The 72,089-nt window shown below is 45.9% G+C and overlaps 1 pseudogene; it reads right to left on the bottom strand.

The window, feature by feature from the left end:
• Positions 1-24,010: 24,010 nt before the first annotated feature.
• LOC136536516 (mRNA-decapping enzyme subunit 2-like) lies at positions 24,011-45,500 on the bottom strand (annotated as a pseudogene).
• Positions 45,501-72,089: the final 26,589 nt, after the last annotated feature.

The raw sequence follows: 72,089 nt of genomic DNA, 5'->3' as shown, positions 1-72,089 counted from the left end.
GTCGGGCAAACTGGAGCTCGCACCCAAGGGGTCGAGCGAGTCGGAGCTCGCACCCAAGGGGTCGGGCGAGTCGAAGCTTGCACCACGCAAGACAGCAAGGGTAAAAGTGAAGTGTAGACTATCTTGGCTATGAATCTGAGGATGCTTGTGGTTGTTAGAGCACTTGGTAGCACATACTCCCTCCGTTCCTTAATATAAGCCATATAGATTTCTAAAGAAAATTCCAAAATATAGGTGCGTATCAGCTCCAACACCGATTAGTTTGGAAACCTTCCCACCGTACATAGCACATGCCTCAACTAATCCCTTAGATTTAGGAAGCAATCTGATTGGGAGAGAGAAGATGGCCTGATTTTCCTTTTTTTCCTCGGTCTCACATCCTTCCCCAAGCCGTGCGTTAATATTGGTGCTAAAAACTATATGGCTTATATTAAGGAATGGAGGGAGTATTAGCTTAAGCATTATGTCCTCCTTTATAGTACGGCTTTTCTTATACTCAAATTCAAGATATAAAAGAATCTTAAACCTCTTTTGAGTTTGAACCCATCTATATTTGTAATTGGGGGCTCCTCCGTTTGGTGTAGCATCCTCGAATATAAATTCCCTGCTTGTCATCTCGATAAATCTCATTAGTTCTCTAATTGCGTGGTCATTATCACCAAAACCCACAATTAAGGCTTGATTGCACTTTCAATCTCCCCATTTTTGGTGATTGATGATAGCCCAATTAGAGCTTACAAAAGATATGAAATAAATACTAAGACTTTCGAGCCATGGGTGTAGAGCCTCCCCCTCAGTATGTGAATAGAGAATTGAATTATAAAATTGGCATAAGAAGCCAAGATTCACATTTCAGTGAAAGTGATGGGGCTCCCCCTACATCCTTGCTCTTGTGGGGTGCTGCATACTGTGTCAGGTATGTAAAACGTGATGCAAATGACAGTTTATGCACAACATAGTTTGATGTTACAGCTGGGTGCGGCACAGCCGCACTTGCTGTAACAGCACAGATCAGAATAGACACCACACAGAATGTGATACATATAAAGATATACATTCTAGCACAATTATATTACAAGCGACAACATAGATTAATATATGTCCATATCCCACATAAAAAGTCAAATAGTAGCGTTATTTCATAATTTAGAGTTTTGAGCGACTCTCAAACTTTCTACTTAGCGAAGACTAACACTCATCGAATAGGACATGAAGCGCAGCTGCTGACCATGGCGTCAAAAATTTGTTGTTGACCCCTCTAATTTTCTCCCCCTTTGGCATAAAGCACCAAAAATAGAAGAAAAGAAGGAAGATCAACACCTACTCGTCATCTCTCTAGATGTTCGTCCAATCAATATCATCACCTCCTGCAGTAGTCCCGACACCACCATCACCATCATCGTCATCGGAGTCAATACGTGCAAGGCCCTGACGGTGAGTAGTGGAGGTGTAGCGACTAGAATGAGTGGAACGCCTCAGCTCCTATCTCTGATGGTATCCCTCCAGGGTCTCATCCTAATCTGCTGCTCATCCCTGCTGCTCCTCATCATCTGAATCTGTGTCGAAGAGACTTGGAAGGTCATACTATGGAGGAGGTGGAATAGGAGAAAGTGGTGGAAGGTCCTGTCCATGCTGCTGATGCTGCTCAAGATGTGTCTCATACGCTCTGTCAGCTGCATAGGTGCACTTGCCGAAGATTGCCTTCAACCACTTGCCAAACTTCATCTTGCCTCCTCTGCGAGACATAGAGCGGGAAGACTTAGAGATATCTACATGAACATGAGAGCTCCCCACTCCCTGAGTAGCTGCAGCTGGCTGGGTCTTCTCAATTTTGTAGACATTGTGCATCCCATCCTTCAGAAAATAAAATCCAGTGACCCTCTCAATCATGAACATGAGGTAAGGGGCATAGGGCAACCCCCTCCTCCCATCCTCCACTGCAAATCTCAACTCAATCCACATGAATCTAGGGACATTGAACCTGTCCCCACATGGAGCAAATCTAGCCAACACATTTCTCACATAGTCATTAATATCTGAGGCTGCTCCATCCTTTGGGTTGATGGTGTTCCTGATGAGGTTGTTGAGGATGTAATAGAAGCTGTGTAGACCACTCCTATTGCCATCTGCAATCCTTCTATCTCTCCACATGTAACTGATGTCGTGGATCTTAGCTCGAGGCTCATCATGAATGTAAGTGTAACCTCTGTGCTCCTCCCCAAAGCCAAGAATCCGACTAAAAGTGATAAAATCGACTCGGTAGTGCCGACCATCAGTCATCTAGTTAGTCTCATCAGAGGTCTGGTCATAGAAGTATGTGGCATGAAACTATGAAAGGACCTCCTCATTCCAGTTATACTAGAAACCCATGATGTCTGAAAGCTGGAACCTGTCACAAATCTTGATCACCTTGTCAAACTCAGGCTCCTCCTTCTCCTACATCTCATCCCAATCAATATACTACATCTTGACGATCTTGGTTTTCTTGGATGCAAGAATGGTAGTGGCATAAAAGTTGGAATGAAACTCATTTCAGAATCTGTAATCAATGCTCAAATCCTTGCACACTGCATAGGGATTGATCCCCCTTGCCTCTTCCACCAGCTTCCAACTTTTGGAATAGTTGACAACTACATGCTGGCGGGAGTCATCTGGAGGTCTCATGATGATCTCACCCTCAAAATCTCTCATGTATCTACCATCAAACTCAGAGAGATGTTGTGGGGTGTCAGAAATGACATCAGTGGTACAACCTGTCATCTCCTGCCTCTCCTCACCTTTAATGTATTGCATGCGTCTCCCCCTATCACCAAGTCCCCTTGGAGCTGCACTACTGCTGCTGCTATTGACCTCCCTCAACCACGGCGAGGTGGATCCTTGTCTCTTTGCTCGTTCATCTTCCTTTTCCCCTTTTGGTCATAATCTTCGTGCTCCATCTACTTAAACGAGGAATGGAGAGGAGAGGGAAGAAACTGCTTGGGCCAGAGGTAGTAGCAGCCATCAGCGATGTTGAGGGAGGGCTGGCAGTTGCCACGTCACTGCTAGAGATCAACAACACGCGGCCAAGCGACGGCGATGGCGCAGGCGCGAGAGGAGAGAGAGGCGCGTGTGTCGACGTCGGTGTCAGGGATAAGAGAGAGGGAAAGAAGTTACTGCAGACCTAAGGATAAGAGGAAGAATAAATGGGCCTCACAGTAAAACCATTTTGGCCGAATCTCAATTGAGATTCAAAGTGCGGCACTGCCGCACTCCTCAAAATAGTGGGAGTTAGCTATAATCTATATGAATCTCTCTATATAAGATATGGACACATATCACTTATATACCATGTCTAGAAATAAATAATCAATATAGATCATTATCATGATACATAAGTTGCCTTTTATAAATCATTTTCATGCACAATATGAATTTTTCAACTCTTTTGCCTAGATACTAGTTTATCAAATAGAGGCATGCTAAAATTCAAACCACGTTATGAGAATCAAGTATATTTAGCTCACTACGCAAAGCACAAAGCCTTGACTCGTCGAGGGCTTTGTGAAGATATCAGCTAGTTGCTTTTCAGTGCTTACATGGTGAATTTTGACATCTCCTTTGGTTTCATGGTCTCTCAAGAAATGATGACGAATGTCTATGTGCTTGGTTCTAGAGTGGCTTATGGGATTATTTGTAAGCTTAATGGCACTCTCATTGTCACATAATAATGGGATTTTGGTAAAATGACATCTGAAATCACAAAGAGTTTGCCTCATCGAAAGTAGTTGGGCACAACATGCACCGACCGCAACGTACTGGGCCTCGGCAGTGGAAAGGGCTACACAATTTTGCTTTTTAGAACTCCAAGACACGAGGGATCATCCAAGGAATTGACATGTCCCCGAAGTGCTTTTTCGATCTACTTTGCAACCGGCGTAATCGGAATCCAAATACCCAAGTAGATCAAACTTAGAGCCTTAGAATAATCTAGCACACATGCACACACTAAGCATAATATCAGGCCTAGATGTGCACAAATAAAGTAGAGAGCCGATAATGGAATGATATACCTTGGTAGCCACGGCTTTCCCTTCAATGTTGAGATCAAGATGTCCATTGGTTGGCATGGGAGTTTTGATAGGCTTGGCATTTACCATGTCAAATGTCTTGAGCATATCATGGGTGTAGTTCGTTTGACTAATAAAAGTTCCATCCTTCACTTGCTTGATTTGAAATCCAAGGAAGAACTTCAATTCACCCATCATGGATATCTCGAATCTCTTGGTCATGATCCTACTAAATTCCTCACAAAAAGAATGATTAGTACTACCAAATATTATGTCATCGACATATATTTGGCACACAAATATATCTTTACCAACTTTGTGAGTGAAAAGGGTAGGGTCGGCTTTGCCTATTTCAAAGCCTTGTTTAAGCAAGAATTCCTTAAGGCATTCATACCATGCTCTTGGTGCTTGCTTAAGCCCATAGAGCATCTTTTGGAGTTTATAGACGTGGTTAGGGAACTTGGGATCTTCAAAACCCGGTGGTTACTCAACATAGACAAGTTCTTGAATGGGGCCATTGAGGAATGCACTCTGCACATCCATTTGATATAGCTTCAAATTGTGATGAGCGGCATAGGCTAGAAGCATTCGGATTGCTTCAAGTCTTGCCACCGGTGCATATGTTTCCTCAAAGTCCAAGCCCTCTACTTGAGTGAAACCTTGAGCAACCAATCTTGCCTTGTTTCTTGTCACCACGCCATTCTCATCTTGCTTGTTGCGGAAGACCCACTTGGTGCCAATGATATTAGTGTTGGGTCTCTCCACCAAGGTCCACACTTGGTTTCTTTCAAAGTTATTTAGCTCTTCTTGCATGGCCATCACCCAATCTGGGTCTCCAAGTGCTTGTTCTACCTTAAGAGGCTCCAAAGAGGAAACACACAAGTAATATTGGCAAAAGTTTGCTAAATGTGAATGAGTTGTTACCCCCTTTCGAAGACTCCCAAGGATGTTGTCAATGGGATGATCCCATTGTATTGTTTACCTTAGCCTTGGATGATTAATGGCCTCTTGTCCATCTTCTAGATCTTCATTATCTTCTTGCTCGAATATGGGTTGTACGTTCTATCCTTGAATCAGGGTTGGACTTGCTGCTGCTGTCAGAGGGAGTGCGACACTACCACTCTTATGTGCGGCACTGTCACTCTGTTGATTTGCAGTAGGGGTCAGCTCCCCCTCAGCATTAGGTACATCAGCAGAACTTTGTTCATCAGCAGCTTGAGGAACCTCCACTTCAGTGACTTTGTCTTCTTGTGGTCTTATATCACCAATAGCCAATTGCTTGATTGCTTCACATGGTGGATCCTCCTTTCCTACAACACTTGAATCAACTTGCTCCACTTGAGAGCCATTAGATTCATCAAATGTCACGTCTACCGCTATTTCAACTCTCCTAGAGGTTTTGTTGAAAACACGATAGACATGCTCATTTGATCCATAACCAAGAAGAAAACCTTCATCAACTTTAGGTGCAAACTTAGAGGTTTTGTGTTTCTTATTAAGTATGAAACACTTGCACCCAAACACTCTAAAGTAGAACACCTTTGGTTTGTTACCGGTTAGAAGCTCATATGAAGTTTTCTTCAACTTCTTGTGTAGGTAGCGGCGGTGGATGGCATGGCAAGCGGTATTGATGGCTTCACACCAAAAGAGGTCTGGCGTCTTGTACTCATCTAGCATTGTCCTTACCATGTCAATTAGTGTACGATTCTTCCTCTCTACTACACTATTTTGTTGAGGGGTGTATGAAGTTGAGAACTCATGCTTGATGCCTTCTTCAACAAGAAACTCCTCAACTTGGGCGTTCTTGAATTTGGTCCCATTGTCGCTTCTTATTTTCTTGATGGGGGAGACCGAACTCCTTTTGAGCTCTTCTAACAAAAATCTTCACTTTGTCTCTAACTTGACAATTATCAAACAAGAAAAATACCCAAGTGAAACGGGAATAATTATCAACAATAACAAGACCATATTTGTTACCCTCGATACTTAGGTAGGCGACTGGTCCAAAGAGATCCATGTGTATGAGCTCCAATGGTTGCGTCGTGGTTATGATGCTCTTTGGTGGGTGAGGTACGCCAACTTGCTTTCTGGCTTGACAAGCGCTACATATCCTATCTTTCTCAAAGTGAACATTTGTTAGCCCAAGGATGTGCTTGTCCTTTTGAAGTTTGGCCAAGTTCCTCATCCCAACATGGGCTAGTTGGCGATGCCAAATCCACACCATGCTAGATTTTGCCACTAAACAAGTCTTAAGATTAGCTTTACTTTTGTTGAAATCAACTAGGTAAAGCTTGTTCTTTAAATGACCCGTAAAGATAATAGAGGAATCCTCCCTTCTAAAGACTTCCACACCCTTATCCGTAAAGAGACAATTGAAGCCCATCTTGCATAATTGAGAGACGGACAACAAATTATAACCTAACAAATCAACATGTAAAACATTTATAATTGAATGCTTAAGGGTTATAGCAACTTTACCGAGACCAATCACATCCCCCTTAGAGTTATCTCCAAAGAGAATATTTTCATTTGAGTCCATCTTCGGGGTATATGATGAGAACATACTCCTTTCTCCGGTCATATGATTTGTACATCTACTATCAAGCACCCAACTTGACCCACCGGAGGAGTATGCCTATAAAACAGATTTAGTTGCTTGATTTAGGTCTCCAATTTGACTTAGGGCCTTGCTGTTAGTCACAAGAAATTGAGAAACCCAAATAGAAGTATTTCTATATGTGTTGCCTTCCTTTCCAACATATTTGGCAACCACCTTTCTGTAACACCCTAGGTGTTTGGCTTCCACATTTGCACTTGCATTTCATGAACATGAGCATCATTCATCCATTCATAAGTTTATATCACATGAAACATGATTTCGAAACATTGCAACATGTTGCATATTTCATGTGTGTTGTTTCTTTTATGAAATGAATAGTGTGCAACACTTAAGTGCAACATGTGCAACTCACTTTAGTGAAACATGGTTAGTTAGTACCATGCAACAAGATCATGAAACATGTGAAACATGACTATGAAACAAATGTAACATTTCATGTGTTTTTCATTGTTTTCAGTACATACAATGCTTGATTCTTGTGTGACCAAGGTGTGGTGTGGCTAATAATTCTCTTGAACAACTTAGTGACACCTAGAATGTCATTTGGAACATTGTTCATATTGATCATGTTGCCTAATTATGATTTCAAATAGTGGTTTGACTTGTTTTGACCCCTGAACTCTTTTGTTTGACTGTTTAAAAAGTGTAGTTAGAGTATTTGCATGTCTGAGCCACCTAAAACAAAGTTGTAGGAAATTTTATAAGGAACAAACTTTGTTTAGAAGCCAAGTCATGAAAATGTGTACAACATGCTCAAAAAGGGCCCACAAGTCAGTGTTGAGGGCTGATTCAACACTTGGAAAAAATTCTAAGTCTTAGTTGCAATTTCAGTTTGTTTGAGCCGACTTTGGCTTAATGTAACTTCTGATTTGTGGTGAATTAGACTATGATCCTTTAATAGAAGTTGAAGATGCAAGGTAGGGCTACAACTTTCATGTACACGGTTTCCGCTAATGATCAACGGCTTAGTCGTTTCAAAACGATGAAGATGCTCTGTCAGGCGTCGAAGGGTGATTGAATGGCGTGCTACAGTACTTGACCGAATTCAGAAATCGACGGCCACGTGGAGGACACCAGTCGTCGGCTGCCTGATCGCGTAGCCACATGTCGCGGCCATCCTGGCATTGCAGGCCATTGCTTGAACCCCCCACGCGCCTGCCCGACCAGCTCGCCAGTCCATTTTCGTTTTCCTTCGCCTTCACCGCGCGCAGCAACAGAGCACCACCGGCTCTGCCATTGCCGAGCAGCTCCGCCGTCGCCTAGCTCCATCACCGCCGCAAAAACGTGAACCCCAGCTCGACCACAGCTCCACCATGTCCTCCTCTACCTCGTCGACTGCCTAGCCGTGCCATCCGTGCCCTAGGTGAGGGCCATTGGCTGTTTTTCCACCGCCGTCTCCATGGCCATACCTCGCCGGAGCGGAGCTCACCGCGGCTAACCACCACCGAGACCCTCTCGTCCTTCCCTAGCTTTTGTCTTGTCTTCTCCATCATGTGTAGTTGCTCTAGTGAAGATGTTACCGACAATGCCGGTCCAGCCGAGCCAGACCACGGCCGCGCACCACCGTGCCATGGTCGCTGCCGGTGACCTCATGTGGCCAGCTCACCTCCGACCACCCCTTGCCTCGCTAGCATGTGTGTTAGCTCTGCCGTAGCATGTAGTAGCTCGTCATCGCAGTAGGTCAAGCTATCGTAGCCAGCGCCGGCGTCTCACCGCGAGGCCGCGTCGCTGTGCCGTCATCAACATCGCTGTCATAGTTGGCTCCAGCAATAGGCCGAGCTAGGGAGCTTAATAGGTTCGGGGGGACTTAGAGATCATAGTCGTGTCGGTGCCGTCGCCAGAGTCCTTGCCGTCGGCGAGCTTCGCCGCTGCCGCGCCGTCGCATGTCGTCTCCCCTGTTCTGTCTCACTGACCAGCGGGCCCTGCTGACACACGGGTCCCACGCGTCAGTGACTATTGAGTCATAAGCTAGTTCAATTAAATTCAGTTTGGATGATGTTATGTAAATTTTGTAACTCCAAATGTGTAGATCCAAATGGTGTGATTCAAATTTTGGTAGACTCATAGTGAAGTCTAGTATTTAAGAAAAATATGACATGAGCACATGATGTAGAAATTTTGGATGAATTAAATAGGAACTTGAAATGTGCAAACTTGTTTAAATTATATCTTGAGTTTCTATGATCCAAAAATTATGAAATTTTGTGGGTAAGCTATTATTTCTTAGTAGAAGCTCTAGTAAAAATTTGAGAGTCATTGCATGTATGCTTTTTGAGTTATAGATTTTCCTTTTATCTTTGATTAATACTTGTGTGAATTTTTGTAAATTATCTAGGAATCCTATGACCATGAAACTTTGTGGGTAGCATCCTAGTACCTTAAGGATGCTAGGAAAAATATGAAATCTATTGCTTGACACATTTCACTAAGGTTTCCTAATTATGTCATTTTAAGCCATTATGTCTTATCATTTTTGTGTAGGTTGTGATACTTGCTCAAGTGGTGTGAAATTTTTATGGGGATCTACTTAGAGCATGTAGTATCTACTGTAATGTTTGTAGATTTAATGGTGTAGTTTTCATATATGTTTACCATTTCCTCTAATTAATTAAATAAATTATGAAAGATATTAAAAGAAATGTTTTGGTGAGGGACACCCTACTTTCTGGTGTTCTTGTGATATGTGTAATAAGTGAGTAGAGTTAGTTTTGTCCAATTATGTGTTTACATCATAAGTTAATAATTATTTTGTTGGCATTATGTCCCTCTGGACAGATCTGGGGACTTTATAAAGTTACCCATGATAATTTGGTTGGATGTGAATGTGGTGAACACAAAAATTGTAGATAAATTATGTATCTAGCTCCTATCAAAATTTGATGGCATTTGGCCCAGTAGTTTATGAACTACAGTGGTTTAAAGTTAGGTTCCAGTTTTGCCTACTCTCTGTCTTGTGAGGACAGAGTTCTGTTGATTAAAGAATTCAACCTAGTAAAGGTTGGAATCATGCTTTGAGGTCTGAAAATGAATGTAGAAAATTTCATAAGCTTTCCAAATTGTCTTGTTGAATGTCATTTGGATTTATAAATCTCTAGTTATGGCCAGTTTACTGTACCGCTATATAATCTCCATTTTGCTGAAATACAAATGCTTGAGTGTATGCTTCGTTGCCACGCCCTCGTTGATTGTTTAAGGGCTAGCCTAACTTGAGAACATGCTTAGGTGCAGGTGCTAGGTCATTAACTGAAGATGAGCAATTATACATTAGGTTGTATAAACTTGGTAAGTAAAGGGATTTGAATAGAGCTTAAGTTGGAATATGCAGACAACAGTGAGCAAGTGCATTCCCCGAGCATCCCTGACTTCATTCATGTGCATCCATGATATTTATCTTGCGCATTCATGCAATAGGTGTGCCGGAGGGAGTGACATTGCTGGAGTTCGAGGGAGCCAACCAGGAGGAGGAGCCCGAGGTGTAGGAAGCCGACGAAGCAGCCGCCGTGGAGGAGTTGCCCGAGTGCCCTGACCACCAGCCTTCCTCTTTCCTGAAAGGCAAGCCCCAGAGCATCTTAAGCCTCCCATGTTTTTACAAATACATTGAGTATCTTTTATTCGTTGATGATGCATTAAGTATAGGAATTGGTTGGAACCAATTGTTGCATTATATATCCCTCCTTGTCCAGATATCGCACTGGAATCCTATTTAAGTTCAAGAATAGGTTAAATGCTTAGCCATGCTTAGTGTGGTAGAAGTCAGGTGATTTCCTATCACCTGCGAGCTTTAGGATGAGGTGGATCACGGTTGGCTATATTTGCTATCATGGAAAAGAACCATGTTAATAATGAATTAAGACCGGGCGGAGTCTTGTGTAGGTTTGGACATAGTGACTCCGTCTGAGTCGTTTAAGGACCGATACGCTGTACGTCCTTATGTCATGTTAAACGCAGCCTAACACTTAGCTGGCCGGATAAGTCATTCCGACCGTGAAGCCTAGTAGCTTGGTTCAGGCCGGGGACACGAGCAGGGGTCCGCAATCTGGATGGAAGTAAGGATGTGCAGGGAACCATTGGCGTAAGCCCAAGGGCGGGTTAAGTCATCGAGCACTCATGGCAGAGTGGTTCTCTAATTTTGTGGCACTATTTGGACTCGCGACTTCTGAATTGTACCAACGGTGACTTGTTTGCGACCCTGACGGGGGAAGCAAGGTTTGTGTTAGGAATACCCCTCTAGCTGGATAGGAATCGATTCGAATCGCCGTCTCTCCCAGATAGTGAGAACTTGACTGAGCAGCGGCAATGTAGATTCAATTAATTTAACGATATGGTTAAATGGATGATGATGATAAGGTTCCACAATGTATACCTGATATGGTTATTAATGTTTGCACCCTAATAAAATGATTGCTTAGTACATGTGCTAATATAGAGGATAGGTTAATGGCTAAAAGTTACTGCTAGTTCAGGTTAAGAGTTGATCATTATTACTTATGCTTTTCCGCAAAAAGAAAGTGTCAACCAGATCCACTAAATTAAGCTATGCATAATCCTTGGTGTCATTTGTTTTGGTTTTCGATGGGTAAGTCTAGCTGAGTACATTCTCATACTCAGGGTTTAATCCCTCTTATTGCAGATGACCTTCTATATCAGGGATTCTGTAAGTATTGTCTCCACCCGGCGGGTGATGAAGACTAGATCATGGGCATGATCTCTATTTCTCTTATCTGAATGCTTTTGCGGGTTGTGATTAGCGAGCCAGTATTTGTATTTGAACTCGGGTGTGTAAGTTAAACTATTTGCTTCCGCGTACTTTACAAGACTTGTTTTGTAATAACGATGACTCTGGGATGATGTAATCTATTTGCAAACATCTGTGAAATGTTGTAACGTACGATATGTTATGTTGAATTACTGTGATCTTGGTTGTATGCAAGTTGGTTTAAAATCCTTCGAGATTTAAGTTGACTACTGGGTTTATAAGGGCTCAAGTTCGGGAATTTGATCGTTTCGGCGATTGTTTTTGTACTTGTGCTCTTATAAATTGGTCGGTTCTGTGACACTTTCCACTACTATTGTTCCTTAAAACAAAACATTAAGTCAAGCTTTGTCGAGGTGGTTGAAACTTTGGTTGGTATGCATATTTGTTCATAGTGCCCTACACTGATTTCTTTGGCTTCTGCAGAACCTGTTTCTGCTAGGACACCTTCATCTTGGGCTTAGTTTGATCAGGAGCAGAATTGGTAGCCTTCCCATTTTTACGGGGAGCGGCACAACCAGCCTTCACTGTGGCACTGCCGCTCTAGACTACGGCACTGCCGCTGTCTGTGCAGGCTGATCTATACCAACTCTTTCCTTTCTCTCAAACTTGACACTCATAGCCATGTATGATCTTTCTTTCATTTGTCTTGGCTCCTGTAGTGTGCCCAAACCCATGCTTGATTGAGGGGTGTCTCCCTTGCTTGAATTAAGGCACTTTTGAAGCATTTGCCTTCCTATCACTTACTTGAGCCTTACCACTCAAGCAACCCTTGCCAATGATCTCATTGAGTCTAGCAATTTCTTTTCTCATTGCCTCCATGTTTGCAAGGTTAGTGGAATAAGCATTCAAATCAATATTATAATATTTTCTATAGCTTTGACTAGTGGAGGTAGTGGAGGCATCCTTTGCCTTAGAGGGATGTGAGTTGCTATCCCAAAGAATGTTATATTGCAGCTCAAGTTCTTTGTGTTTTTCATCTAAGTCACAATACTTTTTCTTGAGAGCAATATTTTCTTTCTTTGTGATAGCATGGTCCCCTTGTTCTTTGGCCAAGGCCTTGCGCAAGAATTCTACCTCACTTCTCTCTAATGCAAGAGCTTCCTTGCTAGCAATGTAGAGATCCTCTTGTTGGATAAGAGTTTTGTCTCTAGATTCTAGCTCGGCTTGGACACTCTCTAAGTCCTCCATTAGTTTAGTGATGAATACTTTGGTCTTTCCATCTAAGTTCTTAGTTAATTTATCAATTTCTTCATCACTAGATTCATCATCACTAGTGCTATCACTAATATCACTACTAGAGATATCACTAGGAGGTGGAGGTGGAGGAGCTTTGGTCTTGGATTTAGATTTTACCTTCTCACCCTTTGCCATAAGTCAAATGTGAGGGAAGTAGTAGTCATCATCGGACATGTTGGTGAAGAGTCTTGATGAAGAAGATGGCTCATGGATAGCAATGGTTGCAACTTTCTCATCTTCTTCACTTGGGCTTTCAATAGATGAATCCCATTCATGCCCAATGTGAGCTTCTCCCATGTTTTTCTTTCTCTTTCTCCTATCGACCTTGTCCTCCTTCTTCTCTTTCTTATACTTGTTCTCCTTTATCTCATGTGGGCACTTGGCAATAAAATGATCAGTGCTTCCACAATTGTAGCATGTCCTCTTCTTCTTGTTTGGAAACTTTCTCTTTACTAGCTTATACCCTTGCTTCTTCAACCCTTTGTGAAACCTCCTCATAAAGAGAGCAACATCATCCACTTTCTCATATTCATCATCATCATGTTCACTCTCACTAGAGGATGAGGTGGTTTCTACTCTTTCTTGAACTTGCTTGCTTGCTTTGGGCTTGCTAATAGAAGCTTGCTTGTTGGTCTTGGACTTGCTTGTAGAGCCTTGCTTGCTTGATTTGTTGGCCTTAAGAGCTACATCCTTGTTGATCTTGATGCCTTCTATCTTTGCTTGCAATTCTCCAAGCTTCTTCCTCTCATTTGCTTCTTCTCTTTGCATGTCAAAAGTCAAGATTCTCCCAAGTACATCATTTGGTGTGAAGTACTCAAACTTCTTTTTGTCTCTAATTAGAGTTACTACGGTCTCATTTCTTGGCGAATAAGCTTCCAACATAATCTTGACAACTTTGTGATCATCTAGCTCATCACAACCATAGCCTCTAATCTTGCCCACCATGGTCATCAACCTATCAAACATCTCTTGTGGCCCTTCTTCATCCTAGATAACAAACCGGTTGAGCTTGGACATCAACAAATCAATTCTTACTTTTCTCATTTTGTCAACCCATTCATGTGCAAGATGCAAAGTATCCCAAATTTGCTTAGCAACATCCACACCAATCACTCTATTGTACTCATCACCATCCAAGGCACTAAGTAGCACACTAGTAGCTTGACCATTGAGGTGGATGATTCTCATTTCTTCCATGGTTGGATTCTTGGGATCAACCAGTGCCTCAAATCTATTGCAAACAACCTCCCAAATGCTAGGATGAAGACCTATAAGATAGGCTCTCATCATGTGCTTCCACTTGGCAAAGTTAGTCCCATTGAAATGAGATAACTTGCCCACAGGCACATTGATAAAAGACTTGCGATCATGGTTAGTCATAGACATAGAAGAATAGTTAAAGGATACGGTGACATATTTATTGTCGTCATTCTTCTTGCCCTTTCCTTTCTTGTCCTTCTTGCTATGCACTTGATAGGACTCATCATCATCACCATCTTTGGAGCTGCTAGATAGCTCACTTGAAGATGCATTGGAGGTTTTTGCTTCTTGTTCCTTCTTCTTTCTTGCTTCTCTTTTTTTTTCTAGCTTCTCTCTTAAGTCTTCTTTCTTCTTTTCTTGCTTTCTTATCTTCTAACCCCTACTGCTCCTTCTTCTTCTCTCTCTTGCTTCTCTTTTCTCTTTTCTAGCTGCCCTTCTTCTTCTTCTTCTTCTTTCTTTCTTCTTCATTTTGAGCTTTTTTGGCATCGGTTGCCTCTAAGCTGCGGGAGCATGGAATTGCTCGCTATAGAGACGCTAAGCTCACTATTGTTGGTGTAATGTAGCCCAACATCCTTCGGATCGACGTTGATGGGCTTCACAACACTGGATCCTCCCTGGGGCTCCATACCTCATGCGGTGAAGCGCACATGAGGTAACCTTGCTCTGATACCACTTGAAGGATCTCTGGTACGCCTAGAGGGGGGTGAATAGGTATGTAAAAATTCAACTTAAATCAAAATCAAATTCACCCATGGCACTGCCACTTTGTGAGCGTGGCACTACCGCACCTATAGGAGAGATTAGTTCATAGTTCAAAATCTACCCAACGAAATTTAGATAAGGTAAATTTCTTAGCTTCCTGTAGGGTGGTAGATCACAGATCAATAGTTCAAAGTGGTGGGAACACCACACACAAGTAGACCAGCCTCAATCCTAGAAATCACCTCAACAACAAGAACACAAGTGTAGCAACACAAGCACAAGATGACACAATGATTTATCCCGGGGTTCAGCTCGCCACCAAGGCTTGCCTAAGTCCATGTTGTTGAGGTATACCACTAAGGCTTAGGGATTTGCAACCCTACCTCATTCTCAAGGCAAGAGAGTGAACTCTTGAGATGAGGGGTGATTTTACTTGCTGCAAGAGGTGGTTACAAACCTCCCAGGGCTGCCACACAAGTTGGCAAGCTCCATGGGCGACGCTCTAGCCGGCTAGGAGCCAAGCTCCAAGAGTAACAAACACAACCATCGGCTAAGACATGAACCAAGTGCTCTTTAGAGTTTGGGAATCAATGGAGTTGCTCTCTAATCAAGTTGTGGACCCTTTTCCCTCAAGGATTGATGGGGAAATCAATATATTTGCTTGGGGGCTTTAGGTCAACAATGGAGTGAGAGAGAGAGCTTCTGCTTTGTTTTGGGTGTGCTGATGTGAGGAAGAAGAGAGCAGGTTGGTTCCTTACCATTGGGAAGGAAGGGGAAAGGTATATATACCCCTAGTCCCCAACGGTCACTTTAAAGCGTAGATAGCCATTGGCGAGGAAAGGGAAAAGTATATATACCACCAGCCCTCATTGGACACTGCACCCAAAAGGTCGGGCGAGATGAGGCCATGACCAAAGGGTCGAGCGAGCCGAAGCCTGTGACCTTGGGGTCGGGTGAGATAGAGCCCATGACCAAAGAGTCAGGCTAGCCAGAGCCCACGACCTTAGGGTCAGGCGAGACAAGGCCGCGACCAAAGGGTCGGGCAAAGCATAGCTCGCACCCAAGGGGTTGGGCGAGTCAGAGCTCACACCACATAAGACATCAAGGGTAAAAGTGAAGTGTAGACTGTCTTGGCTGCGAATATGAGGATGCTTGTGGTTGTTAGAGCACTTGGTAGCACATATTAGCTTAAGCATTATGTCCCCCTTTATAGGATAGCTTTTCCTATACTCAAATTCAAGATATAAAAGAATCTTAAACCTCTTTTGAGTTTGAAGCCATCTATCATCAAAACCCACAATTCAGGCTTGATTGCACTTTCAGGTGGGACTGTGAGTGACCCACTGACGTATCATACCATAAGGAATATTTTGGCATATTCCCATCTAGCTGTTAGAGGACTCAGCTAGCACAACACCATTGTATGATTTGGCGTGGCATGTGGAGGCGTGTGGATCATCCGAGGATGATAGCATATGTCAACTTTTTGCAATGGCAAGCACCCTCTTCACCCTCTATATAAGTGCTACACCTAGCTCATTTGGAGCCACCCTCACACCTCATTCTTGTTACCACCTATAGAGAAGACAGTAAAGCATTTGGAGAGCCACCCAAACCAAGATGTGAGATTAGAGTGTTAGCCTATCGGTCTTCTTGCTTGGGTTCCTTGAGTTGAAGGCCTGAAGACTTGTTACTCTAGATGGTTCGGTGGAGGACTTGGTGACATTCCTCGGTGGAGTCATTTTGAGAGGGATCTAGAATCTTGTCAAGCTATTGAAGCATACTATGCCAAAGTGGCGAATGGTTATTCATTAGTGGAGCATATCATAACCAAGTCTTTGTGACTTAGGTGCACCAACGTGGAGTAGGGGGTTGTAGCAACAACCCAAGGAAAAATTTTGTTGTCTCTTTGCCTAGCCTTTTAACTTGTTCTATTTTTATTGCAAGTTCATTGTGTGACATCTAGAATTCATGCTAGTTTGCTTATCATAGGTTACATGACCTTATTCTTAGTGTGATCCTTGCTGAGGACTTGATTAGCATTGTTGGCCCTAAGGACTCTCTAGAGTGCTTTTGTAGAACTTAGGAGGCAAGGTGCTAAAGAAGGATACAATTTGCACATGCTAAGGTTGACACGCTTTAATTCAAATCTTTATAGAGCCCAATTCAACCCCCTCTTGGACCATTTGGTCCTTTGAAAAAGGTAGCATGGATCAATCTATCCCAAAATTCATAGATCACCATATTCCATCCAACTATGCCCTTAAACCAAACAAATCTTTATAGTTCAACATATGCTTACACCAAAATCACATGGTACAAGGTGAGTGGGAGGTTTTCTATGGTTGCGCCAATTGTATATGTAAAATGCCTATTTTTGATACTTTGAGTGCACATGCCATGACAACGCCTGGTGTTATTTTTCCATGTAACATTGTTGATGTTTTACAATGACAATTTGAGATAAAAATTAAGCTTTAAAAACTTCATTCATAATGTGATATACAAAAGGATATATATTTTTATATAAATACCTTTTATGTGAGCTAAAATCTAGGTTTTAATATGTGTTAATAACGATAGAAGTTCTGATTGTAGCGGGCACTGAAAATTAAAGAACCAAGTAAGGCAACATTTTTGAACCATTCAAATAGGTGAGAATTACCGAGCACCTGAAGCCGCCCCTCACACCACCACCACCACACACACACACGTTCCCCATGTGACAACATGCATTATGTGATCACTAGAATGCAATCACAATGTGTGAAAAATGTCACGGTCTCAATGGGCGCATACCATCTTGGATGCACTACACAATCCTTATTTTCTAGATATGTGGTGGATCATTTTCACAAAATCTCATGACAGCAGCCCAAAGGTAGCCCCACAGCATTGATTGAACATAGAACACAAGCTAAATTACAAAAGTGTCACGCTCGATCTGGTTATTAGGTTACTATATGATTATCATTGCAATCTTTTGAAGGAAAATTGTTGGACGATTCTCAAGAATATCTAAAACCATTTTTGTGGCGCTGACCAACCTTGCAAAAGTTTAACACACATTCGACTCCGTGCATTATGTCCACAAGGAGTGCATGTAAGGCATATGAAATAGTCAATTTTCTACCATCCCTTGAACGGTATACACCAAGGAATACCACTAACTGTATGTATCACTTTTATGAACTATATACTCCCTCCATCCCAAATTATAAGTCATTCCAAGAATCTTGAAGAGTCAAAGCATCTTAAGTTTGACCAAAATTATAGGAAAAAATTACAAAGATTTATGACATCAAATAGATATTACTATGAAAATATAATTAATGAAGAACCTAATAATATTAAATTGGTATCATAAATGTTATTATGTTATCATAGCCTCTAGTTCTCATCCCATCCCCATCTCCATTTCTCAGTCGCACAGGCACGCGACCCCGCCACCTCCAACCCTAGCCAAAATTACTACGCTTCGTTTGCATGCACCATGCAAAGTTAGCATGCAGGCACAAGCAAAGGCCTCAGCAGCATGCACGCGGTTTGTACTTGCATGCGTGCCAACCATCACGCTACGAGCCACCGGCCATGCATGCCGAGCATCCACCCCCGCTACAAGCCGCACCGCCCACCTGCAGCGTCATCCCATCATCCTGTGCAGCCATGGCGCAACAGCGAGACCATTAATGGTGAGAAGTTGAGCACCGGTGGTACAACTCCTCCCCGACCGCAAATAGCGAAGTATGAACCTAAAAAGAATGGAGGTGACCAAATTTGAACTAACTTTTTCAACGTCTTGGATGCGTAGACCATGTCTTTAAGCTTTTGTATGGTCCTGACAAAGTAGAAGACAATTCCTGAGGTTCACATCACGCTATCTCTGGCCGCGTCTTTAAAACCACACCCTCTATCTCATTGATTAAATTTAAAATTGTCTAACATATTGAAAAGTGAGAATTATATTCATTTTAGGACAGAGAGAGTACTTAAGTGTTAACACTCAAAATTGTTCGCGAATAAAGTTTTATAGTCCACTAAAAGCACGGTAAAGACCCGCCAAAAAAACACGGTAAAGATGAAGCAATACATGGTGGTCCCCGCAGAATTTATACGAGGAGTGCAATAGACTGAACGTGCAAAGTATATAGAACAAGATGGCGGGTGCCTCCCTAAACTATCTAGAAATTCACTCAGTAAATTTGAAAGCACTGGACATCTTCAACTACACAGGGTGGGTCGAAAGCAGGTGGGCACATTTAATGCCTCCCCTCCATGGTACCATCACATAAAAACAAGTCGGGTAGGTGGACACATTTAATGCCTCTCCTCCCTACCATCAGATAAAAACAATTCACCGACCATGCAAGAACATTTGTACTTACACATGCATCCATGCATCTAAGAGATGGCTTGGGTTGCGTGCACATTACTCCTGAGGTGGTCGGTGGTTGGGGTTGGTCGCCATTAATACGGCTCTCTAGCCAGTGCAGGTTCAACTTCCTAGCCGTGCAGCGTCCCATCATCCCTTAGCACCTCCATGTCCACCTCACCATGGCAAACATCAGGGTGATCGCTGCGGACTATAGCCGAAGATCTGCTACCTTCCTTGCACAGCTCGTGTGCCCTACACTACCAGCAACACCATCGGCATAAATAAGGAAATAAAGCTTCAGAACCTATTTCTAAACTAAAACTTGACAACAAATTCTTTTCAAAAAGTTAGGACGTTGCATGCGAAGTTATATAAGTTGCCCTATTACTATGGTTATGTATCCACGATAGATGGCACTCTACTGACTGAGGTAGGCTTAATCAAGTTCTCTGTAGGTACACTGACCCCGAGCATAGTCTGATAGTATCGACTAGCTATAGGGAGAGATCGGTGTGCCAAAAATGTAAGAACGGTTGCCCTATATGTTGGCAACAGTAGAAGGACGTATAAGATGTGCATTCATGCATATCCTGTTTGTGTATTGTAGTGCCCGTATTGCTTATAGATACGCCATCCATAGGTCTCACGTGTGTCGTATGGTGCATGCCTGACTTGTTCCTATTCTGGAGTTAATGCTAAACTGTGGCTTTGTGCTTTGCGTCGCCTGTGGTTCACACCTACCGTGACCTGCGTATCCCCGTACTCTTTTCTGGGCTCTTGTTGGAACCTTGTCTTACAGCCGTATTAGTCATTAATGGCCTCGGACATCACTCGCCTCGAACGCGCAATAAATTCATTCGATTCATTTATAGTGATCTCGTGCTGGAACCTTTATAAGCAGGGTCTGGCTTAGCTGTTGGTACCACCACCTGGTACACTTTAGATCGCCTAGCTTTTCCCTTTGAGGCAGCTTTTTGCTCAATCCTTCCTTGCAACCACCGCCAGCGATGGCAGGAGCCTGGGTTAGTAGTTACTGCCTGAACACTGAGGGTTTTTCCAAGATCCTGTATGCCACCCTGCAAAAGCTTAGAGTCAAAGATCGTCTCGAGTATGAGGGCTGTGAGTATGAAAAGCATGGCACTGAGCGGTGTGAAGTTACCATCTACATTGGGAAGAGTGAAGAGTTCCCCGACATCACTAAAGCCTGGAATGTGTCTGCAACTGGGTTTCGCTTCGTCGACACCTACCAGGTTGTGGCCCACAAAGCCTTGCGGTACCTTTGCCAGATCTATGAAGAGCCCATTACCCGTATCCCCATGAGGTTCTTTCCACCTTTGGAAAAGAATCAACGGGCATGGAGGGCTCGCATGGAGGCTTTGCAAGGGCGGGATGCGCAAGAAGATAGTCCTACCGCGGTGCACTTAACCACGTACCTACTTGCTCTAGATGAGCAGTATGACTGGCAAGCCTTGGAGCCGAGGAAGTGCCTTCGGTGAGCCGAGGAAGCCGAGATCTTCTCCAGGTGCAGCTTGTCGAAGCGCATGCTAGTGCGATAGCCATTGAGAGTCGGGAGACTGCCATGTTAGAAGCTCTGAAGGAGGCTGAAGATCAACATGCCCATCAATTGGGAGAGGCCTACCTTGTCACCAGGGCTAAGCGGAGGATGCTGGCTGCTGAACGGCAGGATCCCTTGATCGTGGAGGGGATCCCTGTCCACCCGCCACAAAGAAGGAGAATCGGTGTTGCAATACCGCGAGCACCTCCACCCTCAGAAGTGTCAGAAGTAGAACCCACTGATTCTGTGGTCTATGACCCCACCATCTTCATTGCGTGTAAGTTGGTAGGAGTTGCCTGGTTAATAGCTTATGGTGCCGCGATGAAACCGAGGGCCCCTGTGGAACAGCTGCCACATGGTGACGCTGCTCGGCACGCGCTGGTATTGTGGTTGTTGACCAAGTACCTTTACTAAGTTACATCGCCATACCACTTTTGATACAAAAAATTGGGTGTTTGAATGGGAAATCCACAATGGGTTGATGAAATAGTGTTCTCTCAAAGTAAACAAGAGGAGGTGTTTTGGAGGAAGCATGTATGTTGCGATCTCACTTCATACAAAGGTTGGCGCATATTGTGGACAAGGAAAGGAAGGAAAGAAGAACACCTAGGAAAAGTTAGCCTTGGATAGTAGGGAGTGCTTAGAAAAGCATGAGTGGATGTCAAGTCCCAAGCACTGTGCCCAGCTCGAACACGCTACGCATGCCGGGTCGCTGTCACCGGATGCCCTGTGGACACCGTCGGTGTCGGGCCCATTAGCACCCTGTCCTCGCATGTTCACGACATCGTGCCGCACTCGCTGTCCTCGTGCACTATGCGCTTCTCCTTTTCCTAGCCTCTGGTCTACTCTTGATCCTCACCCTCGTCCCCATACCGGACCCCCCTCCCTTCTTTCTTCTTTTAGGGACAAGGCCGCCTACATGCCTCCCTCGTCGAGCGAACACTCTCTCCTCTCCTTTGTTCCCCCTCCGCTCACTTGCACAGGGAGCGCGCCATGGCTGACTTTATCCCTACAGTGTGAACCGGCAGTGTATCCCATCCATGCCTTCTCCCCTTCTAGTGCGCTGCGCCCATCTCCGTTCGCCACTATAAGATGCCCTTGGTCCTTGCTCTTCTTCTTCATCCCCATCCCTCTTGAATCCAAAGCAGAGCTACGAGATCCAGTTGTCATTGTGGAACTAGGTTCGTCTGATAGAGGCGATGGTGTAATCTGAGAAGAAGGGATCTGGTTTTTGAAGAAGTTCAAGTCTACCCTTGGTTAGTTTGGTCTTAGGGTTCATGATGTTTGACTTCTCAGTCTCCTGTTTCTGGATCTATTGGTCATATGCTATGTTTTGGATAATCATTATCTTGTTGTTTCTCTATTGCCCTCGTCTATCCTGACTTCTTGAGTAAGCCTAGGTTGTACTAGGTTGCTCTTAACCATGTAACTTTAAATCCTGGTGTAATTTAGTGTTCGACGTCATGTAATCTTTTGTGTAATTCCAGATTTATGAAATGTGTTGTAGTTTTGCCTAAGGGGAGTGGATCCTCATTCACTCTTTTGTAAACCCTCACGTTAGGAGACGTACTTGTGTTGTAGTTTTTGCTCTTTCCACCTATAATGTAATCCTAGCTAATGTTGTGCTTTGAATCTAAGTGTGTTAGTTGCTTGAGCCCAACTCCATCAAATACTTCTTTCCACTAACATGTCATTGATTTGCTGGCCTAGAATAGACACCATGTAATGACAACCAACCTCTATATTTGTTTACAACATTATAATGAAAAAACCATATTACCTTTCCTTGCCATATTTTCCCATTTAATGTAGCAAAGAGATCAACCTTTCGTAGCAACACGATGAGAAGACATATTAGACATATGAGCCATATTTCCCAAGAATTTTTCTATACCAAGCACATCACCCACAGCGAAGCACGGGCAGCAGTGGCTAGTGGAATATGAATTCTCTAGGGCTGGTCGTCTGGTGAATGGTGATTAAGATGAGGATGAGGAAGAGAGATAGGGCAATGGAAGAGGGGATTAAGCACGCGAGGGAAGGGGAGGATTAGTGGTAGTGGGTGGCGGCAACACTCTTTGACGATGATGAAACTTGGATGGATAACAAATGGGTCCATCTGTGTCTATGAATATGGATCTAGTATCAAATCTACAAACGAACCGATGTTTCGAGTCCCATTTTGCAAATGGTCTAGATTCCGATAGGGTTGCATCCTGATTCTCGTCGTGGGATCTTTATCTTCCTGACGTGGTGCGGCGTGTACTCGTCTCAGTGATGTGTGGGCCGATAAATTAGTTGGTGGCGTCCTGCTGGGAGTGGTGGCTTGTAAAGGGAGTTGAGAGTCATTAATGGCCCTGTTCGGCTTACCCCATATTCAACTTGTTCGGCTTGTTTTTTCAGTTAGAACAGTGTTTTTCAGTCAGTTTCAGCCAAGATTTAGCAAGCCGAACAGGGCCATTGCGTGGATCGTGATGACGATATATTCCTTAAACAAATTGTTATCTTGATGCGGCTTTTTCTAAAAAAAACAAGGAAAAATCTTGATAGGGCTCACGAGCTCGGACACTTTTCCACCTTCCAAACTTTTAGTGCTGCCTCAGCTCTCAGACCTCGTTTGGCAAGTGATGGGCAGGGGCATGGGAATTGGAGGTGGGAGATTGAGGAGGGGATTAGTGTGGGAGTTTGATTTCTAGGCTCAATCTTTTGTTTGGTAAATGTTAGGAATTAATAGAGGGAGTTAAAAATAGAATTGTAGTCTACCGTTTGGTACTTGAGCTTGAGCATGGGAATTGACAACATCATTACTGATTTGCTCTTACCTTGTTTATGCGTTCTTTAGACAAAGGCCCCGTTCGCTTTTCTTATAATCCGTCTTTTTTAGCTTGTTTTTTTAGCCAGAATAGTATTTTTCTCTCACAACAAATCAGCCAGAACAGTGTTTCGGCTTGTTTTTTCAGCGAAGAGAACGAGGCCAAAATAATAAAAGAATGCTTGTACATCTACACCCTTAGTTGCCGTAACCTAAATCAAACGAGCTGAAATAAGCAGCGCTTTTTGTGTAGCGCAAGTTGACAGAGGCTTCTTATACTGAAATTAGCCAAAGTGGCCGCAGTAAAATTGCAAAAATAAACTATATAAATAGATAATTCTGCTGGAAATGTGATTTACAGAAAATGAAGTGACAAAACACAATTTTCAATTGACGAATTTAAAAGGTTCCAACACATTCTAAGTATTATTGAATTGACATATTTATGCATCCTTCGAATTCTTGTTTGCTGCCTCAAGCTCCTGTTTGACAAAGACAATTTTGTAAGGATCCTCCATCTTTAGAAAAAGCTCCATTCTCAGGATCCCAACCAATGATACGGACAACCATGACAACCTGTTCGATGTCAAACCCAGGTAGATTCTTAATCACTTCAAACAACTAAGATTTATTGGATGACGCTCGCTGCTACACTTCAACTTCATGGGCAAGTGCCTTTCCAATGCCAGCCATGGTGTTTGCATTCTCCTTTTCAGATTCCAAGAAGTGTGCAAATGAATTAGACATACCAACAAGGCCTATCTCTAGACCATCAGAATCTGGATACACCCTCTTACGCCCTTCTTTAACGGCTGATGTCTTGTTATCATCTTTTGTTTTAGCATCACCCCCATCAATAGGTTCACAAGTTGGCTGTACTTCATCTGCAGTGGTGTCGCCTTCTGCCGCTTCTTGCTCTTCAGGACCTTTTGCATTCGCTCCTTTGGCCAAATCACTTGCATAAACATCACAGAGCTTCTCAAAGTTCACCATAGGTTTCATGTATAAAGCAGCCGCTCCATCTCGAGACTGCAAAAAATACATGTTCAGGGCAAAATTAAATCTTAACTGATGGAATGCTTATTTGCCAATTTAAAACTTTCAACACTACTGTACCTTTGCCCAACCCATGTATGTTTCCCTGTTCCCGATATGGGACGTAGAATGGGTAATCTTGCCCAACCCATTTTGTAATCTTGGCCAGAATGGGTAAGGGCCCGTTCGGTTGAGGCCATTCCTGGCCGGAACATATCCCGGCAATGCATGGCCGTATAAAATTCAATAGTATTCCTGGCTGGATCCGTTCTAGGCCTTGTGGAAACCAAACGTGCCCTAAAGGGGAGCAGAAGAAACCTCTAGCAGATGTCTCTGGTTTCTAATGTAGTGGTGGAGGATGCATGGCAATCCAAGCTTTAAGACCCCTGGAAAGATAACAAGGCAAGAGACAACAATGTTTAAGCAACAATTTTACGCCTTGGAAAATTAGAAGTAGATCAAGCCACAGAATAAAAAAACACATTTTTGGTTTCCTTCTTTTTTGAGAGCATCTATAATAATGGCAATGCCCCCATAACAGCATCTTACCCCAACAAATAAAGTAGAACGTGGATCACGAGGTACTTACGTCAAAAATGGAGCAACCATGTACAACTTCATTCCATTCAATGCCCGAGATATTGCGTCATCACTAGCTGGTAAGAGTTCATCAATTCTGTGCCATGAGATTTCCTAACAAATTTGCAGAGGAAGATAGCTCAGTGGATCATTTCGTACCTTTTTAAAAGGGAAAAGAAAACAACAGAAATAGAAAAGGTACAATGAAGGACAATCGGCCAAGGAGAGCAGCAATAAGCCTTGCAAAGTAAAGGTGCATCACTGCCAATAAAAGCGATGCGAACTAGATTCAGAACTATGCATACACTGATTTCCTTCTTGGTTTGAGGTGCAAACACAGTATCTCTTTTAACCCCTGTTATGATGTAGAGCCGAACCCTTTGTTGTCCAATTGAAACTTCAATGTAGTCATCCAAATATAAAAATGTAGAAACATCACACCCAGTGTAACACCCCAAAATTTGCCACTTTTGAAAATAGAGTTAAAATGATTTATTTGTGAAATTTTGTGCACATGAAATATAGGAAACTAAATTTTTTCATTAAATTAAAATTCATCATAAGGTTTAGCAACATGTTTGAGCATACATGCCCTTGCATTTGATTTATTTGGTTGAGTGGTTTTGATTGAAAAATCAAAATGGGTTAAATTGCTTTTTCAAATGAAATTGAAAATGGTTTTGAAGTAAAAGAAAAGAAAATTTGAAAATAAAATAATTTAAAAAGTTGTAAAAATAAATTTTGGGAAGACTTACTAAAATCCCTCATTTTTACTTGTGTTGAAAAAGTATATTTGAAACCCCATTTGGATTTGGTTTGTTTTCCATTTGAATTTGGGAAAAAGAACAAGATTTGGAAATTGGAAAATTTCCTTTCTCTTCAATCTAGCCCGAAGGCCTGCTTTTCTCTTTCCTTCTCGTGGCCCAGCATCCTCCTCCCGCGTGGGCCGAGTTGGCGTGCAGGCCCACGGCTCCTCCTCCTTCATTTTTTCGTGGCCCGTTTTCTTCCGCGGGCCCAGCTCTGCTTTTCGCCTTTCGCTGGCCCAGCTGGCCGTCGGTCCATCTCTTCCTCCCAGCGGTCCAGCGTCACCTGCCCCTCTCTGCTCGTGGGTGGGCCCAGCCAAAGTCACCGTGCACTCGCCTCCCTCTCGCATTGCGGTCATGTGCCTCCTCTGCGACTGATGCGCTAGGCCCGCATGTCGGGGTCATCCTTTTCCTCCCGTCGTCCCCGAGCTGGACTCCGTGCCGCCGGCCGTGTCCACCCCGCTCACGTCTCATGCCACTTGCCATGCCTCCCAAGGTTCTAGGCCTTTAAATATCGGAAGCCCGTGCCGCTGCCTCCCTACTCTGCCTCTATTCCGCCTTGCCACCGAGCCACAGCGCCGCTAGAGATCCACCGCCGTCGCCTTCGTCGCTCCGCTGCTCCACCGACGCTCTGAGCTGCTCTCTGGCCTTCTCACCGTGGTAAGGATGCCGCAGGTACCAGTAATTCCTACCTTCTCATCTCCTGTCCCGCTGTTCACGCTCGACGGAGCTTTGTCGGGAACCCGAGCTGCTGGATCACGCACGCCGCCGTCACCATTCGTTTTCAATTTCAACTATTACCACGTACGTGTTCGCAAGCTCAATCTCTACCTCCCAGTCCTTTTCCCATGACCTATTGTGCCCGGAATCGGCAAATTGCCAATCGCCGGTGAGGACCCCTGTTTTCCCGGCCGTGAGCTGCCGTTTAGCTCGTCGCCGGCCACGAGTCCCCCTCCCGATCTAATCCCAACCGTCCACAGCTGATCCAACGGCCTCCAGTTGTTGATACCCCTTCGTCTGGTAGTTTTCAAAAGGGCCCTTATAAGTATTTAAGTCTGAACCCGCGGTCCAAAGTGTAGTTACATATTTCGTTTTCTTCTTTTGAAAGCGTATTTTGCTTCGGTTAGATCGAAAATACGTTTTCAGCGATTTACAGATTTGCCACTAATTTTATTTTAGCCATAACTTCTCCGTTTTAACTCTGATTTGATTCGTTCAAATTGCGTTAGGTTCGTAATTTCATAATCTACATGTTCATACTATTGTTATATATGTTTTCAACTTTTAAAATTCGAGGTTAGATTTAATCTATTACTTTAATAAAGGAAATCTTGTTTAAATCATATCTTCTACGTTTTAACTCCGTTGTAGCCCATTCAAGTTGCGTTAGATTCATGGCGATGAGATCTGCACGTTAGTAACAATGGTTACCATGTCGCTATTTCTAGAATTTCATGGTTTAAATCATATCTTGATTAATAATTATGCAACTAGATTTTATAAATAAAATATGACTTGTTTGATTTTAGTTTTATAAATCAAATCTGAATTTGACTTAATTCAATTTAGAATACTTATAAAATATCATTTTTATATAGTTAAAATAAATGAAGCCTATTGTAACAACCCAAAAATCCAAACACTAAAAATACCAACTACAAAATTTTTCATAAAACTCCCATGTGTTGATGAGTGTCATGTATAGAAACCCAACCTAAGAGGATGCATTGGGTCTAACCCCAACCCAAGTCAACACATAAGCATGGCATGCCATATGTTAAATCCTGTTTATTTAAATACTGACAAATAAAGTGTTGCATACATTGTTAACTCAAATTGTGATTTGGATTTCCATTTGCTTTATGTTATGCTTAACAACTCCTTTAAAGAAACACACCATAAAAGTAATTATTACTCAAACCAAGGAATAAGGGTTTAAAGAGAAAATTAATTCTATTTTTGTATAATAAAACTACACCTATTTTTGTTATACAAAATAGCTAAATAAATTCCTAATATTTATAAAAGTATGTTGTGGGCCTCATATCTAAAACTCCAATGAATATGGTGCACCAATTTGGAATTCAAATTTCAAACCAAATTTGAATTCAAACAAAGGAGAAGAAAATAAAATAGAAAAAGATAAAGGAGGAAAGCAGACCCATAGCAGGCTTGGCCCGCTCGGCCCACCAGCGCACAGCAGCCGGTCAGCCCCGCCAGCGCGTAGCAGCAGGCTGGCCCAACTCGCGCGGCCAGCCCAGCAAGCAGCCCAGCGCGCGTCGCCCACGCCCACACGCCTTCCCGCTTCCCTTGCTGCCGCTACCACTGGGCCCCATGTGTTAGTCGCACACCACCACAGTGTCATCTTCTCCACGCCCACGCCTCAACCGCCCACGCGATCGGGGGTCGACAACGTTGGCAGGGGCGGGCCAGGGGTCACGCCCGGGGCATGGCCTTGCTCCCCCATGCGCCGCGGTCACGCAACCTCGCGCCACCATCGGATGCATCCTATGCCTCTCCACCGCACGATGCCAGTCACCATTAGAGGCATGGTGCTCAGCTATAAAGCCACGCCCGGCACCTTAGCCTCTCCCTCAGCCACCGTCGCCGCTTGGTGGCCCAGCAGCCGCACCGCACTGAGAGTAGAGGGCCGAGAAGGAGTTCGGGAGAGGAGGATCAGAGCCACCCGCGTGCTGCCGAAGTAGCTGGAGCCGAGGGCGACGCCGTTGTCATCATCACGGTCGCGGGTCGGCACTGCACGGCTTCCGGAGCTACACGGCCTTGAACCGCCACTGCATCACCACCCTATCGCCTTCGACACCAACGGTGAGCCCTCACTGCTAAGACCCCTCCCCGGCCAATCGGTACGAGCTCGCCGCCGTTTGAGACCTTGCCGATGTGTCCGTGCACGCGGTCAGCAACCACCGGAGGCCGCCAGGGCAGCATGAGAACATCACTGTGCCCGCAATAGCCTTGTGAAGCTCACACACACCACCGAGATGCCTCTCCGAGGCCGTAGCCACCTCACCGACGCCGCCGTCGTGCCCGGAAGACCACCGCCGTGGCCGGCACACCATGGGACCCCGCACACCGCGTTAACCCCACCAACGAAGACGCCGAGGCTCGGTGGAGCTTTCACCCGCATCGATTGCGCACCAGCGTCACTGGCGAGGCTCACCGGGCGCTCGCCGCCAGCGTGTAAGCCGCCGTGGGAAAAACAGAGGAGAGGGGGTGAGATGGGCAGCGCAGCCCTGCTCTCGGTGCATGTGAGCCGAGCCGAAAGGAAAAGACGGTGGACTCGGTCCACCGTAGGCCTACAGACGGTCCATGGACCGTGAACCTGAGTTCATCGTGTACCACATAGTGCGGACCGCATGGTAGATGAAGCCCAGTAGGAGCCCATGACAATGATGTGGCAGCGCCACAGCATGCCACGTGTCCGGGTCGGCCCAGCCTAGACCGGCCCAACCCGAGCCCGCCAGAGCCCGTTTGAGACCCAGTCCGAGTTGACCGTTGACCGGTCAATGTTGACTATTGACCTGGCCCCACATGTCAGTGGCATAGACACTCTGGACCCACATGTCAGATGGTGACGTCACGCTGATGTCACGCGGGACCCATACGTCAGAAGCCAACATAGCCGGGGTGACGTCATGCTGACGTCACGATGACATCAGCTGCTGACGTCAGTAGCCCTGGCCCCACACGTCAGTGACCCTGACCATTGACCATTGACTCGCCCATTGACTTGACGTTGCCTTTGACCGGACCCACATGTCAGTGACCCAAGAGCCCCTGGACCCACCTGTCGGAACTGATGTCGTTGATGACGTCATGCTGACGTCAGCTGGACCCCACCTGTCAGCTCAGAACCGAGATGATGATGTCATGCTGATGTCATGCTAACGTCAGCATGCCACGTGGACCAGTCACAGCGTGACACGTGTCGGCCCAGGATTAATTCGGCCTTTTCCATTTTCAGAAATGAATTAAACTTCAGAAATTTATAACTAATTCATACGACCTCAGAAAAATACGAAACTAGGACCAAAATTCATCTAAAATCAAGCTTTATGCAATGAACCCATGTTTGAGTGTATTTGGATCTTTTGAATTTTCATTGCTTCTTTGTGCTATTCTATAGACGTCGTTAACGTGACTATAATGCGAACGTTGTAGACTCAAAGGAGAACCTGACGGACGAGGACCGTGAGTACCGTGAGGAGAACGGAGACAACTACACTGAAGGTGCCACATCCCACCCAATCTCGTAGCACCTATTACGCATGGCTAATATAGAACTGCTATTGCTTTACTTTACTGCTACAGTTATATTATGATAGGACTTGTATGGTAGTATGCTTACTTGAAGGCCTTTACCTTGACACAACCTTACCCCTGCATACCCTGCTATTAGGCTAGACACACGCTTACTGCTATATATTTCATTACTTATACTTCTACTATGCTTATACTACATGCGTGGTGGAAACTGGTGTTATCTAGACTATGGGGAGAGTGCTGCGTGTGTGACTTGGGTGTGTGGAGGGTGCGGGTTGTGTCGACCAAGTTGGAGTATACGACAAGCCTGGGGAAAGTCTTGCCACGTGGTGCTACCTGGGCACCCCTGGAAATGGATACCTGTGGTGGGTAAAGGGTGTATGAGGTTGTCCCGGGTGTGAACCTGTGATGGGAGGAGTCTGGGGTGGAGGTGCTGTGGTGGCACGGTAAATGGAAACCCTGATGAAGACATTCTGGCTTGATCATCCCTAAGGACTTACTAGTACTCAGATTCACTGGGAAGCCTTACGTACCACTCGCCCTATATGGTGCGGGACGGTCGGACTACTTGGTAGGATATTGCCACTACTGCTAGGTTGATAGCGGACAGTGTAAGGAGGTACGGGGCATGGGGATTCCCCCACACCCTTCCGAGACTTCATGGAGACCTTGTGGACCTGGCTCATGACTCATAGTTTCAGCCACCCCAGACTAGACTTGGGGTGTACCAGGGCTGAATGGTAGGGTGGCATTATCCTAGGCTAGCAAGTGGCCGAAATTAGCCCAGTTGACGACGGTCAGTGAGGAAGGCGGATCTTGTGGTTATGTAAAACCTCTGCAGAGTGTAGGGTTGATCGATCGATACATGTGCCGACTTGTCGGCTATGGACCTTTCCTGGGTTTCGCTTAAACTAGATAGTGAGATGAGTCCTTCTCTTCTTCCCCCCGTGAGAGAGTGTCGGTCGTAGCCAGGGGCTACGGGCCTTGAGACAGTGCCGAGAGGGAGTTGGCCTATCGACTGAGCGATGGTATGGTGATGGTGTGGAGATGGTGGTGAATCGATCCCAGGATCGAAACCTGGCTCGGAAAAGGGAATGGGGTGGAATGTGTGTGGGAATGGTGTTAAAACTTGACTATACTATTATATACTTGATATGCCAATTACATAAGAAACCCCAGCCATATAGGTTGGTTTTGGTTATATCCAACTTGCATCTAATTTCCACAAAGCAATGCTCATAGGGTGGGAGTGGCCAGTACAAATCGTACTGATAAATTTTGGCACATAGGTTCTGCTGAGGAGTATAGCTCCGAGGAGTTTGACGGTTGAGGGGTTCATGCCTACGCTCGAGTTTGGCGACCTTATCTTCAAGCTGTTCTGAATGAATACTACTTTTGATTCCGCCAATGCGGCGATGTAACAAATTATGTAATTCCGCACTATTTGTACTCTGATATTATTATTGTATGGATGTGGTATTCGACTGGAAATTTTGGTAACATGATCTATAATGGTCTTATTGCACTTCGACTCTGTGGATTTCCCATCGTGGAAATCAGGTCATTTCAGTTGGTATCAGAGCCATACTTGACCATAGGATAAAACCTCAGAAATGGACGATAGAAAAGGACGTGAACAACCCTTCTTTCGGTTATATACCGACCCTGCATTTACTTTTATACAGGGCTTATCTATTATTGACCTGCTAACACCTGATTCCTTAAAACATGCAGATGGTAATGAACGTCGACTGGCCGCCTCTAGGACCGCTACCTCTAGACCACGCCAAGCTTACCTTTGACCTACGTGAGCTTGGGGGTTTTGCATAGACCCTCTGTCGAGTTCTCATCATGTTAGGTGTCCCTGATGAGCTTGTCAAGGTCACCTGCACCGAGAAGCCAGCTCAGGAAGGAGGAATCGAAGGACCGATTGTCGCCTCAGTCGAGTTCCTAGCTAGCACTACCTTACCTTCTATCCTAGCTTTCACCAAGTTGACTATAGAGGACACAGTCGAGGAGGGACTGCAAGCTATCTCACACAAGGCACTTCATAGAGTGATGAGGGACCACTATGAGCACCTAAAGACGACAGAGTTCCGTCTACTTCCCTGGGCCCTCGACCCTAGCCTTACCCCTAGTGAGCAGAGCTTCGCAGCCGGTAGAGTTATCTTTGCCGAGGAGGACAGATGCCTTCGTGTCTCAGCTATCCACCTACTGGAGCAGGATAGGTACGTGACCCAGCTGGAGCAGAGGAGACGTTAGGACTAGGCCCTTCAGTGGGAGTACTAGGAGCGAGACTCACAGGGGGCATAGGAGCGAGCTAGTCTACTTGAGACAGTTGCCAAGCTACAGGACGAGCTCAACTATTGTGAAGAAGTCCATAGAACCGAGGTCGTAGACTTATAGGACAAAGCCGCCGACCTAGGCAACAGGAACTGCTACCTCGATAGCAAGGTCTTGGAGTTGCAGAGAGAGTTGGATGACAAGAAGGCCGAGTTCAACCGTAGAGGAGATAGAGAGAGATCCAAGGGGATTGATATGCTAAAAATCCAATCTCGGAACAAGACCATGACTCAAGAGTTAGAGGAGTTCAGGAAGAAGGCCGTTCGCAACCAGGGTCACCTGATCGAAGCACTCAGGCAGACCAAGTACCTACAGGACAAGTGTGAGAGGACATGGCAGGCTTGGCAGAAGTCTGACAGGAAGCGCCTCAGGGAGATGAAGGGAATGTGGGATCAGCTACCCAAGGAGGTTCATAGCAAGACGAAGCCTAGGATAAAGGAGTTCGAGTTAGCCCCAACTCGCCTTAACCTAGATGCCTGCCCTACCCTACCCAGAGCCAAGCCTACTGAGGAGCTTGCCGAGGCCTTGAAGTACGTGTCCCGACTTCACAAGTCTGACGAGGAGATCAAGATCGAGAATAGTCGTATCCTAGCTGTGGTGTACGAGTTAGAGTAGAATGACCCTACATGGTCATGAGTCATGTCAGTGGCTTCCATAAGTTGTACCCCATGATGTACCCCTTATGAGATGTAATATGAGACCCTGTGTGTAGTACGATTCTCACAAGTCTTCAAGTGTAGCTACTGGAGATGATGCTATGTAATAAAACCCATGTAATGAATGTTTTGGATCTTATTGCATCTTATGGATCTTACTGCTTCTTTGTAATGAGTGTTGGATAGTATAAATGATTTTCTTTAAATCATCAAAAATCAAGTAATCATACTAAATTATAAGCACTTATGGCACAAGCACTAAAATTCCTATGATCTGTGTTGCAGATGCTGAACCGCTGATCTAATCGCCTAATGAACCGTGGACGTGCGCTCACCCCCGAACCAGTCGAACCAAATGGGGGGCGTGGTGGCAACAACCGTGGCCATGGCCGTGGCCGTGGCCGTGGCCATGGACGTGGAGGGATACCCTTCAACCTGGAGAATACCCCACCGCCTGAGGAGAACCTTCCTCCACCACCACCACCAAACCTGGCTGAAGTGATGGCACAATAGACTCAACTTCTTGTAGCTCTGGTTAATGGAGCAAACCGTTGTCAGGGAGGTCAGCAGAATGACTTCCAAAGGAAGCTGGAAGGATTCCTAAAGCTAAGGCCACCTACCTATGATGGCACCGACCCTGACCCGCTTGTAGCCGATGACTGGCTCAAGGAGATGGAGAAGAAGCTTGACCTCACTACTTTCACCGATGATGAGTGTGTTGGAGCTGCCACACACCAGCTCATAGGTGCAGCATGTGCCTGGTGGGACAGTTTTAGTGATTCCCATGAGGACCCTGCCAACATCTCGTGGGATGAGTTCGCCGAAGCATTCACTGAGTATCACATTCCCAAAGGTATCATGGAGGCCAAAGCTGAGGAGTTCCGCAACATCAAGATGGGAAATGATAGGGTGACTGAGTACACTACTCGTTTCACCAACCTTCTTCGCTATGCACCTTCCTATGTTGTGAACTCTAAGAAGGAGAAGCTGTACTATTACCGCAAGGGACTTAACCCGCACATCAAGCTAAAGTTTGGCGGTATTGAGAGTAACACATTGTGTGCTCTGGTGGATTGCTGCATCCAGATTGAGAAGGACCGTGCTGAAGCTGGAGAAGAGTACAGGGAGAGGAAGCGTAAGCCTGAGGAGTCTCTCCGTAGTCGTGATCGCAAGAGGTTCCGTAGAGATGCACCATCCAGGGAACGCTCTCGCCACAATAGGGATGACAACCCTGGATCGAGTAGGGGTAGTGGAGGCTACACCGCCAAATACTCCCGCCCTGCTCAGGATCATTACACCCAGGACCGTTATGCTCAGGACCGCAACACTCAGGACCGTTTCAACCGTTCCCACTCTGTGAATGAACGCCCAGCACAGAACTGCTCCGCGCCAACCCCTATAGGCGGTACGCCTTTCACCTGCTTTGCTTGTGGCCAACTAGGTCACAAAGCCGCTGAGTGCCCACAGAACTCAGCTGCTCAGAAGTCTCAGTTCAAGGGATCTGCTACCTATGGATGTCTCAACCATCTGGATGTCGAGGAAGCACAGGCTACCTCTGACGTGGTGTACGGTATGTTTTTAGTTAACGGCAATACTGCATCAGTTCTATTTGACTCTAGAGCAACTTGTTCTTACATATCATCCAAGTTTGCATGAGAGCATGACCTGCCTGTAACCCCACGTGAAAAGCCTATCATCATCAGTTCACCCTTAGGAGACCTAAAATGCACCCACATATGTAAGGGAGTGAGTCTTGCCATTGAGGGTCTTACCTTTAAAGCTGACCTAACCCTATTACCTTCCACAAACCTAGATGTCATCTTAGGTATGGATTGGTTAACCATTCACCAAGGTATCATATCATGTTCACCTAGATATGTCCAAGTGACCCACCCATCAGGCCAAGTCATTAGATGTGAACCCCAATCTGGAAAGTCCACCTCTATCCTGTGTGCCCTTAAAGCCAGTTCAGAATCACAGAAAGAGGAGAAGACAGTTCATGATGTGCCTATGGTCAAAGACTATCCTGATGTATTCCCTGAAGAATTACCGGGTATGCCACCAGACCGTGATGTGGAGTTCATCATTGATCTTTTGCCGGGAACATGACCCATTGCCAAGAGACCCTATCGCATGTTAGTTAATGAACTGGCCGAGCTCAAGAAACAGCTTGATGAGCTCATCTCAAAGGGATATATCAGACCCAGTGCTTCACCCTGGGGATCCCCTGTTTTGTTTATTAAGAAGAAGGATGGCTCGATGAGAATGTGCATTGATTACCGGAACTTGAACGCAGTCACCATCAAGAACAAGTACCCCCTACCCAGGATTGATGATCTGCTTGATCAGCTTCGAGGTGCCAAGTATTTCTCCAAGATTGATCTCAGATCTGGCTATCATTAGATGAAGATTCGAGAGAGTAACATCTCGAAGACAGCTTTTGTGACTAGGTATGGGCAGTTTGAGTTCACCGTGGTGTCCTTTGGACTCACGAATGCTCCCGCATACTTCATGAACATGATGAATAAGGTTTTCATGGATGAACTGGATAAGTTCATGGTAGTATTCATTGATGACATCCTTGTCTATTCATCCACCACAGAGGAACACGAATATCATCTGAGAACGGTGCTTGAGAAACTAGCCCAACATCAGCTCTACGCAAAGTTCAGCAAATGTGAATTTTGGCTATAGGAAGTTGCCTTCTTAGGCCATGTACTATCAGCTGAAGGTGTCATAGTTGACCCAGCCAAGATTGAAGCCGTGAAAGAGTGGGATCAACCATGTAATGTGACAGAAGTCAGAAGTTTCTTGGGATTGGCTGGATATTATCGCCGATTCAATGAAAACTTCTCCAAGATAGCCCGTCCAATGACCAACCTTCTGAAGAAGACTAAGGAGTTTGAATGGACGCCCGAGTTCAAACAAAGCTTCTAGGAATTGAAACAGAAGCTTACCACAACTCCTGTGCTAGCATTGCCTGATATCAGCAAAGATTTCGTGGTCTATTGTGATGCATCCCATCAAGGACTTGGTTGTGTATTGATGCAAGATGGAAGAGTGATAGCATATGCGTATCGACAGTTGAAAGAACACAAGAACCGTTACCCAACCCATGATCTTGAGTTAGCAGCAGTTGTGCATGCCTTGAAGATCTGGAGGCACTACTTGATAGGCAAAAAGTGTGATATCTATACGGATCACAAGAGCTTGAAGTACTTTTTCACTCAGGAAGATCTAAATATGAGGCAATGCTGATGGCTAGAATTGATCAAGGACTATGACCTGGAAATTCACTATCATCCAGGAAAAGCTAATGTAGTCATAGATGCTCTCAGTCGCAAGAGTTACTGTCACACTTTGATCACTGAATCCGTACAACCTGAGCTCAAGAAAAGATTGATGATTTCCAACTAGAGATAATACCGCATGGCTTGTTGAATGAGCTCCGCATATAGTATGATCTCACAGATCGCATCCATCAAGCTCAGAAAAATTGTGAAGAGATCGAATATCTCCGTGGTCTGATGAAACTAGGCTACAAGACCAACCACCAAGAAGATGAACAAGGAACCATCTGGTTCAAGAACAGAATCTGTGTTCCATCTGACCTAGTACTACGAGAGGAAATTCTGTCAGAAGCTCACGATTCCAAGTACTGTGTTCACCCTGGAAATTCAAAGATGTATCAAGACTTGAAGAAACACTTTTGGTGGAAAGGCATAAAGATAGACATTACGGAACATGTGGCACGATGTGACACCTATAATAGAGTCATGGCTGAACATCAAAGGCCTGCAGGTTTGCTAAATCCTCTTGACATTCCTGAGTGGAAATGGGAGAGCATATCCATGGATTTCATAGTTGGATTGCCCCGTTCATAGAAAGGCAATGATTCCATCTAGGCGATTGTTGATCGTTTGACCAAGATTGCTCACTTTGTACCAGTTAAGACCAAGACCAATGCCGAGAAATTAGCAGATCTATATGTTGAGTATATTCTCAGACTACATGGGGCCCCCTCTAGTATTGTATCTGATCGTGGTCCTCAGTTTGTGTCCCGATTCTAGGAAGCCCTGCACAAGTCCATTGGAACCAAACTTGATTTCAGTACCGCTTACCACCCATAGTGAGATGGACAAACTGAACGAGTAAACCAGATTTTAGAAGACATGCTTCGCGCTAGTGTACTGAATTATGGCTCTGATTGGGAGAAATGCCTACCCTATGCAGAGTTCTCTTACAACAACAGCTACCAAGCCAGTATCAAGATGTCGCCATTTGAAGCTCTGTATGGTAGACCTTGTAAGACACCTTTGATGTGGTCCCAACCGGGAGAAAGAACATTCTTTGACTCCGCTAAGATTCAGGATGCAGAAGAAGGAGTTGCGCAAGTAAAGGAGAATTTGAGAATTGCTCAAAGTCGATACAAGAGTTATGCTGACAAAAGGAGAAGAGGACTTGAGTTCAATGTGGGAGATTTCATCTATCTCAAGGTATCCCCGCTATGTGGAACTATCAGATTCCATGTGAAAGGAAAGCTTGCCCCGTGATTTGTTGGCCCATACAAGATTTACAAGAGGATTGGGAAGCTCGCCTACAAACTTGAGCTACCCGAGGAATTGATGGGTGTACATCCCGTATTCCATGTTTCACAGCTACGCAAGTGTTTGAGAGTGCCCGATGAAGTAGTTCCAACTGATACACTTGACATTCAAGATACACTTGAGTATAAAGAACATCCTATCAGAATTCTGGGCAGAGATACCAAAGAGACCCGAAGCAAGACCATTCCTATGTGCAAGATCCAATGGAGCAATCACACGGAAAGAGAGGCAACATGGGAGAAAGAGTCTGACCTCCGGCTACGATATCCTTACCTCTTCGAAGAGTACGTTACGCTTTAATCTCAGGGACGAGATTCTGTTAAGGGGGTAGGACTGTAACAACCCAAAAATCCATACACTAAAAATACCAACTACAAAAATTTTCGTAAAACTCCCATGTGTTGATGAGTGTCATGTATAGAAACCCAACCTAAGAGATGCATTAGGTCTAACCCCAACCCAAGTCAACACATAAGCATGGCATGCCATATGTTAAATCCTATTTATTTAAATACTGACAAATAAAGTGTTGCATACATTGTTAACTCAAATTGTGATTTGGATTTCCATTTGCTTTATGTTATGCTTAACAACTCCTTTAAAGAAACACACCATAAAAGTAATTATTACTCAAACCAAGGAATAAGGGTTTAAAGAGAAAATTAATTCTATTTTTGTATAACAAAACTACACCTATTTTTGTTATACAAAATAGCTAAATAAATTCCTAATATTTATAAAAGTATGTTGTGGGCCTCATATCTAAAACTCCAATGAATATGGTGCACCAATTTGGAATTCAAATTTCAAACCAAATTTGAATTCAAACAAAGGAGAAGAAAATAAAACAGAAAAAGATAAAGAAGGAAAGCAGACCCATAGCAGGCTCGGCCTGCTCGGCCCGCCAGCGCACAGTAGCCGGTCAGCCCTGCCAGCATGCAGCAGCAGGCCGGCCCAACTCGCGCGGCCAGCCTAGCAAGCAGCCCAGCACGCATCGCCCATGCCCACGTGCCTCCCCGCTTCCCTTGCTGCCGCTGCCACTGGGCCCCACGCGTCAGTCGCACACCGCCACATTGTTGTCTTCTCCATGCCCATGTTTTAACTGCCTACGCGACCGGGGGTCGACAACGTTGGTAGGGGCAGGCCAGGGGGTCACGCTCGAGGCATGGCCTTACTCCCCCATGCGCCGCGGTCACGCAACCTCGCGCCACCGTCGGATGCGTCCCATGCCTCTCCACTGCATGATGCCAGTCGCCATTAGAGGCATGGTGCTTGGCTATAAAGCCACGCCCGACGCCTTAGCCTCTCCCTCAGCCACCGCCGCCGCTTGGTGGCCCAGCAGCCGCACCGCACCGAGAGTAGAGGCCGAGAAGGAGTTTGGGAGAGGAGGATCGGAGCCACCCGTGTGCTGCCGAAGTCACCGGAGCCGAGGGCGACACCGTCGTCATCATCACGGTCGTGGGTCAGCACTGCACGGCTTCCGGAGCTACACGGCCTCGAACCGCCACTACATCACCACCCTATCACCTTCGACACCAACGGTGAGCCCTCGCTGCTAAGACCCCTCTCCGGCCAATCGGTACGAGCTCGCCGCCGTTTGAGACCTTGCCGATGCCTCCGTGCATGCGGCCAGCCACCACCGGAGGCCGCCAGGGCAGCACGAGAACATCACTGTGCCCGCAATAGCCTTGTGAAGCTCACACACACCACCGAGATGCCTCTTTGAGGCCGTAGCCACCTCACCGATGCCGCCGTCATGCCCGGAAGACCGCCACCGTGGCCGACACACCACGGGACCCCGCACACCGCGTTAACCCCACCAACGAAGACGCCGAGGCTCGGCGGAGCTTTCACCCACATCGATTGCGCACCAGTGTCACTGGCGAGGCTCACCGGGCGCTCGCCACTGGCGTGTAAGCTGCCGTGGGAAAAATAGAGGAGAGGGGGTGAGATGGGCAGCGTAGCCCTGCACTCGGTGCACGTGAGCCGAGCCGAAAGGAAAAGACAGTGGACTTGGTCCACCGTAGGCCTACAGACAGTCCATAGACCATGAACCTGAGTTGACCGTGGACCACATAGTGTGGACCGCATGGTAGACGAAGCCCAGTAGGAGCCCATGACAACGACATGGCAGCGCCACAGCATGCCACGTGTCCGGGTCAGCCCGGCCTAGACCGGCCCAACCCGAGCCCGCCAGAGCCCGTTTGAGACCCAGTCCGAGTTGACCATTGACCGGTCAACATTAACTATTGACCTGGCCCTACATGTCAATGGCACAGACACTCTGGACCCACATGTCAGATGGTGACGTCACGCTGACGTCACGCGGGACCCACACGTCAGAAGCCAACACAGCCGGGGTGACGTCATGCTGACGTCACGATGACATCAGCTGCTGACATCAGCAGCCCTGGCCCCACACGTCAATGACCCTGACCGTTGACCGTTGACTCACCCGTTGACTTGATGTTGACTTTGACTGGACCCACATGTTAGTGACCCAAGAGCCCCTGGACCCACCTGTCGGAACTGATGACGTTGATGACGTCATGCTGACATCAGCTGGACCCCACCTGTCAGCTCAGAACCAAGATGATGACATCATGCTGACGTCATGCTGACATCAGCATGCCACGTGGGCCAGTCACAGCGTGACATGTGTCAGCCCAGGATTAATTCGGCCTTTTTCCATTTTCAGAAATGAATTAAACTTCGGAAATTCATAACTAATTCATACGACCTCAGAAAAATACGAAACCAGGACCAAAATTCATCTAAAATCGAGCTTTACGCAATGAACCCATGTTGGAGTGTATTTGGCTCTTTTCAATTTTCATTGCTTCTTTGTGCTATTCTATAGACGTCGCTAACGCGACTATAATGCGAACGTTGCAGACTCAGAGGAGAACCTGATGGACAAGGACCATGAGTACCGTGAGGAGAATGGAGACGACTACACTAAAGGTGCCACATCCCACCCAATCTCGTAGCACCTATTACGCATGGTTAATATAGAACTGCTATTGCTTTACTTTACTGCTACAGTTATATTATGATAGGACTTGCATGGTAGTATGCTTACTTGAAGGCCTTTACCTTGACGCAACCTTACCCCTGCATACCCTGCTATTAGGCTAGACACACGCTTATTGCTATATATTTCATTACTTATACTTCTACTACGCTTATACTACATGCGTGGTGGAAACTGGTGTTATCTGGACTATGGGGAGAGTGTTGTGTGTGTGACTTGGGTGTGTGGAGGGTGAGGGTTGTGTCGACCAAGTTGGAGTATACGACGAGCCTAGGGCAAGTCTTGCCACGTGGCGATACCTGGGCACCCCTAGAAATGGATACCTGTGGTGGGTAAAGGGTGTATGAGGTGGTCCCGGGTGTGAACCTATGATGGGAGGAGCCCGGGGTGGAGGTGCTGTGGTGGCACGGTAAATGGAAACCTTGATGAAGACATTCTAGCTTGGTCATCCCTAAGGACTTACTAGTACTCAGATTCACCAGGAAGCCTTATGTACCACTCGCCCTATATGGTGCGGGACGGCCAGACTACTTGGTAGGATATTGCCACTACTGCTAGGTTGATAGCGGACAGTGTAAGGAGGTATGGGGCATGGGGATTCCCCCACACCCTTCTGAGACTTCATGGAGACCTTGTGGACCCGGCTCATGACTCACAGTTTCAGCCACCCCAGACTAGACTTGGGGTGTACCAGGGCTAAATGGTAGGGTGGCATTATCCTAGGCTAGCAAGCGGCCAGAATCAGCCTAGTTGACGACAGTCAGCGAGGAAGGCAAATCTTGTGGTTATGTAAAACCTCTGTAGAGTGTAGGGTTGATCGATCGATACATGTGCCGACTTGTCGGCTATGGACCTTTCCTGGGTTTCGCTTAAACTAGATAGTGAGATGAGTCCTTCTCTTCTTCCCCTGTGAGAGAGTGTCGGTCATAGCTAGGGGCTACGGGCCTTGAGATAGTGCCGAGAGGGAGTTGGCCTGTCGACTGAGCGATGGTATGGTGATGGTGTGGAGATGATGGTGAATCGATCCCAGGATCGAAACCTAGCTCAGAAAAGGGAATGGGGTGGAATGTGTGTGGGAATGGTGTTAAAACTTGACTATACTATTATATACTTGATATGCTAATTACATAGGAAACCCCAGCCATATAGGTTCCTTTTGATTATATCCGACTTGCATCCAATTTCCACAAAGCAATGCTCATAGGGTGGGAGTGGCCAGTACAAATCGTACTGATAAATTTTGGCACACAGGTTCTGCTGAGGAGTATAGCTCCGAGGAGTTTGATGGTTGAGGGGTTTGTGCCTATGCTCGAGTTTGGCGACCTTATCTTCAAGCTATTCTGAATGAATACTACTTTTGATTCCACCAATGCGGCGATGTAACAAATTATGTAATTCCGCACTATTTGTACTCTGATATTATCGTTGTATGGATGTGGTATTCGACTGGAAATTTGGGTAATATGATTTACAATGGTCTTATTACACTTCGACTCTGTGGATTTCCCATCGCGGAAATCAGGTCGTTTCACCTATAGTTTTCTTTTCCGCGTATAAAGTAAATCTTTCAGTAGATGTATCTTTTTTCACCATAGCTCCATTAGTGTGCTCTTCATGTCTATGTGTTCGTAGTGAGACGTAGATTCGTTTTATAAACTTTTCATCTTGATTTTATGTTTGATGTACTGTTCTAATTTAGATCTATTGTTTGCTTCATGTATGATTGTATGGATGCTTGCATGGTGCTTTATGATTAAGTCCAGTCGGTGAGATATATCTGGTGATCCAGAAGAAGAAGAAGAACGTTGAAGATTAAAGCTTACCAAAGGATCGGTGTTTAAGGCAAGTATAGCATGGTATCTTCCTTGTTGTCCAATACACAATTAATCATTTAATTCATACTGCATGTGTCTACCTTGACTGCCACTAAGGATTTCTTAGTACTTTGTTACCCTATACCTTGATATCTTTGGGGTATTGCATTGGGTAGTATGATGCTAGTGCTCAACTAAAGCCATGATCTTGTAACTTGGCTAATGGAATATGCAATAAACACTAAGATATGCTTTTTAGCAACATGGAACAAGGGGGCTAGAGCATTGGGCTATTTTTATGGTGCTCTAGATTCCTCTCCCTAAGGACTTATCTGTAAGTGATCATCCGGGACTTACAATACAGCTGTGAGGGCTACATGGCTCTGGCTTTAGCTCAGTACGAGGACCTTTTCTAGCTTGTTAGTGGTTACCTTTATGGAGCAAGAGGGGTGTGTTCCGGGTTGGATATAGTATGGCCTCTGTCCGTCAGTGTATAGGCTGCACGTCATTGTGCCTGTCGGAAGGGGAGCTCAACATTCGCAGGCCACAGAAACCTAGTGGCCCTAACTTGTTAGACGAACCTTTGAAAGGCTTCATAGTGAACCCTGTTGACCTTCCTTGGTAGTGGGTCAAGAGGCTGATCACCTCGGGTGAAAGGGTAAATCACGACTCACAGTGAAAGTGTACAACCTCTGCAGAGTGTAAAACTGGTATATCAGCCATGCTCACGGTCACGAGCGGCCTTGGAACCTTTACGGAATAGATGATGGACACTAATGATATGGATGATGAAGATGGTCACTAATAGTTAATTATTTATGATATTCATTATTCATGTTTACCTGATCTTGTGTTTATGGGCTTGAGATAAACTTGTTGCTACTCCTATGCTAAAATCATGACTCATTAAAAGCTAATCACAGTTAAACCAGTATCAGCCTTTTGAGCCTCATGAACCCCATGTTATATTTGTTGAGTACGACATGTACTTACGCTTGCTTTACTTTTCAATTATTTGGATAAAAATCCCAGATGGGTACCAGATTGCTAGAGTTTGGAGAAATTAGGCTTGTGATCAACCAGTCAGTTGTCCCTGTGGAAGTGGAGTCTTCACCTGAAGATCGGAGTTGTCTTTCCGCTGTCTATACTCTAAGGTTATAATCTTTATACTAATACACTATGTATTTAAGCATTGTCTTTTGATATTACCCGTATTTGTAGCTATATGTGAGATTTGACTTCCTGGGCTCACATATGGTGTGTATCTAGTTTTGTCCTTAAAATCGGGTGCAACACCCAGTTTCCTCTAGAACCTGCATTGTTATTCAAGTAGATGTTAGTTAGCAAAAAACTACTATATGCTGAACAGGAGGAACTAACGAATATAAGCATTAGAAGTGCTCAAGATTGGAGAAAGGATGAAATTTTATCAACACGGATCTTCGAGTATCTCATGCAAAGTATTGGCTTTATCATATGAAAACCCACTCTACTATTCAAGAGGAAATGCCTTTAACAAACTAAATATTTTAATCAAGTTTTTTCCTTCATGTGGAAAAAATTGTTAGACAGGTGATTCACTTGTTATCTTTAACATTGATACATATTGCTGATAGCATAAAGGACAAAGATTGCTCCTACAGACCACAATAATACCCTCTGCGAATGAAAAGTATACATGTCTAACCAAACAGGCATTTGCCGCGAAGAAGAGATGAAAGTATTCAAAGATCTAGCGATATGAAAATTGCAATTTGTAAACTCAAACCAAGCAGGGAATACTATCGTATAAAAGCAGTAAATGGCATTGAATGGTATCTAATATATATTTCATTGCTGCAAGTACAATATGCTTCAAAGAAATTGTAGGGTGCACTCAAAAAGGAAATTAAACTGCAGGCAGGAAGATGATACAGGCAGAAGTTTACTTCTCTAACGGCACATGTGTGATCTTCCTCATCTTTATTCCTCTTTCCACGAGGAAAGCTCCAGCTAGCCCTAGCCTTCCATCCCTTAACAAGCAAGCATTGTACACAAAGGGGAAGAAGTTAATTGGTCTTGAGAAGCAACACAACCCCACCCCACCCCCACCCAAACAAAATTGAGCTCCAAAGGGTCAGGAAAAAAAACTAAAATTCATGTATGTTTATAATTTTATTGCAGAATAGCGTGTGAAATTGTATGTGTAAGAAAATATATAGGAGATTTGCAGTGAAAACACCACATCCTAGCATCAGAAGTCATAGTTTTTCCTTCAATATATAAGGCCAACTATAACTCAGAGGATAATGTATGCCTACTGATTGCAAATGTAAGGAAAATGCTATTGGTGCAACCTACATTTAGACTCCTAATTCACAAATCCCAATCAGGGAACTCCTAAAATGCAATAGATTGGGACAAAAAAATCAGTAAATTACCCTCTCATAAGTGTCATATAGGATGATGGCACCGGACACGGGGACACGAAACTTATAGTTGTTGAAGTCCTTGGTGATATCATCTAGGTGCGCGATGTAGGGCCTGAGAGCAGTGCAGCTCTTTAACACTGCACACACCACCAATTGAATCCGCAGTACCAATGCAATGGAACTAGCATCAGTGACCAATCCAACCATAATCTCCTATGCATCCATGCACAGGCGGGCTTACTGAGGGAGGTGAAGTCCTTGAAGGAGAGGGACTTGAGGTTGGGGTTGTGCTCAACGAAGTTGTCCTCGTAGAACCAGTGTGCCTGCTCTAGCAGGAATAGGATCCACTCGAATGACTCTAGCTCCTCCTTGGGCACATTCAGAATGAACCAGCTGCAGAGGTGATTCAGCTCAGATTGATTTACTCTAGATTGATCTAAGCAAATCCAAAAAGAACATGAGAGATGGGTTTGGGGGTTAGGGAAATACCTGCAGAGATCGTCAAGCAGCTCTTGGGGCAGCAGCTGCCCCCTCGATGAAGACCGGTTCAGTCCCCCACCACCCGCCATCATCATCCACCGGCCAGTGCGCCCTATCAGCGTATGTTTGTTTAAGATAAGATTTTGATTGTGAGCAGAATCTATTGCATTTTAGGAGTTCCCTGATTGGATTTGTGAATTAGGAGTCTAAATGTAGGTTGCACCAATAGCATTTTCCTTACATTTGCAATCGGTAGGCATACATTATCCTCTAAGGTATAGTTGGCCTTATATATTGAAGGAAAAACTATGACTTCTGATGCTAGGATGTGGTGTTTTCACTACAAATCTCCTATATATTTTCTTACACATACAATTTCACACGCTATTCTACAATAAAATTATAAACATACATGAATTTTAGTTTTTTTTCCTGACCCTTTGGAGCTCAATTTTGTTTGGGTGGGGGTGGGGTGGGGTTGTGTTGCTTCTCAAGACCAATTAACTTCTTCCCCTTTGTGTACAATGCTTGCTTGTTAAGGGATGGAAGGCTAGGGCTAGCTGGAGCTTTCCTCGTGGAAAGAGGAATAAAGATGAGGAAGATCACACATGTGTCGTTAGAGAAGTAAACTTCTGCCTGTATCATCTTCCTGCCTGTAGTTTAATTTCCTTTCTGAGTGCACCCTGCAATTTCTTTGAAGCATATTGTACTATCAACTACAAATAACCGTCTTGGAGAAATTTACACCACATGTGTCTTCTTCCCTTATATACAAATTTACTATCAGCTACTCCTTTACACGCAGGAAAGGTACTACCAGCTACTGTATTCCTTTGCATGCAAAAAAACTAATATCAGCTACTCACCTACATGTAGGGAATTTACTGTCGGCGGTAGGAATTTATAGGGCATCTAATGCCTTGCATGTGGCAGACGAAATGAGGAATAGGAGCACAGCATGCAGGCGGCTGTGAGAAATAGGACAAGGTACGGTTAGGTAGGTCATAACTCCCCTCCTGTGTCCACATTTATGGCCAGACTAAATAATAAGATCTGGCATCAACTAAACATAGGCAGTGGTGAGAGTGATAAAGCGCAACCATCATACGTACTAGACATCTCACTTTGATGCTTGGTAAATTTTGGTAGGGCTTTCATGCATAGGCCATCCAATTTTTGGGCAATTAGTCCATGCATACTATTGAACGAAAGAAGCAGCAAAACAATCAGGTCAGCATTCATCGCCCCTACTCCATCATCCTGATTTACACAATCTCCATGGTGAAACTTTCCTATTTTCTATTTTTTTCCCATTCACCAACCAGAGCACAGCCAAGAGGTACAATCGTCATGTGGACCAAACCACACAAACTTATTACCACATAGGACTCAAGGTGCGAGTGCATGCATTGCATAGATAGTAGTGTAATGTACAAGGCGTTGGATACGTCCACAAGGAAGACAATTAGATGGAACACTTTAATTGACTTGAAGCTAGTACACACAGAGCTAAAACAAATAGGGGGGCATACAGATTATTTCTTTAAGCTCAGTAACCGAAAATGGCTGGTGGTAACACAACACCAAGCTACTTTGGCCGACAGGTAAAGGCCCTAGTTTAGGCACTGTACCTAAGACGAACACAAAAAGATCCCTATCTACTAAACTGGCATAGTGAACTAATGGATACATGAGCCCAGGGATCTCCAAAGTCCAACACAAGTAAGGACTCATAGGCCAAGTTCATGCCACAACGGGACACTACCCACTACATGACACACTTAAAACTAGAACACCGATTATGGCACCAGCACGGATCGCATAGAATAGCATCAAATTTATTGGATGAAGCTGTGTAGCCATAGGTGGTTGATGGTGGAGTCCAAGGACATAGGACTACTCATCGCTACAAATTAGAAATACTTTGTCACCCAACTAATGGAACCAAACAATAAAATAGTATAAGAATGAATAGGCTACCTTGCTTTGACTTTCTTTGCAGGGAATAGATCCCTACGAGCAGACCTCAATCTCTTGCCTAGAATAGTTCTGCAAAAAAAACTATATAAGCAAATCACCCATACATGGTCTGTACTTCACCCAAGAAAGTGACCATAGCCACACATAACGTTCAATGTTGGAGGAATCTAATGTAATACCTTTTAAACTAATTTCATGGGGTGTGAAGAGTGCACTACATGGGTATGGCAAATGATTTAGATTACTTAGTACACAAAGGTACATACCCATGCTCCTCATGGACATCAAAGGGTACCTCCTTCCCCTTACTGGATGAGGTTTTGGTATTAGCCACTGTGGTAGGGGCAGGAGGAGGGGTCAAGCCACCATCTGCATTATTAGGAACCTCAGGAATGACAAGAACGTGTGCCTGGTCGTCTTTTCTAGAGGCAACACTTGATGTCCCAATCTTGTTCATAGCTTTGGGATCCCTAGGATCATGCGGCGAACGTCCGGTAGGACCACGAGCCTCAGCAACCATTGGATCAGGGAACACCCTCCTAGCTTAGAAGCAGAGCTGCCCAGTCCTAAAGGTTTGCTCACTGATAACCACCTGGAAGACATACCTTCGACCAACAAGGCCGTGAAGGGGTGCAGGCAGCAAAATCTGATTGGATGATCTTTCTTCAACAAGCTTAGCAATGGTCCACCGAACAACCTATTCAGCTACTCCTCCGAAGAGAAATATTTTCACGTAGCCAGTGGTATCCTCGATGATCACACTTAGCTTATAGCTTGGGTGGGAAAGAAGAAGACACATCAGGAACAAGTTAGCTACCTTTGTCTGCTGGGGAGGGACAGTACTGTTTGAAGCAAGGATTACCTAGGAATAACCACTGGTTTAGCCTCATCGTAGTTAGTGCATTCAAAGCCATTGAAAGTAGCCTTCAGCCCCCGCTTGCATGTATTGCAACCTTTATACCACCAACCATTGGAAACGTCTATTTCTCTTATGATTGCGTTGCAGGTGAAACGAACACCCTACATGGAAGGGCAGACCAAATTTCATCAACCTAACCTGAGTAGTGCATATAGGTAATTGCTATGAAGGAGGCAATACATTGCTATCATGGGGATCCAATGCTAGGAGCTCGGCAATAGTTTTCCTGTTGGCGCCTACTTCATCAACAACACCCGCCTCTACATCATCATCGTTGGGCTAGAACACAACTTCGTAGCCTCTTCTCTATAAACTAAGGACAAGGACAACAACCATTTACACACCCTGCAAATCGGTAAAGGCTAAACAGTAGGGGAATCATATTACCTAACACAAAAAATGTTCATTTCTGGAAGGTCAATGTTCATGTACCATTTAGTGCCATCACCGCTCGCACATGTTGTGGCACCTATGTTGGCAATGAGCTAGACAGGTTATAACAGGAACTGGGCGTAATGCAGAGGATACATGGAAAGGATATGATAAATAGCATGCACCTAAGTATTGCTTCACTTGTACCCCAACAAAAACCATCACAACGGGTTCATCTTTAGGTTTCAATAAGGATCTGGTCCTCAAATGAGGTTGCATGCTCGCCCCACAATGTAATTTGTAAGAGACGATCGCTGCAAACATAGTCACAATAAGTTTATGCTAACCAGAATACTCATAAACTACCAGGGAAGCAACCTTAGATCACACAGCTCCACCACCCTCCACACACACACACCATTTAGCCCACTAGATCGCACCACAGGATGTATGACTATAAGTTGTCCAATAACATCTATTGGGAATGCAAACACCATGTGACCTGTGAAGTAAATCACAGAAAATAGGAAAAGGGAACCTGAATAGGTAAGGCAAGGGCAGTGCATACCTACTAGGCCATGTCTGTTCCTCCATCTATGGGTTAATTCCTCAAAGTCCACAAAATTGAAAACATAGAGGGGAAGTTGGGTGGCTAGCTGTCGATAGAATATCATCGGCAGTCCTCCAAGGTGTATCCCATGAAGGTAGATTGATCGGCAGAGGAGCGTGAGATCAAGAACAAGAAGACAACAGAGACACATGAGTTAGATAGGTTTAGGCTGTCAGTATGATTTAATACCCTACTCCTGTGGTCTGTTGGTTTGTATTAGCAATCGTATGATATGCCATGATTTTAGAGAGGGTCCCTGCCTGCCTTATATAGTCTGAGAGGTAGGGTTACAAGTTAGTTAGATCTAAGAGATAACCGAAAAGTAATAACTGATTATAAGAATCTTGGGATCTTACATATCCTAACAGATCTCATAGTATCTTCAGGATATCTTCCCGATGTCTTGCGGGAGGCACCGAGTAGAGTCGTGCCCCGCAAGGCTTCTTCTTGTGGGCTGGGCCACCCTTAGGGGCGTAGCCCATGTGGCCTACCGTGGGTATCCGAGGTCGTACACCCCAAGCTAGTCCCTAAGCACCTTGTACCCGTTGTGCAACGCCGTCTTGAGCTTGTCTGAGCAGGTGCGAATAATGCTGAGCAGTCAAGCTCATGGTCTAACCACCATGTTGAACTACCGAGCAGCGTGAACCATCGCCGAACAGCGTGACCAAACGCCGAGCAGCGTGACCTGTTACCGAGCAGCGTGACCTATCACCGAGTAGCGTGAACCGTCACCGAGCAGTGAGACCCAAGTATGGCTTGCCATAAGGGTGTAAGGAGCTCAAGTTCAGAATCAAAAATTTCTTTGTAGTGGACCAAGTGTGCCCACTTAGAGTCTGAACAAAGCAGTAGGAGTCAATCTTCTTCTATAGGCATGTAGTCTTCGAGAAAAAATTCTGCACACTCATCATGAGGTGAAGTGTGCCCACTTAGTCCTCGAGCCTGACAACAGATGATGTAGTCATGTGGTGCCAGGGTCAGAAATTAGAAGAATAGTAGAAAAACCAACCGAGCAGGCAGCTAGTCCCGAGCGTGGCCCAAAAAGAGACAAAACTCATTCACCGCAAGGTGAAGTGTGCCCACTTAGTCCCCAAGCCTGACAGTTGGTGACACAGTCACATGGTGCCAGGGTCATAGAAAAACAATCAAAGACTAGCGTAGTAGGCATCCAGTCCCCGAGCCACAGGCATAGACATCGAAGAAATGAAACCGTGGAGAAAAAATCAGAGTAACGGCTGTACAGTGTTAGTTACTAAGCCTCAATAAATGCCGGAGAAGTCGGCGATATTTCGGCGAGGAGCAACTAATGACAGCGTTAAATGAGTGACATGGGTTGCGGTTGCGCTGAAGCCTAGGTAATGGACCATATACCACATCGGAGAAACCGGAGCGGCATAGATCGCGGGAATGATTCCCAAAAAACCCTTGAATGCAGAACGGTGGGGAAAGTCATATATAATAGTGCCGCCGCATACCCCGTTCCCACCTTTTCCACTTCATCTTCCTCCTCATCTCTCGCACCGCCGAATTCGCAACCACATTTGCCTCTGCCACCAAACCCTAACCAGATCTGGAAATGGCACCAAAGAAGGGAGCTACGGAATCCAAGAAGACTAGTCCCAAGAAGACGGGTGCTGTGGCCCGACACGACGAGGAGTGGGTGTTGTCGCGAACAGGAGAAGCGGAGCTAAACAGATTGGTGGAAGCCAGCGTTCTTCCTGACCGTGCTACCACCGGATGGCGGCCAGCCCTCGGTGAGTCCTTCCCAACACCCCATACTGACAAAGCAGTGGTATTCGAGGACTATTTATGGCACGGGTTAGGGTTTCCTATTCACCAATTTCTGAGGGATCTATTAGAGCTCTGGGAGGTGACTCTGTGCAATCTCCACCCCAATACCATTTTGCACATCTCAGTCTTTATCCATTTTTGTGAGGCATACCTTGGAATCCTACCCCAATTCAATCTCTTTCGTCACTTATTCTAGCTGAAGAAGAGAGGCGGCGTTGGTTCCAAGGTGGTCGGCGGGGTGTACCTCCAACTACTCGATGGAATGGCGAGCGAATACCTAACCATATTGCTGAACACATCACTGAAGGGGTCGAACACTAGGTGGTTTTACATGAAACAAAGCCCCCTAGCGGTTCGATGTAACGCCAACCACATCCTAGAAAGCCAGAGGAGTTGGTCGGAGCTATCGAGCAACGACGATATGGAGCAAGTGAATGAACTCCTCGGCTTAATAAAAGGAGTGAAGACCAATGATGGATTGGTGGCGGCAAGTTTCATAGTGCGCCGCATTCAGCCCTGTAAGGAGAGGGTGCACCCAGGCTTTGAATTCAAAGGGGAGACCGATGGTACCCGAGAGAGGCTAGAAATACTATCCAGAAACAATGTTGAAGAGCAGACTGCCGAGCTATTCGCCCTGCTTGCATCACTCAGATTATCAGGGTACACAAAGCCCTTCAACTGCAAGAATCTGCCTCCTCAGGTGAATATTCTGACTATGTGTTGTCAAGAAGTTTTCTTATTATTTTGCCATTGCTGATCAATAAACTGATCCAACTCATGTGAAGATCCATTCGCAGGATAGGGCAGTGTATTTCTCAGGCGTGCCGAGAAATGATTGGCCGACGTCAATGGATACACGACGACCAGTTCAACCTAAAGAAAGCTCCGTTGGCGTCTCCTCAGAATCCAGAGGTATGGATACAGGTCGGATGGAGAGTCCTCCCCCAGTGTCGGTGAAAATCGAGGGGAAGAGGCCAGTGGCGGATGAGCTGACCCAGAAGAAGAGGAAAACAACGGCTATTGCTCCCCACAAACCAGGTGGCATCTCACTTGACGATGATCAAACCAATCGAACACGAAGAACCGCGGTGTTCGATTGGTCTAACAATAATGAGGTTCTCACAAACCCTCCCCTGAGCATGAAAGGGCCTCCACGCAGCCCAAGCATGGAGGAACAAACTGCGGTAGGTGAAGAAGTCCTTGAAGCGCCGACAAGGAGAGTCCCTGAGCAGCGAGCGGAGGGAATTTCTATGCAGCAGATGACGGAAGTCCCCGAGCAACAAGCGGAAGCAGACCCGGAGCAGTAGGCGAAACCAAGGCTGACCAAGGAAGAGCCAAGAATTCCCCCCGTCGAGCACGGGAGTCGACCTCGTGGCTGCGCCCGGAGGCTCAGGCCGGCATCACCGGTTCAAGAAATTGAACCGTCAGACCAAACCATAAGTCTCCTTCTGCTGAAGTTACTTTGCTGTATTTTCTTTACTTCTGTGGTGACTGAATAACTAATCTAATACAGTGCAAGGCAAACAACAGATCCATCCCTGCCCTTTCAGACTGAGCTATAAGCAAAAACTGGCCCTAGAGTGAGGGAGATGCCAGTAGACCCCATCCTAGAGTCCTCAAGTGCTCGGGGGCATGCGGGGGAGCCAATCACTGCCCCTGGTGGGCTTGGTGGCAGTGAACGACTGTCTACAATGGCAAACGAGTCGGCGACAGCACCTTCGACAATGGCGGAATCTAGAGTAGAAAAGCTTGCGGCGCCGAAGGAGCAGACAATAGTCCCCGATGCTTTGGAAGGCATGGTCGGACCCGCTATCTGACCATCGAGCCCCTAGGTGGTGCCCCCGGCTGCAATAGAGGAGGACAAGGTGGAGGAGATCATGCATGACGAGCCTCGACCCCAAGCAGTCCGGATCCTCCGAAAGCGCGGTGATGAAATAGTGATTGTCAAAGAGGAGGACACCACCAAGGAGTTCAGGAGACTAGAGACTGCCCTTACCGGTGTGATGAAACAGAACAAGGTGAATACTGCATATGGAAAGGTCCTAGTTGTTTATTGGAATTAGATAACGATACTGTCATCATGCATTTTGCAGGAAATATCTTGAGTTGCCGAGCAACGCCGCCAGCTGATAAAGCAAATGGAGCCCCTTGCTGAGGAGAACGAAAAACTCAAAGAGGCCAGGAACCTCTTGGAGAAGAATATCCAGAGGGCCCAACGCGAACAAGACCTTGCGGAGTCGAACGCGCGGGACCTGGAATACCATAAGGGGGTCCTGACCAAAAAGCTAGCGGCTATGTCCGAGCAGGTGCGGAGCCAGTCCGAGTAGCTGGCCACTGTCTCCGACCAACTAAAAAGTGCTTCTAAGTAGCTAGAGAGGAAAACTGAATAGCTCAACAGTGTATCCAAACAGAAAGCAGGTATGGTATATCAATGAATGTACTTTTGTATTGCTAAACAGCCGCATATTCGTTGACAACTATTGTGCTTGTAGAGCAAGATGCTGAGCTCGGCCAGATGCGCTAGGCCATCGATCAACTTTGCCAGGAGAAGGCAAAGGAAGCAGAGCGGGCGAACAAACTTGCTGAGGGGCTGAAAGGTGAACTCCTCCTTGTTGGACTTATTGTTGAAGTAGCTTCCTTGTATAATTAAGCATTGTAACGCTTGCAGGATATCGTCATAAAGCCAAAGCACAGTTCGACGTGCTGGTGCAGGAGGCAAAGGTCCAAAAGGAGAACTTCGATGCTGTAATCGCCGCAATTAAGCCAGTGCTTGACTACATTGACCTAGAACTGGCTGCTCAGCACGACGGCAGGCGGCAACGTCCCGACACCATAATCTAGAGGTGCAAGGCAGCATGGGAGAACTTCAAGACCTTCAACCGTGACACCATTACGACCGTTGCTACCCATGTCCTCACAGTTGTTCGATCCCATTACCTGACCATCGACCTTCAGTCGATAGGGGTGGTTTTGTCGAAGGACTGAACGACACGGGGACCCAACAGCTAGAGGATGAAGTGGAGGACGCAATGAAGATGCTGGCCAGCGATATAGATCTATTTGGTGAGACGGATGGTAACGACGGAGCTCAGTAATCTTCTCATAGATTATCATCTGTAAAAGCTTGACAGTGTAATTAGAACGTGCGAAAGCGTAAGAAACAATTACTTATCGAATAAATGGTATAAGGTGCATGTATATGCAATATATGCAGTTTGCTTGTATTTCGGCAAAAAAATCTTCGCAGTTGTAATCCTGACGCGATTAAGCGTAGTTCAAATAACGTCCGAACAGTTGGTCTGCTAGTGATCCCTATGGCCTTGGCCAGCCCATAGTCCATAACATCGAGTGCGGAGCCCATGCACGTGTAGGAGTAATAGGCGTGACCCAGGAACCACAGCCGACCACCCATGATGCAGAGCATGGAGCCCATGGCATGTGCAGGGAGAGATCGATGACTAGGCCTTCTCCATAAAAAACAGCGTGGAACGTGTGCTACTCGGAAGTTGTTGTACGAACTTGGAGATAAAGGCAGCATAAGCGGCATCCGAGCAATGTATTCTATGTTGAACTCTCGGCCTTGGCTGACCCATAGTCCATAACATTGAGCGCAGAGCCTGTAGACATGTAGGACAAACAGGTGTGACCAAGGGATCGCAGCCGACCACCCATAGCGCAGAGCGTGGAGCCCGTAGCACGTGTAGGGAGAGATCGGAGACTGGGTCATCTCTGAAGAGAACAGAAAAGAAAGGATGTTGCTCTCCGATCGAGAAAAGTGTTTGGCAATTTGGAGAAAACGTGTTCGGCGAGTTTGGAGAAAACATGTTTGGCGATTTGGAGAAAACGTGTTTGGCGAGTTTGGAGAAAACATGTTCGGCGATTTGGAGAAATCATGTTCGGCGATTTTGGAGAAAACATGTTCGGCGATTTGGAGAAACGTGGTCGGCGTAGTTATGGCGATTATGTCTTGGAGTTCGTTATGAAGTAGCATGGAGCTTGGCGACCACAAGTGGATGTTAAACCACAATAGAGACAAAACGAAGACAAGTTATGGAGACCAAAACTTTACCGAATATAAAACTGGAGAGTACATATCTGGAGTGTTTCAAGGATAGAAACGTATAAGGTGTTCGATGTGCCATGAGTTGGGAACATCGACTCCTTCTAAGTCACTTAGGCAACAAGAACCTGGTCGAGTAACCTCTTTGATGACATAAGGCCCTTCCCAAGGGGAAGAGAGCTTGTGCATCCCTTCAGTTTTTTGTTTTCTACAGAGAACGAGATCGCCGATAGCAAATGAACGACCTTTGACGTTTCGGTTGTAGTACCTCCACAAGCCCTCTAGATATTTAGCTGTACAGACGCATGTGATTAGACATTCTTCCTTGGCCCTGTCGACGTCCTCAGACCGAACAGCCTCGGCCTGCTCTTCATCATAGTTTTCCACTCTAGGTGCTTGGAAAGTAACGTCCGCTGGTAGTATGGCTTCTGAGCCATAGACCAAAAAGTATGGAGTCATGCCGGTGCTGCGACTAGCTTGAGTACGCAGTCCCCAGACTACAGCTGGAAGCTCCTTGAGCCATCTACCCAGGTGCTTTTCTTCTTTCTGATACAGTCACTTTTTGAGGGCATCAAGGATCATGTCGTTCGTCCATTCGACCTGGCCGTTGGCTCTTGGATGGGCAATAGAGACATATTTGATGGAGATGCAACGATCTTTGTAGAAGTCCCAGAAGTGATGGCTAGTAAATGTAGTTCTGAGATCGGTGATGATGTTGTTTGGTAGACCAAATCTGTGGATGATATCTTCGAAGAGCTCAACTGCCTTCTTTGCAATAGCCGAGACAAGCGGTTTATATTCAATCCACTTGGAGAACTTGTCGATGGCGACATATACGTACCGAAAACCACCTGGTGCTGGTTTGAAAGGCCCGATCATGTCTAGTCCCCAACATGCGAAGGGCTAGGAAGCTGGGATGGTTTACAACTCTTGTACCGGCATGTGTATTTGCTTAGCGAAGAATTGACATCCTTCACAACGTCGGACGAGGTCTACTACATCAATGATTGCTGTTGGCCAATAAAAACCTACTCGGAAAGCCTTACCGACTAGTGTTCTCGAGGCCGCGTGGTTGCCGCAGGAACTAGAGTGAATTTTGAGAAGTAGCTTTACTCCCTCCTCTTGGGTGATGCATTTCTGCAGTATCCCATCCTTGGCACTTTTCCTCATCAAGCTACCGTCCGCCAGCATGTAAAGCTTGCTTCGACGAACTAGGTGTTTAGTTTCAGTCTTGTCAGTGGGTACCTTGGCGCTGGTGAGGTACTTGACGAATTGCTCCCTCCAATCGGCGACCGGCGAAGGTACCACAAGTACTAACTGCTCGGTAGGGGGAACCTCTTCGACTTCCTTATCTTCTTTGATGGATGGCGCCGGGAGATCTTGAACAAAGACACCCGGCGGGATCACGGTGCAAGAAGAGCCTAGCTTGGATAAGTAATCGGCGAGTTGATTTTGGTCATGTACCACATGGTGATACTCGATGCCGTAGAATTTTCCTTCGAGCTTCCTGATTTCAGCGCAATATGCATCCATCTTCTCACTGGAATAGGACCAGTCCTTGTTGAGCTAGTTGATAACCAGCATGGAGTATCCGTACACCATGAGGCATTTAACGCCGAGCTCGACGGCTATACGAAGACCATGGAGACACGCTTTGTATTCCATGGCATTGTTGGAGGCTGGAAAGTGTATCCGGAGAACATAGCATAGCTTATCCTTGGTCGGCGTAATGAACAGAATGCCCACACCAGCACCATTGATGTTAAGGGCACCATCAAAGTACATCACCTAGTGTTTGGGGCAAGCAGCGGCGATGGGCTCTTGGATCTTGGTCCATTCAGTGATGAAATCAGCAAGTGCTTGTGACTTAATGATAGGTTTGCTTCTGAATTCGATGGAATAGGTGCCGAGCTCAACATCCCACTTAATGATGCGGCCATTGGCCTCTTTGTTGCGGAGAATGTCCCCAGAGGGAACTCAGTGACCATGGCGATCTTGTAGTATTTGAATTAGTGTCGGAGTTTGCGTGACGTAATAAGAATGGCATATAATAGCTTTTGTACCTGAGGATAATGAGTTTTGGGCTCATTAAGTACCTCGCTGATGAAGTAAACTAGACATTGTACTTTATAAGCGTGCCTGGCCTCCTTGCGTTCGACGACAATAGCTGTGCTCTTGACGTGAGAAGTGGCGGCAATGTATATTAGCAGAGTCTCATCTGGACATGGCACCGTCATGATCGAAGGCTTTGTTAAGAACACCTTGAGCTGCTCAAAAGCTGAGTCTGCTTCCTCTAACTAGGAGAATCGCTCGGAGGCCTTGAGGAGTTTGAAGAAAGGTAGCCCTTTTTCATCGAGGCAAGATATGAAATGACTTAAAGCAGCCATGCAGCCTATAAGCTTCTGTATATCCTTGACGCATGTCGGCCGTTTCATATTGGTGATGGCGGAGACCATGTCAAGGTTAGGTTTGATACCTCGAGCACTGATGATGTAGCCCAGCAGTATACCGGATGGAACTCCAAAGATGCACTTTGAAGGGTTCAGCTTCCATCGGTACTTGTTCAGGTTGGCGAAGGTTTCTTCGAGGTCGGCGATAAGGTTGTCGGCTGTCTTGGTCTTGACGACCACGCTGTCTATGTAGGCTTCGACATTGTGGCCGATCTAGTGATCAAGGCACATCTGGATGGCCCTTTGATAGGTAGCCCCGGCGTTCTTGAGTCTGAAGGACATAGTAGTGTAGCAGTATGCACCGAAAGGCGTAATGAACGATGTCTTGACCTAGTCTTCTTCCATGAGGGTGATCTGATGATAGCCAGAGTAACAGTTAAGGAAGGAGAGCAGTTCACAGCCAGCGGTAGAGTCTACAACCTCATCTATCTGAGGTAGGCCGAAGGGGTCTTTAGGACAGTGTTTGTTAAGATCAGTATAATCAACACACATTCTCCATTCTTTATTCTTTTTTCGAACGAGAACAGGGTTTGCTAACCAATCTGGATGATACACTTCTTTTATGAACCCAACAACTAAGAGCCGTTTTATTTCTACCCTAATAGCCTCCTTCTTGTCTAGCGTGAATCGGTGGAGTTTCTGCTTGATCGGTTTGACGGTCGGCGAGACATTCAAGGAGTGCTCGATCTTCTCCCGTGGTACCCCTAGCATGTCTGTAGGTTTTCAAGCAAACACATCGACATTGGCACATAGGAAGGAGATGAGCGCGCTTTCCTATTTGGGGTCAAGGTGAGCCCCAATCTTCATGGTCTTGGAGACGTCGTCGAGGCCAAGGCTGACCTCCTTGATTTCCTTGGACTTGGCAGAGGCGCGGGGAAGCTCTAGCTCTAGAATCTCCATGTGATCAGCGGGCGCTGTCTTGGCTTCGGCGACCATGCTAGCCATCTGGATGGAGAGGTCGATGGCTTCGGTGAGAGCGAGACTCTCTGTCTCGCAGGCGTAGGCAATGGAGAGGTTGGCCCGCAGAGCAAGGACTCCTGCAGGCGAAGGCATCTTCAACACTAGATACACGTAGTGTGGTATGGCCATGAACTTGGCCAGAGTTGGCCAGCCAAGTATGGCGTGGTAGGTGGTGTCGAAGTCGGTGATGTAGAAGTTGATATGCTCGACGCGGTAGTTGCTTGCCGTGTTGAACTATACTGGTAGGGTGATCTCTCTAAGTGGTCTAGATGCCCTTCTAGGTACCACACCCCAGAAGGAGGAGTCTGAGGGTGTGAGATCTAATATCACGAGGCCCAACTCCCCTAGGGCCCCAGCGAAGAGTAGGTTCAAAGCACTGCCACCGTCAATAAGGACTTTTCTAAAGAGCACCTTCTAGACGGTTGCATCGAGGATGAGGGGGAAACACCCTATGTAGGGTATGTCTGCCCACTGGTCGACCTTGCTGAAGGTGATGGGGACCTCAGACCATGGGCTATAGCTAGGGTCGGTAGTGGTTTCCTCTGAAGTGATGGCGAGCACTCATCGGGCGGTGAGCTTCTGTTCCCTTCTACTCTCAATGGAGGCAAGGCCCTTGAAGATGGTGGCGACCACCTTATCGTGGTCCTAAAAGGCATTGTTGTTGCCCCCAGGTGGTCGGCGACCTCTGGCTCCATCATTGGCGTCGTCATCGAGCCTCTTGTCCTAGAACTCCCTAGCTAGACCAATGTAGTCCTTCATCTTGTGTTTGGCGTTCTTGTGAAGAGGGCACGGGCCATCGAGGATCTTTTGGTACTGTTTGTCATAGTTGCGCTTGGAGCGAGGTTGACTGGCGGCGGCGATGATGTGTTCTGGCCGGCGGCGGTGATTGTGGCTAGGCATGTGTCCTCCTGTCTGATCACGGCCGCTGTCATGATGGTAGCTGCGGTCGTCAAGGCAGCGGTCACTATAGTGTCGGTCATCAGGGTGATTGTCATAACAGTGAGACGGGCGATGAGTGCCTGCATCCTCGTTGAAGCGCACCTTGGCTTCCTCGGGCGGGTGGCGTGAGCATGATGGGTGGCGTGAGCATGATGGGGAGATAATTCGCCATGACGCTAGTGTCTCCTCCGGCGGCATGGACAGTAGTGGCGTAAGCCTGCAACCACTGAGTCGGGTTCATTCTTCCTTCGTAGGGCTCGACCCTGGTGATCTTAAAACCATGAGGCCACCGAAGCGTTTGGAGTGCCCTTGTGAAAGCTGGAGGCCCCTCAGGGTTGTCGACACCATTGTCTGTGGCGTTGCGGTCGGTGATAGGCTCGAAGGCTGAGTCTAGGTTGCCATACTCCTTTTCGTACTCCTGGCGGCGACGCACTTCGTCTTCATGGTGATCGAAGTGACGTTGCTCGATATGCCGTCACGCGTCCCGAAGGTTGCTGAGATGCACTCGAGTGTCCTGTTCGACCTCCTGGTCGTGTTGGCGATGGTGTTCGGCGCGATGCCCCCCGGCTCCCCCCTAGAGAGGTAGCGACTAGTCGGTGAAACAGCTTTGACTTGGGCGGCGATTGGATCTCAGCGCAGCTGATCGATGAATCGTGCTTGTAGAGCACGAAGGTCTCTAATCCTCGTGAATCTCATTGACCTGATAGTGAGCCGCTTTAAGCATGGCGGTGATCTTGGCGAGCTCGGGCGTTTGAGGGAAATGAGCGAGCTCGTTGGCGGCTACTGCCAAATTGGCGCTTGGAGTCTTGAAGACGTCGTGGCCGTCGACATGGAGAAATTCTTCGTCGAGGTCGCGGTGGAGCGGGAGTGATCTTCCTTGGGAATCGAGCCGATTATTCCGAGCAGCCTCGGCCCTCGCAATGGCTACCTTGTTTTCTCACCGTTGCACATGGTTGACATTTTGGTTCTCCCGAGCAACGTGCTCCTCGGTTTCGCCGTTCTGAGGAGGGCTATCGATGCTGACGTTGAAGATCGCACCACCCCGGAAGGGTGGAAGGAGAAATTGCTTGGAGAAGGTTTTGGCGGGGCTCTCCATAGAGCCCTGAGACTTGGAGCCTGGAGTTTCTTCTAGGATGGTCTGGAGGGGCACCCCAGGGCTCTGGCCTAAGTGTAGCGTGTTGACGGCTGGCGGAAGCTGGATGGTGACCTAGTCGGTGAGTAGATGGGCGCAGTCCACCTGGCCGGCGAGTTTGCCTCTCAGGGCTTGTTGGTAAGCGACGGCAACATTGGTGAACTCAAAGGGTAGGGCCATAACCCCTACAGTTTCTCGAGCAGCCTCCGATAGATCTAGATCAGAGGGTGGTCGGCGCTGAACCAAAGTGTCTAGAGCCAATTCGACAACGGAGAGACAATCGGTGAGCTTCAGTCCGACCCGATCGATGGATTCGATCAGATCGTCATGGTTGATCTACCTCCTCTGGTAGCGAGGAAGCGGATGGCGAGTCATCACTGAAGGAGACCTCGAAATTAGCTCCGAGATCAGATCTGTAGTTGTAGGTGCGGGGGTGGTCGGTGCAGAACCGATCTACCCTGGCTCAAGGAGCTCTCCGACTCCATCAGCATTGATGACCCACGAGATGGATCCGACCATGAAGATCTGGCTGAGCTATGGAAGGGTCGAAGAGCCTGTGGATAAAGTCATCTTGTTCGACAAGGAAACAGCACGCACACCCCTACCTGGTGCACCAACTATCGACAGAATACTGTCGATAGTCCTTCAAGGGGTATCCCACGAAGGTAGATTGATCGGCAGAGGAGCGTGAGATCAAGAACAAGAAGGCAACAGAGACACACGAGTTAGACAGGTTCAGGTCGTTAGTATGACGTAATACCCTACTCCTATGGTCTGTTGGTTTGTATTAGCTATCGTATGATATGCTGTGATTTTAGAGGGGGTCCCTGCCCACCTTATATAGTCTGGGAGGCAGGGTTACAAGTCGGTTAGATTGGAGAGATAACTAGAAAGTAATAACTGATTACAGGAATCTTGGGATCATACATATCCTAACAGATCTCGTAGTATCTTTAGGATATCTTCCCGATGTCTTGCGGGAGGCGCCGAGTAGAGTCGTGCCCTACAAGGCTTCTTCTTGTGGGCTAGGCCACCCCTAGGGGCACAGCCCATGTGGCCTATCGTGGGTATTCGGGGTCGTACACCCCACACGAGCTCTGTAGGTATCTCCTCTACGACAGTCCACGGTGTAAAATAGATTGTTTATGGGTTCGGTATAGGGCTATACTTCCTTGCTTGCCTGCTAACTTGGAATTTTTTAATCATATAGGAGCTGCCTTCAACTAAAGAATCAACAAATTTGCTAAGGTCTTTATGCCAAATGCAAGCGGTAATACCCACGCCCTGATGTAGAGAGTCTTAGATTGCACGGCCACAGTTAAGGGGAAATAGCATATATCCGCCTGTAGCAAGGGACATACCTCTTCATCAACCAGAACAAGTTCCATGGTAGTTACACCCTTCCACTTAGGAGTCGAAGATAGTTTCCACATCCTAGCAACTCTAACCTTGATGGCCCAATTGTGCCTTGTTGGATTAATCTATGATACCAAGGTGTACTCCATCTGGTGGTGGCCCATTACCAAAAGAAAAAGAAGTGTATCAAATAGAGCACTATAATGTAGGTAAGATAGGAGACCATAGCCTACAAAGGTGTGGGCCCAACATATATAGGGAAAAACAATTTACCAGAGCATCCGAAGGACTTCTTTGTAAACAATGTTTTCAGTAAGGTTAGAGGCCAGGTCTGTGCCGTCATCAATCAAAACACGTAGTCCATCTCTAGATGTAACACATGATATAGCAACATACAACTAGCCATGAGAAAAAACTGGGCACGGTAGGTATAGGCCAACGCTATGCAAAGTTTGTCCTTGGCTCTTATTTATAGTCATTGCATAGCACAATCTTACTAGAAATTGGCGTCTGCTAAGAACAAATGGCCATTTAGTGCTTGACACGTGCAACGAAAGTCTAGGAGAACTTTGTCACCAATGTGAGAGCCAGTTATTATCTGAGCTTCTAATATGCGGTCATCTAACTAGGTTATTATAAGATGTGTACCATTGCAAAGGCCAGCACTCTAGTTTAAATTGTGCAGCAACATTACGGGTGAGCCAACCTTAAGCATAAGTTTATGAGAAGGAATGCCCTTGAACTGTAGGGAGTTTAGGAATTCAACAGGGTAAAGTAGGTCTGCGTTACCATGTTCCTTGGAGGTTTCAACCAAAGAATCAGAACTAAGGTATACCTTTTCATGTCCTAGGATTAAAGAAAGGACATGGTTATTAATCTCATTGATGGTATCATTTTTTGGAGCAATGATAGCACGTTCCCTTAGGTAGTTTGGGTCTGAGTAGAATGTGTCTAAGTTGGGATAGTGTAACACCCCGGTGTTATGCCTGCATTTAGGCACTGCAAATCATGCATATCATGCGTCATCAAGCATCCAAAGCATACATGCTTAATCGTGTGAATAACAATTGAAACATTGCTTTGAAACATCTGAAACATGTTGTGGAACCTAAATGTTGCATACCTTTGTTAGAATTGTTTTGCCCTGATTTTGCTTGCTAGGATAGTAGAACTTGTTTGGTTATGATTGTAAATCATCTAGAATTGTTTATCACAATTTTTGGAGCAAGGTTTGTATTTGAATTATTGCCAAATTTTGCTTTAAAAATAATTCTCCAAAAATTAGGGTTCAAGTCAAAATTGACTTTAATTGTATAATTCAAAATCTATAATGAATTGGACGTTGGTCTTAAAATCAAAGTTGTAGAGGATAAAATTTTGAGCAACTTTTATTTTTGACCCAAAGTTTGAAACTGCTTTGATTTAGTCCAAAAATTCATTTGAATGAAAAAGGAATTCAAATTAATTTGAAAAATCTTGTTTTTACCTTCGTGGGCCTTGCGCCTCGCTTCTGGCCCAGCCGCACTGGCGGCCCGGCCTGCCTTCGTGCCGCACCTTGCTCCCGCAGCCACTTTGCCGGCCCAGGCCCACGCCGCGCCTCCTGCTCGCCCGCACTCGCGCGCCCGTCGCTGCGCCACGCTGCGACCGCGGCAGAGAAATCCCGCCGCGTGGCGACCGCATGCCGGCGTCACCCGCCGCGCGGCAGCCGCGGCCTGACACCGTGCCCACGCGCCCGCCTTCACCTGCTGGTGCCCGCGCACTTGCTCACTCGCGCCCGCGCTTCCTCTTCTCCCCCTCTAGAGCCGAGAGCCCCGAGCTCCGCCCTCGCCGCGCCCGCAGCTCCACCGGCGTCGAGCTCCCGCACCACCGCGCCATTTCCCGATTGCTCGCGCCCACAGCTCCGCCTCGCCTTCCTTCGACTCATGCTCGCGCTTGCGCCGCTTTCCGAGCCCAGGGTGAGCTTCCCCGTGCTTCGCCACCGACGGCCATGGCGCCGCCGTGCTCGGCCGCCATGGAAGTCGTCTTCCTTCTCCCCTCCAGCCTCGCCTAGCTACCCTACCGCACTCGCCTTCTCCTCGCACATCTCCTGCGCTCGCTTGTTTGCACTGCCGTGGCCGGAGATGGCCGCTGGCCGAGCCGCGCCGCCGCGCCAGCGCGCGCCCCGGCGAGGCACCCTGCCTCGGTTGGCCAAGCCGAGCCAGGCCGTGGGCTGACGCCCTGTTGGGCCGTCTCCCGTCCCTCGCGCTCGGGCTGCGTAGGCCGGTTGTGGCCGTGGGCCAGCTGTTCCCCACGGGCCAGCCCAGTATTTCTTAAATGAATTGATTTCCATTTATTATTTGTTAATTGAAATCTGAAATGGTTTGAAAAATGTTTGGGTGATCAAACTTGCTCCAAATTTGTTGAAACAAAATTTGCTAGGTTCCTTATCACCAGATCTACTTGGGAAAATTATTGCATGTCAATTTTGGGATACTTTTCTGTAGGATTTTATTTAATCATGGATATTGCTGATAACTTGAAAAATATGTAGAAAATTCTATAGGCTTCAGAAAAATATGATCTCCAAGTTTGTTAATCTTCTTATGTCATGTACTTCCTAGGAAAAATATGTTTCATGCATGGGCTGTGGAAAACTTTGGAGGTGTAGTTCAAGTGCCTTTAATGGCTGATTTTTGTTATTTTTGCTAAAGAGCAAACTTTGTATGAAACATGCATGTGAAAATTTTTGGACAGTCATTATATGCTATGAAGAACCTAGGAAAAATATTAATTCTGTTGTTTGACACTTTTCATAGTACAAAGTAATTTCAAGCTTATTTTTATGCTATAGCTTGTCATTTTTGTGTAGGATAGTTTACTTATCCAAATGCCATGAAATTTCTATGGTAGTCTGTTTAGGGTAGTATTATGCTACTGTAATTTTCTCAGATTTTTAGGAGCACTAGAAATATATGTTGATATTCAAACCTATTATTAATTAGGGTTTAAGCAAGTGTTGCTTTAAGTGTGATTAAGAAATTAGTAAAGCTTTGGTGTATTTTTGAAGCATTTCATAAGATATGTTAACTTAACATATTAGTAGTAGAAGAGAATGCAGTAGATGACATGTGCTTGTAGTATAGTTTCTTGGATGATGTTGACTACCTTGCATTTAAACATATCCATGGCATTCATCTCCTTCGATGCACCGTTTGCATAATCACTTACGCGCATTGCATCATACAGGATCGCAAACCAAGAACCCAGTCGTCATACCTGAGGAGCCCGAGGAGCAGCTCGAGGTGCAGCAGCAGGAAGTGCCAGAAGCCGACGAGGAGGACGTTGAGGAACTTCCGGAGTGCCCCGATCACCGTCCGAGCTCCTTCGAGAGAGGCAAGCCCCGGAGCATTTTTCTCCCGGTTTGCAATGATTTAATTAAATGCTTTACTTTAATTGATGCATTACGTTCAGGAGTTGTTTGCAACCGTTGCTGCATTATACCTTGCTTACCTTTGTTATACTATATCCTTGTTACCCTGGTATCCGCAGTCGAGTCAATGCTTAGCTGGCTTAGACCGGTAGAAGTCGGGTGATTTCCTGTCACCTGCGAGCTATAGGTGGTTACCTGGATCTGCTTGGATGACTATGAAGTCATGGTATAACTAAGTGTTAAATGAAGTTGAGACCGGACGGAGACTTGCAGAGTTTTGGACTGTAGTGTTTCCGTCTGTGTCGATTAAGGACCGACCGTTGTTGGGCCTCGAGTCATGTTGAACGCATGTCTTACATTTAGCTGGCCGGATAAAGTACCTTCCGACCATGAAGCTGGGAGATTTTTCGGGCCGAGTGGATTGCCCGCAACGCACTGTGCCGGAGCAGGTGTGGTAGGACACGGGGGCGGGATGATAAGACCAAAGTGCAGTCGGTCGGCCCCTGGGTACATGTGGTTCCTGGCAAACTCGAGATTCTTGGAAAGTTGACTCGGTGATCAATATCTCACTTTAGCGGGTGAGTGAGGTTTGTGTAAGGAATAAATCACTAGCTGGTTAGGAATCGATTCGAATCGCCATCGCTCCTGGATAGTGAGCACTTGACTTGAGTTACTTCATCGTAGTAAATGTTATGGAACACTTGGACAGTTATAGTGAATATGATAGTACGGAAGTTGTTTAATGATCATTGGTTATCATTATCTGCTTAATCACATGTTTACTCTAGTATAGGTGCAAACCTAGTTGACAGGTTAATAATAATTAACTTGGCAATAATGCTTTTAGAAAGGTTCTTGAAATGCTAAAAATGCTTCTTTTTGCAAATGAGTCAGCTACCCTACTATAAAGCCCTTCATAATCCTTGGTGTCATTTATTTTCGGTTATGTCGGGTAAGTCTGGCTGAGTACCTTCTCGTACTCAGGGTTTTATTCCCACTTGTTGCAGATGGGCAGATGTATTACGGCTACTGTATCAACTGCCCGTATCCTGCGATGGGTGATGCTTAGGACCATGGGCATGGTCATTCCTTACGTCTCATCTGATGCTTTTGTTGGAGATGATCATTCGCTGGCACTATATTTAAACTTTGCGTGAGTGTGTGTGTGGTTTGAACAAATGACTTCCGCTACTTTTATTCGAACTAGTTTTGTAATAACTATGTTGAAACTCTGATGTATCCGTGATGCAAACTTTTATGTAATATGTGATGGTGACCGCTAAACTTATTACGATCATGGCTGGGACACGAGTTGGTTTGAAATCCTTCGTGATTTCACGGACTACCGGGTTATACGGGCTTAAGTTTGCTCAATCGTCTGCTCTGGTGGATGATTTTTTTACTTAATTTCGTATAATTGGTCGGTTCTGTTACAGCTGGTATCAGAGCATGGTTTAGCGTGTTACTGTTCACAAGTGTATTTAAAACAAAAAGGCATTTGGAAAACGTGATTCTAAAACTATAAAGTGTGCTAGTGATCATATCCTTTATGCCCAGTTAAGGACTTTAGGTGGCTTAATTAAGTACTGACTGGGGTTCTTGCATCATATTTCTCTTTCGTCGCTCATACGGCGTGCTATTGTATGAGTGCCACTTGGTTGAGTGGTAATGAATGGATCATTTGCCTCTACGCCTCGGTAAGTGTGAATTGTGAGAGCATGATCGGATACACCGCCGATCTAGGGTGAATGCTTATATGATGCTGGAGTAATTACATGTTCTACGCATGTTTTACAAAGGTATCTCATGTATGGGTCTTCCGTCTATGGAGGCGATGCCGTCAATAGGACGATGGTTCAGGTAGTTACTACCGTTGTACACGTATCTGGGGATTCGTGTAGAGCGTGTAGATAAAACTTTACTGCTTTTATGCATTCATTGGGAATTGGGCTGAAATGAATTTTCTGTAGGTACATAACAACGCTATCGTGTAGAACGTATTAGCTACGTATTGAGAGATCGTTGTATGCCACCGAATTCGTCGTTAGAAATTATTTATTTCCTAAGTTTGTGAGAACGTACGACACGTACATACATCATGTTACTTGTGCATCTCATTCATCTCATGCATACCTCCCCTTATAAATTGATTATCTCATTTTGATAAAAGTTGTATCACCTAAAATATGTTTCCCCGAAGTGATAAAAGAACTTTTGCTACAGATGGCCCGCACGAAGCAGACCGCCCGTAAGTCCACCGGAGGAAGAGCACCTCGACGTCCGTTGGCCCTGAGGGAGCACCGCACCATGGACACCTTCTTGAGCGAGTTTGGCATGCCAACTTTGCTTTGGAGAGTGCTCCATGATGTGGGGTACCTAGAGGGTCAAGAGCCGGTGTACTCTTGGAATGAGAGCCAGTTGGCAGATGATGGACTTGCAGTGGTGGAGATCACGGTTCCTGCTCTCGGTGATGCTCCAGATTGGGATGGTTGGCATTTGGAGTTTGAGGGTCGCACTCCAGCTGAGGGTGCAGAGGGAGCAGCCTTCCGTGTCATCAGGGACATTATGAGCAGATTTCCTAGTGAGCTTGCTGCAGCTTTAGCTGGTACTTTTCCTAGGGATGATCCTCGTGATGCCATTTGGGTTCAGCCTCAAGGAAGTGCATTGGTCAGAGGTCCAGCTGAAGGACAGGCTAGCGACAACCAGGCAATGAGTGCTATGTTCACCGCCATCAGAGCGTATGAGGGTCTCGAGAGTACCTACTAGACTTTGACTGGCTTGCGTAGTGAGGATAAGCTCAAAGGGAAGAAGCAGAAGAAGAGACAGGCACGAGCTATAGCTAGCTTGCAGGAGCAGTTGGCTGATATGAACTTATAGCGAGATCAGGCGGTTGAGAGAGGTGATAGAGCTATGCAGCGAGTGCATATGTTGACTCAAGCCAACAACAATGCAGACCGCATGATTGGACAGTTGGTTCAGGAAAGGAATGAAGCCTGGAACGCAAGAAACCTTCTGTTGCAGAGAGTCGATGAGCTAGAGGAATACAATGGCAACCTGCACGAGGAGTTTCACACGCTCTACAATGGGGTTGGCCCATATGCTCCACCGAATGCCGCTGGCATGGACATCGACGACGACAACCAGGACGAGCCTGTAGTTTCACCTGGAGGCAATGGTGACGTCTCCGATCCCAACGATGGCCCCGAGGAGTAGGCTAGTTGCCTTGCGCTAGTATCTAGGTCTTGTCGCGATGACCTTTCTTTTGTTGGCTTGTAACCTATCATATGTTGCTTCGAACGTATGAGACTTGGCATGTGGTTGGAACTTGATTTTCAAATGCGATATCTGAACGCATAAAAAGTCCAGTGTATGTATGCTGGCAGTGTGATTGTATGGACGCGATGTTTGCCGTTGGAGTAATTTGATTAAGTGCTGTTGTTTTAATTGGGATGCGATTGTTGTGCCTCTGTTTTATTGTATGAATTTATTCTCTCCAGTAAATTCAGTACGGCATAATTTTTCCTTCACTCGCAATTATTACAGCTTCACTCAATCGTTACTTGTTGTTGAAATATGCAGATGACAAACACTCGCCGAACCACGTATGAGGCCGCTGAGCCCGGTGCTAACGGTGCGGGGACCGGTGGTGGTGGTGGAAACCATGGCAACAACAATGAACCTCCCCATGAACCACATTTGCCACCTCCTCCCCCATTTACCCCCGAGATGTTTCTTGCACAGCTGCTTGGGAGTCAGCGCAACACGGAACAATCCCAGAAGAACATGGAGGATTTTCTGCGCACCATCGCCAACAACGTTCAACGTGGTAACAATCAAGGCGGTGGCATGGGAGTAAACCAATATAGCAGCTTCAAAGATTTCATGGACACCCGGCCACCCGTATTCAAGGAAGCAACAGAGCCACTCGATGCTGAGGAATGGATCAACACGATGGAAGATAAATTCCGTGTGTTGAGGATGACTGAGGTTCTGAAAATGGAGTATGCTGCACTTCAATTGCAGGGACCAGCGGGAATGTGGTGGAAGCACCATCGCACCACCTTTCCTCCAAATGCTCAAATTTCTTGGAGAGAGTTTGCTGAGGCCTTCCGTGGAGTCTATATTCCACCAGGGCTGACCGAAATGAAGTTGGGAGAGTTTCTGGCATTGAACCAGGGCACCAAGACCATGACACAATACCTGCATGCTTTCAACAACTTGTGTCGCTATGCTCCCGACATGGTTGACACAGATGCTAAAAGGATAGCCAGTTTTAAGAGGGGTCTCAATCCAAAAATGATGAAGCATGTCGGTACCAACAACCGTGTCAGATTCAATGACTTCATCAGCGACTGTCTGAAGCAGGAGAAGAATAACAACGCCAGCACCACAGCCAAGACACACAAGAGAGCCTTTGAAGGAGGGCCATCTCAAGCTAGAGCACCTATGGGAGGTCGTCCTCCATATTGCCCATCGGCACCTGGCGCTAGATTCAGGCCACCTCAGCCAAGAAGTCAGAATTTCCGTGGACCTCAAAAGCCGTACAAGATGGCAGTGCAGCCCAACAAAGCAGCCGCAACTGCGGTACAAGGCAGTTCCAAGGGAGCTGTGGGGTCTGCCGGGACAGTAAGAGGACCCTGCTATAACTGTGATCAACCCGGTCATTTCTCGAAGTTTTGTCTGTACCCGCCCAAGAAGAAGCAGCAGACTTATAATGCTAGAGTGCACAGTACAACAGTGGATGAAATTCCAGAGGGAGAGCCCGTCACTGCTGGTAAGTTTCCTGTCAACAAAAACCCTGCAGTTGTTCTATTTGATTCTGGATCATCACATTCTTTTATGAGTCAAGCATTTGCACAGAAACATGAACAACTATGCACAGAATTGGGTTATGGTTACCGTATAAGTTCAGCAGGGGCTGATGTTTTGACCAACCGGATGGTTCGAGGGGCAACCCTTGAATTAGGTAGCAGGAAGTTCCGAGTGAACTTGATAGTTATGCCTAGGTTAGCCTTGGATGTCATTATAGGGATGAATTGGATAAAGGATTGAGGAGCAGTCATAGATACTGGAAGTTGAGTACTTACCCTTAAGGATCCACTAGGTGAGGGTACTTTCCAAGTACCATTGCCTCGGAGAACAGACCTTATAAGTGTTACATGTGCTATGGCAGTCGTTCCTATTCATCAGATTCCGGTAGTGTGTGAATTTCCGGATGTATTCCCGGATGTGCTACCTGGTCTTCCGCCAGATAGGGAGATTGAGTTTGGAATTGAGTTAGTCCCCGGAACAGCTCCAATTTCAAGGAGACCCTATCGGATGCCTCCAGATGAGTTAGCTGAGCTGAAGAAGCAATTAGAAGATTTGTCAAAAAAGGGGTTTATTCGGCCAAGCAAGTCTGAATGGGGATGTCCCGCTTTGTTTGTGAAGAAAAAGAAAGAGGGCACGTTGAGAATGTGCGTAGATTACAGGCCACTCAATGCTGTGACCATCAAGAATAAATATCCCTTGCCGCATATTGATGTTCTGTTTGACCAATTATCCAAGGCCAAGGTGTTCTCAAAAATAGATTTGAGATCCGGTTATCATTAGATCAAGATTAGGCCACAGGATATACCAAAAACTGCATTTTCCACCAGATACGGGTTGTATGAGTATCTTGTCATGTCTTTTGGCTTGAGAAATGCTCCTGCATACTTTATGTTTTTGATGAATACAGTTTTCATGCCAGAATTGGATAAGTTTGTGGTAGTGTTCATCGATGACATTCTGGTGTACTCCGAGAATGAGAAAGATCATGAAGAGCATCTGAGAACTGTCTTGACCAGACTTAGAGACCATCAATTGTATGCTAAGTTTAGCAAATGCGAATTCTGGTTGAAGGAAGTTCCTTTCCTTGGTCACATTCTGTCAGAGAATGGAGTTTCAGTCGATCCAAGTAAGGTGCAAGAAGTTATGAATTGGAAAGCACCGACCACAGTTCCTGAGATTAGAAGTTTCTTAGGACTAGCCGGTTATTACCGTCGCTTTATACCAGATTTCTCGAAGATCGCCAAACCAATGACAAGCCTCCTACAGAAGGATCATAAGTTTGTGTGGATAGAGGAGTGTGACGCAGCTTTCCACACTTTGTGGAAACTGTTGACCACTGCTCTGGTTCTAGCACAACCAGATATTGAGAAACCATTTGATGTGTTTTGCGACGCATCGAAAACTGGATTAGGCTGTGTACTTATGCAAGAAAGGAGAGTCATAGCTTATGCATCACGTCAATTGAGAAAGCACGAGGTCAACTATCCAACACATGATCTTGAACTTGCTGCAGTTGTGCACGCCCTAAAAATTTGGAGACATTATCTACTTGGTAATGTGTGCAATATTTTCACGGATCACAAGAGTCTTAAGTATATCTTCACCCAACTAGAGCTAAACATGAGATAGCGTAGATGGTTGGAATTGATCAAGGATTACAACTTGAATGTGCAATATCATCCTGGTAAAGCCAATGTAGTGGCAGATGCTTTGAGCAGAAAGTCACATTACTTGAATGTGCAGCCATTACTTGAAGATGGATTCGATCTAATGCATCCTGCTGTGTTACATAGTATTCAGATTAGTTGCTCGTTGGAGAGTAAGATAATAGAAGGCCAGAAAACTGACAAGGGGATATTCCACATCAAAGAGAAAATAAAAGAAAAGACGTCTCAAC

The sequence above is a fragment of the Miscanthus floridulus genome, chromosome 2 (genome assembly GCF_019320115.1).
Source record: "Miscanthus floridulus cultivar M001 chromosome 2, ASM1932011v1, whole genome shotgun sequence".
Taxonomy (NCBI): Eukaryota; Viridiplantae; Streptophyta; class Magnoliopsida; order Poales; family Poaceae; genus Miscanthus; species Miscanthus floridulus.
This window is presented reverse-complemented; position numbering and strand designations above follow the sequence as displayed.